At 38.3% G+C, this 72,089-nt stretch overlaps 1 protein-coding gene across 2 annotated transcripts; it reads left to right on the top strand.

Annotated features, from left to right (window-relative positions):
• The first annotated feature begins 17,617 nt into the window (after positions 1-17,617).
• On the top strand, positions 17,618-62,255 carry epha4l (eph receptor A4, like). Of its 2 annotated transcripts, none has more exons than XM_088913139.1 (18): positions 17,618-17,777; positions 19,347-19,414; positions 21,561-22,224; positions 38,347-38,502; positions 41,801-42,136; positions 48,070-48,194; positions 48,591-48,750; positions 49,170-49,281; positions 52,277-52,335; positions 52,517-52,630; positions 52,727-52,912; positions 55,089-55,150; positions 55,401-55,610; positions 55,818-55,967; positions 56,509-56,702; positions 58,089-58,244; positions 58,482-59,376; positions 61,004-62,255. In XM_088913139.1, the coding sequence occupies exons 1-17, from the start codon at positions 17,690-17,692 to the stop codon at positions 58,594-58,596; spliced, it is 2,955 nt and encodes a 984-aa protein (XP_088769265.1). In that variant the 5' UTR covers positions 17,618-17,689; the 3' UTR covers positions 58,597-59,376; positions 61,004-62,255. The 2 variants fall into 2 exon arrangements, with proteins under 2 accessions (XP_088769265.1, XP_088769262.1); XM_088913136.1 differs by having other exon boundaries at positions 55,791-55,967.
• Positions 62,256-72,089: the final 9,834 nt, after the last annotated feature.

Below are 72,089 nucleotides of genomic sequence, written 5' to 3'. Positions count from 1 at the left end.
CGTTATCTACTGACTGTGTCTCCTGGAACGTCAAGTGTTCCATAGATTAAAAAGCACTGATTGATATTGGTAAGAACTGATATTAGGTTTAAATCTACTAATGGATCTCTAATACAGTTGTGATCATGTGTTCCACTGTGGGAAATAATATATTTCTGCATCCAAGTTAAATATTTTCAGCTGAAAAGCCAGTATATGATGGTTTTTAAGTACCTGCAATTGTTTTATCTGGACTTTTGTCAGTTTGCATCAGTAACTTATTGGCATTTTGTGGTACTGTAGGTAATAATATATAGATCATTATTCAAAACGTGACATTTTTTTTAAAAAAAGGGGGGAAGTTATGTGATCTTCCTTTTGCTCAAACTTGACATTTCAACTAAGACTGCCATTTTTCAAACACAAAAGCTTCATCCACTGAAGTACTAAAAACAGCTCCTACTCCTGACGGGTTTTTTTTCCCAAACAGAAAAAGTGGCACTTGACTCAGGGTGAACAATTCTGACAGCTGATGCCTTCACATTAGTTCCTAACCTACAATAATTAACAAAGAGAGCCAATATTATATTTGGGCGCTGAGAGGGCTATTTCAGTTTAAAGCACAATCTGGCTCCAGGTCTCATTACTTTATTTTGACCAGTTGAAATGTGCACAGAAACACGTAAATTATGTCCTGATGTGCTTACGTCTCTGAAACATAATCTATTTCTTTTAACGTAATGTTGATACATGTGTTACTTTGGAACCCTGAGTAAGATTCCTAGTCAATTAACCATGCTTCCTACAGAAGAAGGACATGAACTAATCAACCAATGCAAGAGCAAACAATATTCTCATGTTAACATTTGCAGAGACTCTAATTGAAAACACACTGTGTCAACTGAGCCCCTGAAAATGCTTGGCTTGTAAATTAAAGCACCACAGAAGGTGCTATCCCAGTTTTCTGCAGAAGCAAACAATATTTAGAACTCATCTCTTCAATTTGCACATTAAAAACAAAACTCTTAGAGGCAAAATTGTTTAGGATAATTCAAAACTTGAATTATGAAATGAAGTCAAGCATACTGAAAGGAAGTGTATCATTTTCTGGCATTTAAAATCAACTACACGTCTTTTTCTGGCAATGAAAAAAAACTGAATTAGGTTAAGTGTATTCTATACACACCATATACATGCTTCCTCTTGAGCTGTATTTTTCATTAGCCACCTTTACATTTTAATCCCCTTTAATCTCTTTGAAGTGGTAAACTGTGAACAATTCAGATCCATTTCTCCGATGGAGGTTTTACTCTAAGCCTTAATTAACACATTTGGATTAGGCAATAATTCAACTTTTATGGCTACATACTGTTCACCTTGGATTACTATACCCTTTAACAGTAAAACTGCACTATGGCGTAGATAATCCCAGAACAAATGTATGTAGTAGCTAATTTTTAATCATTTTCAGTTATGAGAAAATGTAAATGTAAATGTACATGTAAGTCACAATAATAAAAATCTACTTGTATTTTTAAGCCACTACAATACTTAAGAATTTGCCAACCCCCTTCTGGAAGGATTAGATGGTGAATTGGCTTTTTCACTGAAAGTTGTTACCTCTTTGTGATACTTTAAATTGGAAGAGTCAGTCCATTCCATGACCTAATACTTCCTTTGGGGACCAAAGTCTACCCTCCTAACACAGCTAATCAATCTTGTTTCCTCTGCAGTCATGCCTACATGAAAATAAGCAGTAGGGCTGGTTTTAAGGGATTTCTTATGGTGAAGTCAATGAGATGTCTTAATAAAAGCTGCCCATCACCCAGATAGCGCAACAGCTCCTAATTTGGGTCAAAGTTGTGATAACCCAGCAATTCAGCATGCCCTGTTAAAATCTTCTTTGCTGGCAGGATAATACAGAATTAAAGTCCAACATAAACTATTTAAAAGAAAAGACAATGCATCGTTTGAGTAGACAAGAGAATTTATCTCCTGGCACCACATGATAGTGTGGTAGTCCAAAAACAGACAAAACAAATACGCTACTATTAGACCATACAGAGAAGAAGATGAAACCAGAATGAGTTTATTTCCAAGTTCATTTATAAGATGCATGAATATACAGCAAAAGCTAGAAATGATAGAAATTTGGTTGTAGAGCTGCACCAGTGTAGAGTGCAGTTTAAAATAATGGGTTATTTAGGATCCTTGTTGATAACCTTTAAGCCCATTCTTTATAAGAAAACAAGAATTTGGGCCTTTGGTAATTACCTTTTTATAATAAACCAGTTGATTGGTTATTATATGTTTGGATTCTGCTTTCATGCAGACCAATTTTTTTTCTTTAAAATTTAGTAATAGAATTTAGTAATAGAACAGAAAAAGCAAATTAAGTTTCGCTTCCCCTGCAACTCAATGTGCTAATCCCATTGCAAGACGCACTCCTTCGCATCAGCATTCAGACCCTGGCTGTTCCTGATCGCAGTGTAATTCTTTGTAATTTTAGAACTGAATGTAATTTAGTTTGACAGTAAAGGAGATGGAATTTATCATTTAATCTCATGATTCAGTGACCCAGGACCAGAGATAAATGACTCACTGTGAGACTTGATGAAAATGCATTAGTTCATTTGTCAGAAAATGATCTACTACATTTTCAGCCAAGTTCCACCCTATGATATGCAACACAGTTTTAATCATACCTGAAATCTCCTTTGATGGTTTTGCTTTTAAAAAAAAACCCAAAATAAAACAGCAAATAAAAAATACACACATAAACATTCACATCTACATTCAGCTTTTAGAGTTCATCCTGCAGTGTTGCTCATAACTGTAGGCTAGATGGTTCTATCCATCAGATCTTCAGGTTTAAGGAAACAGATTGATACACACCAAAGTCCAGTTACTGCCGAAATGCCGTTATTTGTAAAAGATTCTATTGTATTTATAATATGAACTAAGTGCAGATGATTTCTGCTGTGGCCATTAGCACTGTGCCATGTTCTATTTTTTTCTGAGAGGTAACATTCTTTCGAAATTGTACTAAAGAATTTTAATGGCCTGGCTACCAGAATCTGATTAGGGCAGCAGTGGTATTGAGGCTGTACAGCATATTGAATTTTAAGCGCTACAGTCAGGGGTTTGGATTTCACAGAATATACATGTTTCAGATACATCTTAAACTAATTTAACAGGAACTAATCTTTTAGAAACACTGTAGTCTGCTAGAGACACATTAAATATGCCAGATTTGGCTTTAGAAAAGTTAAATAGGTCAGGTAATGACAGATATAACATATGAATATGTGAGATCTTAACCAGGGAGATACTGTAAGTGGCGAAGCAAACTTGCACGTCTTGGTTCCTTTAACAATACTTTTCAGAACTTAAATAATCATCCATCTAGCTGCCAAAGGCAACGCATGTGCCTAACTGTAGTTTTGATGATATATCATTAAATTTCAGCATTACAATATTGATCATATACACCGAGACATATAATATGGTACATACTGATTACAAAGTAAAGAATAAATCCAAACCTTGCATGGTTTCTCCAGGGTGTTGGTAACACCATCGGACTCTGGAGAGTCCCAGAACATGAGAAAAACTGAGAGGAGGCCATTCAGCCTGACGAGCTTGCTTTGTTGACAGTAGCTAATTAAGATGAGGATCTCATCTCGCCTCAAAGGAAGTCAAAGTATCAGCTTTGACAACATGGCGGGCTTACAGACACCCCCAGACCCGGCGCCCCTGCTCTCAGTTTTAAATGCACTTGCATGTAGTTGTCACTTCTGACCTCTGGTTCATGTTTCACTATTGATTCTGAAGACGTCCGTTGGGTGGACTTTGTCAATGCCTTGGAGGCTACCTGAATCAAGTCCCTTCATAGTCTTCTCTGTTCAAGACTAAAAACAATCAGTTTTTTTAGCCTGTAGTACAAGATTGTTTTAAGTCTCTGGAGTGATTTTACCGGGCCATTTTTTTTGCCAAAACTGTGCATAATGTTCTAAATTAGGTCTTACTAGTACATTTTCCAATTTTATCTTCTGATTTAAATTTTACACTTTCAACGTAGAATGCTAGGTTATATAATCTAGCATTCGACTGTCTTTCTTATTGCTTCTCTATATTGTCTAGAAGATTAAAATGTCATTCCTAACTAACTTCCTCAACCTTTTTGTATTTTAAATATAATATCAGCATGCAACAGTCAGCACGTGTCTACATTAAATGTCATCTGCTAGCTATGAGTCTTTTTCAATTTTCTTTCTACAGTTCAGTTCTACAGCAATTGCTGCAGTTTCAGTTGTGTGTTTGCAAGTTTCCATTGAATCATGTTTGCTAATCATTCTGTTTTGGTATAATCTGTCATTCTGACTAGTTTACTAACGACACCATAATCTAGATCACTGATACAAAACCTCAGTGGTAAAAGAAATCGGGTCTTGAGTTCCAGTGACTATTTTGGTTAATACATTGCCTTGATTCTTTCTAAATAGCAAACATATGATTGATTCTACTTTGAAATATGTGTATGCTTTACCCATTCATTTCAATCAAATTGAAAGGTTTTTGGATAGAAATTGACAGTAGTACTTGAGTCATTTCAATGAAAAGAGTATATAGATGTATGGTTAATGCCTGGTGTGGGAAAAGATTATTTTCAATATATCCAGGGTAAAGCTGTTTCATGTCATGGTTCAAATACTGTAATGGTTCCATGGATTAATTTGTTTACAGGATTGTGATAGTGAATGGCAGACCTTAGTTAGGATCCAAAGGTGACCTCAAATGCATAAACAGTTTAATTTCTGTAGCTATCTGCAAAACAGTTCTGCAATAAGCTGAAGTTTAGGAAATAAGACAGGGTGCAGAGTGAGAAGAATATAAATATTACTTAACATGACCTTAAACTCAATAAATCATTGAACTATTTTCCTAAAATAGCACTGTTTGCAACTAAATAGGCAGTGCAGATTTTTATTCGCAATATTGGGACTGTACATGAGAAGTGTATTTTAGCATCAGCTACACAAAGCTCTCCAATTCTTCTCAATAAAGTAACATTCTTTTCCCTTCAGGAGTCTGAGTGGGCCAAAGTATCATTTCACTTCCTAATGCAATGCCCTTAATCTACTCTAATTTATTAGAATCCACAAGAGAAAGAAGCTTTTGTCACTGCACCCAGAAACTCTAGTCCACACAGGTGACACATGTAGCTGTTGAAAAGTAAAGACTGAGTTGTCTTAAGTGGAACATTTCTTTAATGCTTATTTCCCTCATGCCCAGTCGATGACCTAATGCCATTTTCTAAACCGAGGCGACAGCATGGGATTAATAACTCTAATCCTTTAACTGTCACTGATTGTGTCAAATGAGAAGTGCCCAGCAACATTTAGTCTTCCCTTAAATAAAGTCTGTGGAGATTCTTTTCATAGCTGCAGTGAATATGGTTGGGACTATATAGTCCCACGTTTCATTTTTTTTTCTTTTCATAATTTTTCAATGAGATTTGTGGTTGCTGGTTCAACCCCTTAGATGCTTCATTTAAAAGAATCTGAGATCTAGGTTTGGACTTTGTAGCCCAAAAGATTTATGAAATATTCATTTATTTCAAATCCATTAGCTCACTGTGTGCATTGTGCAGTTGTATGTGTGAATGTGTGTGAGAGAGAAATTGTATTTTTACCTTGTTAATCAGGAAAGTGTGTAGAATATTGAGACAAAACAGCATTATTCAACAGCTGTACCTTTTCAGTTTTAATTACTGTGTAAGATATGCGTCTTCTTCCTCCAATGGACCTGGAAGAAAACTAAGGCTGTTTTGAACTAGCAATTTGCCTTTTTTGCAAGCTGTTTATTATGGTAAACTAATTACTTGGCAGGATGACTACTGCTTGTTGAAGGTCTAATCTACAAGAAGTGTGCCATGTGTAGGGTTGAAAAAACTGCATTACGTTTTTGTAGCTAAAAGAGCCTTTGATATACACAATGGTGAGCATATGTGAGATTTTTGCAAAGAGTTATTAGCCCTCCAACAGCGACAGAAGGAATTCTCACAGACGCACTAATTATGATGCAAATAACTGTAAGTAAATAATTTTTGCAATGTGTAACCCATAAAAATATAAGGTATTTCATGGTTCCTTTGACTTTTATGCTTGCTAGTGTTAGTTATGCTTTATTATTTTATTCATGATGGATCTTATTTTCTGGGTCTTGTGACACTTTAAAATATTTTACATTGAGTGGGCAGAACTTGATATTTTCATACAACTAATTTTCAGTGATTGCATGTCTATTACCCACCCAATAAATCTTAGCTCTTGCACATGTATATGATTTTCTTGTGCATTCACTCCTACTCAGAAAACAAACATTAAAAAAGACGTCTTTTGCCTTTAAATTCAAAATTGGAAGGTAGCCAGTAAAATTTAATTGTTGTGGATCTTTTAATTAAAAAGACTTTGTTACATGCTATAATAGGAATGGTTTTCTATGTTTTGCAAAAATAATACTGTATAGAGATTTGCTAGTTTCATAATTATAATGAGTATATCATGGGACCATAGGAAACTTCTATAAACGTTTTTTTTCTCATTATAATCTCATTGACACTTTCTGTGCTGTGTGTATTATGATTGCAGTGTTCTTTGGGGGAAAGATAAGCCAGACTTACCAAAATTAGGAATTACTATTATGAAAATTCTAGTTGAATGATGTTGAAAAGTACAGAAAATGGAATAAACCTAAAAAAATCAAATATTGAATCTACAGGCTTGATGTTCTGCGATACAAACAACTTACGTTCCTTATCAATGGCTCTGGTAGAGCCAAACATGGTAGAGGAAAGCAAACATGAGGCTCCTTAAGGGGTAAAAAAAAGATCAAATGTGATTACAGGTAAAAGCAATCAAGGGATGGATTCACTGAAGGTGAATGAAAATGACTTTGAATGAGAAGAACGTTGAGTGAAAGCCCAGGTCCCTGTCAAAATATGTAGACATTAAACTTGGTTGGCTCTTAAACTGTTCCCTAGGTAAAAACGATCTATGAGCAATAGCTTTCCCTTCCATGCAATTGAACATGTAACAATAATGAATGCTGTTGTTCTGTTTTGTTACATGCACATAAGGCTGAACGGTGCACATTCTGTTATGTGTTTAAGATTGGCTTCTCAACATTTCAGAACTGGCAAACTGGCGTTGAAGACTGCAGTCTGTCAATGACTGCTTGTGTGTTCTTTTCTGAGGAGTTTTCTCAATTGTCAGTCTAGTGTGTAGGTGTTGCACATGCAGCATTCTTAAACATTAATCAGGGAAGGAGATACAGACAAAAATGGCACCAGAAAATGCCACTGCAGTCTATGCAAAGTTATCTGTGACGGAACTGAAAAACCAGGACCTGACATCAAAGAGGACTTCAGACCACAACACAGATATACCCGATAGGGCAATCTTCCCTGAAAACAGCACACACATCTTATAAACTCTTGCATTAATGCATGCATTATTGTTTTGCTTCAAAGTGGGGAAGTACAAATCTCAATTTATAAAAAATCCTAAAATGAATTTAAAAAGCAAGAACTGCTCAAATAAAATTATGCCTCCAAATATAAAAGAGATACACAATTGGCTCATATATCCAGCAGAACATAATATGCAAACTTAGCAGAAACTTAGAGTCTGTAATGCAGACATAAATCAATATAACACCACCAGAATTAATATCATTTTAACAACAAAAAAGCTTTTATGTTGTTACATACAAGATATATCTAGAAGCTACAATCTTGAAATTATAAAAGCGTAGATTCCAAGAGGAATGATTTAGCTAGAACAATTTACAAATATACTGCTAAATTTGTTTTGAAAATTATTCTCTACTTTTGACTAATAGTTTTTTCCTGCGTTTTCCTGATTTATAGTATTTAACTGAGCTCAAGTCACAAAAAATAGGCACAAAAATTATGTTTGTGATTAAAAATGAATCTTTACCACACATGCATTAATTGTGCTTGCCAAAAGCGGTGCTAAAAGTAAGAGAATAAACTTGGCAAACATGCCAACATGAAAACTGAGACATTCAGAATGAAAGAAAAATAATCCTTTTACTCTAGCAAAATATTAGTAATCGGTTATACGAAATCCAGTTTGATGCTCCCAAGTGAATAAAAAACTTTAAGAAGTAATATGCCATAAAGACAGGCCTTTTCTTGACACCTTTCAAAATGCTTAAGTGAAAAGAAAAATATACCCCTGTCTTCGCCTGCCTGATCAGGATAGTATGGAACAAAACCTAAAAGGTCCTCTTAAGCACTTCCTTTTTTACATTTGAGCTACTTGATGGGGGTAGGCTGACTGTAAAATCTGTTGCACTTTCTCTCTCCAACATGCCATGAAATTAAATCAAATGGTGAAGTCACAGCTGTGGCCAAAATCTGGAGTGTTGGTTTAAATATCAGGATTTCAATTTTTGCTGGTGAATTGCCCTGTACTCTAAAGCCAATAGTTTTATCATGATTGCATTGTGATTAGAAATCTTTCTTCTTTAGTCATGAGGTATTACATGCTAAAGGCTTTGAGTCTTCAAACCTTTATGACTGCTTTCTCTTTCTGATTTTAATGAATAGGCTACAGAGTTCAAACAATTTTACATCTTGCAGAAGTCTGACAAAAGAGAACAAATAAAATAGATATGTACAATGCACTAGACGGCATGATGGTATATTCAGAATTCCTTAGAGCATGCTCATTGCAAAGTTGGTCAACAACTGTTAAATGAGGCTAACGAATTTAAAAAGGGATTCTGTTCTTTGTATGACTACCCCTCACCAGGATTTTCTTATCAATATTCAGTGCTTCCACACATTCTTAAACTGTTTTGTTGAGGCAATCTGTTTGTATGTGCTGAAAATTCTCAATTTCTACCAGAATAAACCCTATAATTACCATCTCTTAACCACATCCTCACTACTGCATAAGCTAAAGCAAGGAAATTGCCTATCAGTTCCACTTTGACATGGCTAACACATGTTTGCCTTTGCCCCTCATTCAATTAGTTGCTCAGCCTTGATAAACCAACAACATTCCTCTTCAAGTGAAAACCACAGTTTTATGTATATTTGGCTCAGATTTTTAGATGTTTAGAGTTTAGCTGTTATTCCTAGCACTTCTGTGCTATTAATAATTACCTGATGTAACTGGATGTACATGAAGTGAGGAATATGTGGTAGAAAATACAATTTTCAATTGCACTAGTATTTGTTCAAGTTTTTTAGCAGTATTTCCACTGAGATTTTGCTTTCACAACAGTTTGAACCCACTTTATCACAATATGTAAAAAAAAATCTTTTGAACTACAGCAAGTCTTGTATATTCATGTTAAACCGGTTGTTTGAACCTGGCAAATAAATTCCCACATTTGCTGCTATTTGAAATATAAAATGGTTCCCCTCATTAACCTCACTTTAATTTAAAAACAAAACAATAAAAAAATGAGTTGGATTCATCTAATAAAAATTGTATTCTCATTTAATTGGAAGGGACCACATTACTATGGGATTTAAAAAACTAATATCACGCTGTCTTTGAAGTTAAGGTTTCCTTAAAATGGAAAAAATGTCTTTTTGCACAGAATATAAAATCGTTGTTACCCAGTTGCCTTTAGAGGTTTTTGGTTTTCATCTGCTCTTCAAACAGGCTCTACCCAAGATCCAGTCTTTGTTTAATTTGCAACACAGACAACAAATGCTCCTGTTTCTCAGGTTTGGTTATTGAAGAAACAGAACAGGGTGTGCTGTGAAAAGCTTCACCTTTGCCAGGGCTGAGCAGCAGAAGAAAAAGATTGCAAATATGGCAACAGATGCCTGTGCGAAATGGAGAAATTGCCTCTGTGACACAACAGAGCAGTTCACCGATAGAGCTCTCTTCAACTGTACAGTTGCGTTCAATAAGTCTTGACAGCTGTCAAGGAGCTTGGGGACACTTTGCTATGCTTCAAACATTTTAATCACATCACCCGTTAAAGTTGCAGATCCCAAATTTGTGTTATGTTCCCTTTCCCCTCGTCCAAAAATCCTTCAGTTTTGCTCTCATTCTTGCCCAGATCTTGGCTGCGTTCTTGACTGATTAGGGGTTGGTCTAATTCCTTTCATTCCTAATCCTTAAAAGAAAAAAAAAATCAGCCCTGCTTTGTACTCATATTGCATATTAAAATGTTGTAATAACAGAGTGTGCAAGTGTAAAATTACCCAGAGAAGTGGATTTTCTTTCAAGTCAGAGACTTGAATTAAGAATGTCCCTAAGTACAAAATTGCAAGCATGTTAATTGAAGGTTCAGCATTTACTAAGTCACTCAGATCACTTGCACTGTATCAGTTAAAGACCTGGCTTCAGCGCAGCAGCCAAATTTCGAAATGCTTTCCAATATCTGTATGCTGTATAAGAAAATGTATGTGTGCTCATACAAAATCACATTTGACTCATAATATCCTTTGGACATCATCATCATGGTATAGCAGAAAGAGCTGTTGAGCTGTTGCTAGCATAGATTGTGCCATAGTATCTTTTTATCTTTCCCTAGACTTATTTAACAGCAGTCTCCAAGGTATCTGCTGATCATTTATGACCTGTTTGTCTGTGGTGATGTAGCAAAGAAGCTTTTTTAAGAACAATTAGAAATCAAAGAAGGATGGATTTCTTCTTTCATTTGGAATTAGCTCATAGGTCATTTTGGAAAGAATGTGTCCCTGTTTATGGTATTTTGATCCTTTATAAGAGATACAATGCTAATCCTGTATACAATAGTGTTTTTTGTTAATAGTTTTAAAGGTTTTTGTACAGTGTTTTGTTATACGAACTGATTCTCTGCACCATGGGTAGAGTTAAGGTGTGATTCCTTAACAGCACAGTAAGGCTAAGTCAAGCTTATAATACTCTTCAATGACCTATAAACTTTATTGCTGTGAATGCTTGTTCCATTAAACCCAAGTTGTGTTTGAACATGCAGCACTGGTCTGACCTGCACAGTACAAAGAAACTGACATTTAAAAACTTCTTCCTTTGTCTCGAGTTTTCTCTGAATTGCTTGTCTAGGTTAATATCATGAATGAAAGGCTGCTGGGAACCTGTTTACATCTGAAGCCCCTCACAGTTCAATTGATCTTTCTGTTGCAGGCAGAAGACACTAAGAGATGTATATGAATGCACAGTGCACAGGCTGTATTGAACAACTGACATAAAAGGAATACAAAATAAGGCTGATTTGACGAGTGGATTAAGAATATGATTCTCTTTAACCTGATGCATGCAAAAGTTTAACCTTTGTTGCATTGCAGGCAGCAAGCCAGAATAATTTTCATCTGTTTTGAACTGTATCATGAATCAAGAATTGAGACCGACTTCTTAGTTTTCACAGATGGTTATTATTTCAATTGATGAAAAACAAAGATTTCACATCCATAGCTGGAAATTGGGAAGTATTAAACATGTATATTTTATTTTTTGTGTGTAAAAAAAATAAATAAGAGGACAAAATTAAATCTTTCAATAAGAAATTCAGACAGACATGTACAGTACAGTTTTTCCATCACGCATATGCAAGGAAATCATAACTAGGACTATAATCTACTTTGCCAGCCTTTTTCATACCAGTTATGTCTTGGTTGGGTCAATGCAGGGGTCAAGACTCTTCAGCTAAGTATTTTAGTACATGAATAGCTTAAGTGCTCTTCTATTACGTCCATACAGGAACAAACACTTTTTCAGTAGGCCACTGCTATTTTCTCAGGGTTTTATTTTTCCAGGACTTGAATACAAACCAGCAGAGCTAGAAAATTTCCCCTTGTATTGCAGCTGGCCTACAGGTTGTACTTTATTTCTACCTTCTTCAAGGCTCAGTGCGTTCTTATGAGGCTACTGTCTCATTCGCATCTGTTTCTCTGAAAGTCACTGAGAGACAAAGAGAATGTGTATACAAACAGCAACTAATTATTGTGTACCTGCTCATTTTTTCTTCCTTTGATTTCAGGACAGTTTAAAGAAAAGCGCTGTCAACAAACTGACCAATGTTATGTTGAATAACTCAGCACTGCACAGGGAAAATGAGGATCTAACAGGAACATTACATATTTCAGTGTCATTTGGTTGCCCTCCTAACTGCTTGTGTATGACGAGGCACAGGATGAGCGAGCCTGGATATCCTTGATGAAGAGATATTACACCACATTTTAACAGGCTCGTGAGTGTTTCTTTGAAGTGCAACAGCTGCATTCTGGAGATGAGCAAACCCTTTTATGGTCGCCGTCTTGCTTTTGTGGAGCTCATTCCAAATCTGCCATCAGTGTTGTTTGAAGGAAGTACTCACTTGGACCTCAATGTTCAAGTTGCCTCACTTCAGCGCTGCTTTGGCGTTGTTTTATGCGTAATAAATCCACTATCCATGATATCCATGATCCTCTAGGACTCAATGACGCCTACACTACCCTAAACAAACTGCTACCACCACACTTCACATAAGCCCTGAAACAACGTCCCTGAGACTCTTGAAACAAGTGAGAATCTTTTAAGTTTAGCCTGAAGTAGCGATGGCCACAAGTCACGATAAGTATGTTTTCATTTGTACTGGTCACAAACAAGCTGGATGCTCATTCATTTGTTTCCACAGCTGGTGGTTCACACTACCAACCAATGTACAAATCTAAGCCCCCTAAAAAAAACTCTAAGCCGGAGCAACACCTTCTTCCTTTGTTTCCATCTCCCTCACACCCACACGGGGTCATCTCAGCTGTTCGGAAATGTGTTTTCATCCTTTTATTGCAAGCTGTCTCTGTTTCCATGGCATGGTTGGACGTAAGTGTCGCTCTCAAATGCACGGGCCTCAGCACAGAGAGGGCGAGGGAAGGCCGGGAGGGGTGTTGAAATGGCTTGATCTGGAAGGGTGCTTTTGAGTCGGCGGTTCAGTGCCGCCAACTCATCCAGGAGCGCCTTCAATCCCCCCGAACAGAGGAGGGCTCTGTTAGCGCCTCACAATGCAGATGCGTGGGCAGATGCCATCTGGGCCCCGGGCTTGAGGGAACAAAACCGAGGTCGGCCGTAAATGGAAGCTGTAAGATATATCGCAGAATGGGAATTATCTGAAAGTCATCAATCAAAACGGTGACACAAATAACCGAAAACAACAGCCTTAATGCGGCCGGTGCCCGCTGTGGCCCCACCGCCCGCAGCGTGTCACTCCCAGTGGCGCTTTCCCTTAATAGACCTCGCCATCGATATTTTAGTGCATCTCGGCCCCCATTGGCCGAGCCCTCCAGACCCGGCCCTCCTCCGCCCCCTTCGCTAATGCGCGCTTTATAATTGCGCAGCCTATCGTACAGCCTGACAGCATTCACTCTTTCATTTCCACTGACACTCAATTGTACGCTACGAGTCTTCACCCTCCAGATGCTGCGTGATCTCTTTATTAAGTATGGATTTTTTGGCCTGGGCAACGGTTCCCTCACAATACCGAGCGGAACAACACGACCAACGTCGGAGATGACGAAGATATAGCGTCGCCTGCTCCTGTATCAGATTTTAATTTGGGGATTTTTTTTTCCTACAGCCGACTTTTCTTACAGTTTGAACAGTGGAAGAACAAACAAAAGTGAAAAGTAAAAATGGCCTTCGTGTCACTCGTGACATTTTTAATACTTTAGTGCAGAATTAAGCAAAGAAGTTTAGATGTTGAATTTATAACTTATTCCATTACTAAAGTATTTGTTACATATATATGTTTGTACGGCACATCATAAAAAATGTTAGGATCCCCCTATCAAAACTATGTGTTTTACATTAATAAGATGCAAATGTGTAAACTGTTTTACTTAACAGACTTTGCATTAAAAAAATAAACAGTCTAAATTACTTTGTCTACATTGGCCAATCTAACAAAGACTGGAGCAACAATGTAAAATTAATACCATTTAAACAGGCAATTCAGCTGCACTGCATTTGAATTTGCTTCATTTTAGAATAACTAGCAAATGTTCACTGTACACAACACTACAGTTAAGTGCCTTAATGCTCAAAGCTCTGCTTTTTAATCACATTCTAAGACATTTCAATTGATTTGAGCCATGAATACAGTGCAGATGAAGTGCATGAAACAGATCGTTTACAGACTATTTTCACTAATAATAAGACCATTGTTGTCTACCTTTCAAAAATCCAAATTGAAGTTAAAAGCTAGAGTTAAGAAACTATTTTGTTCTAAAACAAATCCACAAACATGTAACTGTCCATTATCCTTCAAAGGTTGCACATCATACTGGTACAATTTAATAAAAACTTAATTTTGCTCACAAATCTAACATTATGCTGAATGTTAAACATTTAATAAAAAACTGCTTATTCAAAGTTGCTTTGCAGATAATTGCTTTAAAGTGGCTCCATAATTTAGAATGCATTTTCATTGAATTTTAGTGAATTTAATATTCACCGATTTGATAGTTAAGTCTTTCTACCGATGAAGCTTAATCACTGTGCAATTAATTAAAACACGAGGGTACATTATAAATTGTATCAGGTTTACAAGCTAAGACCAATAAAACCTGAATTCAGACAACAAATACTGAATTTCAAAATACTTTCTTAAATCTAATCATTAATCTGAATATAGTAACTCTGCTTTAGGTAAAGGAGAAGTTCTCCTATGAGGGCAGTGATAACATTTCTGTTTTTAAAGTTTCCGTTCCCAATCGTGTACCCAGTATTCCACTAACTGAACACGATGTAACAACATAGTACTGATTGTACAGCAAGGTTCAGGAAAGTCTCTTATACTGTAATTAGGAGTTGCAAAGACTTTATTTTTGGCGCGACTGTCGCTGTAGTCGTTTTAATATATTGTAATTTATTCTTTAATGCTGGACATTTATGCCACCCTTTCCTAAATGTATGTTCTTTGCAATAACTTCCAATGGCTCAGTTCCAAGAATGAAAAATGTGACCCTTATTTCTTTAAACTTGTATTGATAGTTTTATTTTGTAATCTCACCATTTTACGATAAAATATAAAAATATATAGTCGACAACACTTTTTATACGACAGGGCCTACAATAGATTTGTCAGCCAGATGTTTTCCCTATTGTAACATTTCACTGGGTCTTAATACAGAAACCCAGCTCAATGGCCATTTATTTTTCGGAGCAACGCGCGTCGTGCGTAGGGAATATTCACTTTCAGATGCTTAGCGAGTGTGGGTTATTTTGATATGCTGAAATGTATTACAACAGTGAGCCACGTCCTATACTTTAAGTGTCTTTTGTTTTATAACAAATAATAATAAACGAAGTCAGGAGAACCATTATTCACGTGTGCTGATTCTCTATGTTAATTAACCAGAACTTTGTTCAGTCCCTCCACGTTGTGGGGAAAGGACGTTTTTTGCAAAAGCCAACTGAACATTTCGGCCCTAAAACACACAAACCCCTTCTTCCCCTCCTACCCCGAACCCCATCACGCAAGCATACAGATTTCCGAACCCCCACCCAAAAACTCTGCTTTGTTTTACTACCTTCGACAGCTTCACGTCACACCCCTGCTGTTGTTGAAATGATTGACTATGTTCTAGAGGGCTAAATCGGTCGTTCAGGCCCACAAGGTGTAGGACGTAAAAGGATGTGGGCTGAATAGCGTGGGAAGGGCTTGTTCTCACTACAATGTAAGTATTACTGTTCAGGTTTCTGCTGACTTGTTCGATGGCACACTGGAGGAACAAGATAGCGATCCTGGCGTGTTTCCCCCCCTGACGCGCTGCAGACTGGTTAGCTAGGAGCCACGGGAGGTTCAGAAAGCTATAGAAAGCTCTCCCCACAAGCCCACGATGCCTGTCACTGAATGGGAGACAAACATCATCCGAGTAGGTGGACGGGGAAATAGAGTCATTGACAGACGCAGAGAACGCAGCTCCGATGGGAATTCTAGAACGCGTCTTTTGTCCAATGTTTCTTTGAATATATCTCTCTATATATGTTTTAGAGATACCGGAGGAAAAACGCAAAAACAAAAACTACATTATCTGAAAACATTTGGTGTCGTTGAAAAACACGTTTCGTTCTGGGGTATTCCTTGGGTCCTCTCTCAGACAGTTTTTATGCTTTCCACATGTTTTTAAAGCAAAGAAATAAAGTATCCTCCTTGTAAGAGACGTTTTTTAAAGACTGCCCAGGGCATGTTTTCAGTGGTAAATGTCATCTCCAGTACGCCTAATACTGAAAGTATGGAGCACAGTACTACTGCTATTACTACTATTATGACTAATAGTACTTTTTACAATATTGTTTTCAAAATTATTTTCATGTATTTTACAGTTTAATGATCCATTCTGGGAAAGTGTTAGTGCCTTAAATAATCGTTTTTCGCTTTATTGTATTTTTAGAAAAACAATTGCCAACATCTCTTCACCTCATATTTTACCCAGTGTTTTTGTACTTCCGTCTTCAAAACATAAAAAGAACGAATTTACAACTTAAGCAAGGGACTCGCGTTTCCTGAACTGTCCTTCTTGGGTTATACAAGCAATGACGGATAAACCTGTATCCTCCACTAGGTGGCATCATTGTTTTTTAAGCGTTTAACTTGTCCATGACGGCCCGCCGATAAATAATATGCGCTAAAGACTAATCTGGTGCGTTATCCGACACTTCCCTCACTTTCGAGCAAACAGGATTCATCTACTGGAAGATGAGTCCTATTGGTGTCGTTAATTATGTCACTTATTATCCCTCTTATGTTAGACTAAAGAAAAATAGTTGCGTCGCACACCTGAAGAAGGCTCTACAGTCGAAACTTTCTTTCTTATTTCTACTGTTCGGCGTAGATTTAAACATTACTTGTTCATATAGTACTTTAAAAATATGTTTCATTTTACATATAGTAAGAATGATAATGACGATAGCTTTAATATATGTTTCAGGAGACACCGAGAAGATTAAAGGTTTAGTGTTACAAAAAAACACACACAACCCAGTCATGAGAGCCTTCGGCTGTACTTGTCTATTAGGCTTAATAATGTTTCATGTTTCAAAAGATTCTGATTAGGACTCTTCACCTCATACGTCAGTCGTCCCATTCTTAGCAACGATGAAACCTGTTTATAACGGTGTTGCGAAACCTGTTAACTTTCCAAAACTCCTCAGGATTTTTTTTCGGTACTCTTGAAACGATTTTGAAAAAAAAAAAGTTTGCTACCAACCGCCAAACGAAATATATACCAAATGCCACGGAAACACGAGATAGTAATCTGTCTGTTGCAGAAGAGGCAGTAGAAGGTAGCGCGGTTCTCCGTTGTATCTTGACAGGCTGTTTTAGGTTAATCTGCAAATTAAGGGATCATCATGATATTTGGCAGCGCTCTTGCAAAAGAGCGTGTCTGCAAGAAATACAGCCTGATCGTGAGGCGGATAAAGGTGCTTACAAACGATTCGGATTGCAATGCTTAGATCATGTTTATTGCCTCCGATCGAGTTGATAGGCAAAGGGAGGGGCGCTGTTAATGATTATTTTGATTTTTTTTTTGGATTGACACTTGCGTCAGAGGAGTGAGAAACGCCCCTTGGCAGTGTGTACTGCCTGCTACACTCTGGACTCTATCACATATTCCACAGGGATAGACCGAGCTGGATCCGTGTAGCAGAAGCAGGACGCACAGAAACGGAGACAAATGGCTGGGATTTTGTATACTGCGACTTTTATTCTGTTTGGGATTTCTACATTTGTTTCCCCAGCACGGATCTATCCGCCGAATGAAGGTAAGAAATCGTCTTTCGAGAAGTTGGTGGACTTCTAAGAAACAAGAAATGATATCACTTAGGATCGCTCACCGCAGGCTACCTTAGGACGTATGTGGACAAGTTGCCCCACAGGATAAATAAAGTTCGCCCGTACTGCATTATTGACTGGTAATTACAGCAAGGAAAAAGGTGGAAGCAATACAATCGATAGTCACGGATGGTCTTCAGTTTTTCTCGTGGATTTTTAGATTTTTTTTTCTTCCAAGAGGAGTAAAGGTTGATCAAGTCAAATGCCCTCTGTAAAGCTTTCGTGTTAACCTCGTTTGTTTCCAGTCAGTTTAAAGACGTGAAATAATCGGAATGCAGCGCACAATCTTTATGTTGCTGTTTTTCCCTGTGTTAACGAGATTGGTATGGGGTTGTAAGGCTGCTGATCTCTTGGAATTGTACCTGTGCAGTCTTTTTTTTGCCTTTGCGAATTAGTATCATGAACTAAACTCCCCTTTTGGCTATTTTGAGGACTTGACCCCTAAAAACGATTTACTAGACTACCCAAGTCTGCAAAATAATTTTGCAAGCTTGACATATTGCTTTGAACTAATTGCAATGGAGATCGCTTTGACTAAGTAACGATCTTTATTTAAAAAAAAGTTTTCGCAAAAAGCAGACTGAAACGCCAATATGTGAAAAATATGAGGAATTTCTGTAATCGAAGTATAGTGATATTAAATAATTGAGTCTAAAAGCGTACTTGTTTGTGTGAATGCGTTGGCTATGCTTAGTGCCAAGCATTTCGTTGGTGCCGAAAACCAAAAGCAACTTCATCGTAATTATAGTTTGTTATGAATATTGTATTTAAAATTTCAACTTAACTCTCGATCTTCATCTGTCTTTCAAAATTCAAGTCACATTTTCATTATTTTTTAACAATGTTTAAAGTCATTAGGCTTTTTAACCGTATTACTGAGATAAAAGTGTATATTGTAATTATTAGCATAATGTGAAAAAACGTATTGCTATATCGACACTACAGTGTATCGAACCGAATGCGATCCCTCTGCTCTATCAAGAGGCGCAGGAAACCCAGACGAGTTTTCTTTCCGACCCTCTATCGTTGTGAAACGATCAACTTCCTAGGCGATCGATTCCGTGATCTGTTAAGTTTTCTCTCTATTAAGGAATGATTGCTTGAAGCATCACATACGCATATAACGATACCATTATGAGTGTTGATTCAATATTCTCATCTTAAACAGACATTTATTATATAAAATGTCATATAGTCCAACTAAATGGATTAAATGACCGTTCTTTTGGGAGTCTTGCATTTTGTAGCAATTTGACGTTCTAACAATACTGCAGTGGAGCAGATCTGAACATTTTCAGTCTTTAGATTTCCTATGTCGCACTTTTTAAATTTGCTGTTATTTTTGAACAGGTGTGAGTGTTTTATTTTTATCGATGCCATGAATGAAAAGACCTAGCATTATGATATGAATCCGACTTGCAAAGGAGAGAACAGCTCCCTTTCACTTTAACTTGATGTTGAAAACATTTTAGTTAATTTTATACGTTTTTATTTTACAGTGACTTTGCTGGATTCCAGATCAGTTCAAGGAGAACTAGGATGGGTAGCAAGCCCGACGGAAGGAGGGGTAAGCATTTTCGAAGTCTTAAAAGTTGCGCTCACACAGGCACAAATAAACATGCTTTCTTAATAATAACAGATTCGAAGTAGATACCGCTACGGGCGTCGGGTTTCCTGAGCAGACGCTGAATTGAATCGCTCTTTGTGGGGAAACCTTATACTTATTCCCAGAAAGGTACGGGGAAGGAGCTTGGGAAATCCAGATTTCTCAGCGGCATGAAGAGGGGGAAAAGGAGGTTTCGCTGTTGCCGCAAGGAGTGATTACAAAAATGATAGGGAATGTGATCTGGGTGAAAGGAGAGGTATTGGGCCGCCTAATTACTATATCTATGGGAGTTCCGATAAGGCAACAGTGTGCAACTGTTCTGCTTTCAGATTAAGAAAAAAAATGTCTAAACAGGGCCCAGAGGTGTGCTGTGCTTGAATACAGGCTTAGTTGTTCGTCGTTTTCCGAGTAAAGATTTGGAGCTCGGGTAACCGAGGTGGGTTTGATAGAGCAAGCTAAAAAGGGAATGTTAAACGCACTGCCCGCTGCACATCTAAAATGATACACCAGTTTACGTGTTTATTTCATATTACACTATTAAGCGCGTTTCCGCGTTATTTTCTTACTGAGTTTACTGCTCAGATTCTGGTGGTGCAGCGAAAGCTTCCCGCGCGTGTGTCCAGAGAAGGAGCTGTGCTCAGCAAGAGCTGCGACGGTCTTATCTGTGCAGCGTTTTATGATGCAGTTTGAATTAGCCGTAAAATAGAAGCCAGCATTGTCCTGGCTTTTTGTTGGTTCTCCGTGAACTTGGCTGTAATTCCCGTTTGTGCTGTGTCTGCGCTCACTATGTCGTCCCCAAGCCTGCTTTATCCGCGACCAGAGTGATTGACAGGCCGCTGGCAGCGTGGACAGCGCACATTGAGTGCTGATTGCAAGCGGTTGCCCTTATTCACTGATAATCAGGAAAGGTACAGCTTTATCGCAATGAAAGCTCGCTTTCCTCTGCGCTTGTCAGTCAGAAATGGGGCACTGGTTTAGACAGCCTTTTTAATTTCCCCCTTCATTCTTACTGTCCCACGAGGGAACAGAGCTGCAGCCTGTAAAGTATTACAGCTGAGTAATGAGCAAATAGCCAAATGCTTGAAGAATTTTGGCCCTATTCTGAGATATAAAAACCCGTTATTCTTTTAAGTCACAGCTTGCTTAATTTAGACCTCCTCGGGAATGTCTCCGGCAGTGGTGACAGGCATGGCTGGTTTCATTAAAAACACAGAGAATATGAAGGCTATTTTTATACCCATTGTGAAAAATTTAAGAGTACATGGTATGCCGACGATATGTGGCTTAGGAAGCTTGTATTCCTTGTTTTTTTCCCGGGCAAGGTTTGATTGAACTTGTAAAAATTCACGAGGCAAAATCCCGTTTTGTTTTCGAAAGAAGAAATTTAACCACTAAGCAGAATGTAATATGTTTTTCTTTGACATTCGTGTCATAGACATTTCTTTTTGTTTTTGTGCCTTATGCTGCATTATAGATATGTCACACTTGCCTCCAGAAAGAAGCCTTGAGAATTGGTTTTCAGAATGTGAAGATCTCCTGCATTTTATTCACACAAGCACTGAACTAATATCTGACTGGGCTAAATAAGAGCCCTTACGTTCAGTGTCTGCATAGATTCTTTGGTGCTTTGAAGTGAAAGTGACAGATTGCTTCTGCAGGTCCCGCATTAGCAGAAAATATATCTGTAGACAGCTTTAACTAAGAGAGCTGTTTTCTTGCTTCTCACAAGATGTTGTGCTTTACACTGATAGATGAGTAACAGGAGTTTAAACTGCCTGAAATATGGGATAGCATGAATGCACTTGATTTTTATATTCCCTAGTATAACAAAGCAATCAACAAGACTTTGCCTGCTTGACACTGGGATTCAGTAAACTGACACTGGGATTCAGTAAACTGTCTTACAATTAATGAGAGGGTGTATCCATCCATGTTTAGAATTGTTTTCTAGAGCATCAGTACAGTTATGTCAAAATCCATTTTATTGCCTTAAATGAGGAGCTGCCTGTGTAGGGTCAGGTTGCTTTTCACTGCATAGGCTGCAGATCTGTGTGTTTGGAACCTTTCCACCTCGGTGACACCTAACCTGTGTTCCTTGGCTTCACAGTGGGAGGAAGTCAGCATCATGGATGAGAAGAACACCCCCATTCGCACGTACCAGGTGTGCAACGTGATGGAGCCCAGTCAGAACAACTGGCTTCGAACTGACTGGATCGCCAGAGGAGGGGCCCAGCGGGTGTATATTGAAATCAAGTTCACGCTGAGGGACTGCAACAGCCTGCCGGGGGTCATGGGGACTTGCAAAGAGACCTTTAACCTGTATTACTACGAGTCGAACAACGACAAGGAGAGGTACATCCGGGAGAACCAGTTTGGGAAGATTGACACTATTGCGGCCGACGAGAGCTTCACGCAGGTGGACATCGGGGACCGGATCATGAAGCTGAACACGGAGGTGAGGGACGTGGGGCCTCTCACCAGGAAGGGGTTTTACCTGGCCTTCCAGGACGTCGGAGCCTGCATCGCCCTGGTGTCGGTGCGCGTCTTTTACAAGAAGTGCCCCCTCACTGTCCGCAACCTGGCCCAGTTCCCCGACACGATCACCGGGGCCGACACCTCGTCCCTGGTGGAGGTGCGGGGGTCCTGCGTCAACAACTCCGAAGAGAAAGATGTGCCCAAAATGTACTGTGGCGCAGATGGAGAATGGCTAGTGCCCATTGGCAACTGCTTGTGCAACCCTGGCTACGAGGAGCGGAACGGGGAATGCCAAGGTGAGCGCTCATATTTTTTACTCTGTGGCCAATTTTCTGTTATATATAATTGAATCTGTGATGAGGCTAAATCGAGTAGAGCTCAGTAATTAGTAGCCCCTCTGGGAATGAAAAATAGGACAGCAGAGTATAATGAACAATCCTGAAAGCTCCAGGTGGCTTGTGTAATGCCTGCTTAAATCCTGACAGAACAAATGCTAAATTACAAACAGCAACAGTGGGTTGACACCAATTGCCTGGCCTTATTTAATTATAAAAGGCCTATGCAAAGCTATTCAGCAAGAAGGTCCTGTACCTCCTCTGCTTTCACCACAGTGGTGTTTGGAATGAACGACTATGAGCTTATAGCCTGTCTGATATCAATAGGTCTGCAAAGCAAGGCTCTTCCCCTTTCCTTGAAAGAGGAAAGGGGCAATTTTTCGTAAATGTTCTCTGTTTCTAATTGTGTTGTTTATAGCTTTATTGTTTTCAAAGAGTCTGCTTTAAGTGAATGGACAATTCACAGCCACGTACAGTGTACTGCACTGTACAGCATGAACTTGTTTAAGTAGGAGGCTGTGACAGCACACATTAAAACAGAGGTTAATTTCATGCTAAAAAATAGATAAAAAGGAGAACAGCACAAAGGGTCAGCAGTGGAACCATCTTCAGATGTGTTTCCTCTGTCACACATTTCAACCTTTCAACCAAGTGTTGAAATACTTTGCAATGTGGATTTAATGTCTTCATTTGTTTTCATGAACTCATTTCAGCTAGCTATCTGAAAGCTATTCAGAATTGGGTTGGACTTTATAAAGGAACTGTTAATTTCCAGGGAAAATAGTTGAAAATGAGATCTAATTGATACGTTTTTTTAAATAATTGTAAAAAGAAATATTTATTTTAAGAGCCAAGAAGGAAGATAACTGAACTTACTGCTTTAATAAAGAAGCTTGAAGTTATACACTATGTGTGAATATACACATTCCTGTATGTTTTTTCAAAAAAAAGTTTCTGAATGTTTTTTTCATTTTGTTTTTTTTTAAGCAATATTTCTCTTAAGGGTTGATATTTATCATCTCAGTGTTGAAAGATGTGTTAAGAGGATCTGTGATTTACTCAGAGATGGGTAGATACAGTAAACAGCTTTCACAGTGAGCGCTTAAGGAAGCATTTTTCCCCTCGTCAAGTTTTCAAGCATGTGCTTGTAGCTAATGACCCTTAATATTCAACAGCTCTGCAGTGATATTCACAGTTGTGTTATCGGGGCAAAAACTTCTTGCGCTGAGTTTGTTTTATGGCACTGGGTTGCTTTTCCATAAAATAGCGGGCAGCTCTCCAGGGGGGTCAATACATGGCCAAAGTAATTTATTGGAACTCTCAGCACTCCTCTCTTTTTTAGGGTTACTCTATCTCATTGAGCTAATTGCATGACAAATACCTTGTTATTCAGGATTGCTCGTTTGTGAGGAGATTTTCTTGCTGGTGGGCTATCACAGATGGCAGGGCAGCTCCAGTGTGCATCTCAAGAATGTGTTCTTGATCATTACCAACCAATCCCAGTGGGCGGCAGGGGCTGTGTTGCTCATCTTTTTTATAGCTTTCTGTCACAGGGAACTGGGAGTTAGGTTGTAACTCAGGGAGATTGCTGTTGCCTTTCAAATGGAGATTGAAGCACAATCTTAAATTACATTTAATAAAAGATCCTTTTGTGGGTCCTGAGAATGTGCAGAATACTGTGCTTTTTTGTCACTGAAAGAACCCCAAAAAATGTATTCAGAAAACAATGATCTGTTGATCAGCAGATAACCCTTAAATAACCTTTTTTTATCTATTTTAGGGCCTGCATTTAAATGGTTTTGAAATGTTTTTCTTCTTACGGTATGCTTCATTACTGAGGCTTATCAGGTTTGGCAACTCCCTTATTATCTAGGTTTAAAAACTGTTTACAGTGCACACATTGACTTTATCTGTGATTTTAAAGTGCCTGATATAGAACTACTGATACAAGTTTATTAGCATTCATTAATGTTGAACGTGGAGATTTATTTGGCTGAATTGGTGTTTAGAAAATACTTTTTCTACAAAAAATCTTCTACTGGATTGCTCATTGCTTCACTATTAATTCTGGAAAACGGATACATTCTAATTTATCTATCCGGCTTTTGGCGAGAGCTGATCAACGCGGATGAGCATGTGGATCATTGTCTATGCATCTGCAGGGCCGCTGAGTGAATATGATCTCTCTCACGTATCAACGCAGCAAATTAAACCATTGCCTGGGTAGCCAGCCTTGTCTTCTTCAGAGGTTAAAAGGTTGTTTTCTGTCCCAGCCTGAAAGGCAATGATTATCTATTTAATATTTCCATATGCAACCAGTTGAGAGGCTCGGCAAATAGAGAGGTTCACCTTGAATATGTGAAAAGTGACAGGTCTGCACAACAGGGAGCCCCCAGCCCTCGTGAAGCCCATTGATACTCCACTGGCCTGGGCTCCAGCGGTTATGAATAGGTCCCTCCCCTATTGTTTGGACCTTAGAGGACTGTGGCGGGACTAATACAGGAGAAGGTCAAAGGTGTCCCACTTCCTCATCCATCTTCCTCCTGTCAGCGGAGGTCAGGGAGAAGATTGATTAAGACCTCAAAGTTTGACAAAGGCCGGGCAGGCTGGAGAGACAGGGACAGGCAGGGGAGGGTCTCTCTGTTGTCCTAGCAGCCTCTAGCGCTGGTCATCTGCCGGAGTCTGTAGAGCCACAAGGAAGCAGGGAAGGACGTCCTTTGGCGAAGTTGTCACCTCCAGTGGGACGCGTTAATGGCTGCAAAGAATTGGGCAGCATGTCAGCTTGTTGTAGGTGGCAGACACCATTGTCTAAGGCAGATGCAAGTGTGTAGCCAGACCTGTCCGCCCTAAGTGTCATCTCTTTACAAAACCAAATGAGTCCATTGCAAGGAGTGCATTCTGGTTTGTAAAAATTGCATAGTGGTATTGCCAGTAGGGCTTCAGATGTCATGAATGAAAAAAAAACTGATCGATAGCCCATATGCAGTGTCTGTGCAACTTGATGGTGCAGAGGTGGGTAATAAAATGTTTAAATATCCATGGTTTTCATATTCCCCCTTCTCTAGGTAGTTTCTCTCTACCTTTGATAACAGCTTCCCTGAGAAGTAATCACTTGAATGATGTGATTGCTTTTATCTTCCATGCTTTGAAGCACGACTGTGATCACTGAGAACAGCAATTCATTTTTATCAGAAGAGAACAGAGTTTAATTATGGTTCCCTGCTATTATAAATTTTTTATGCCTGACGTTTCATGGAAACTGTGGCACTGATGGCCCTTTGAGCTTGAAAAGCAAATCCAGTGCAATTAACCACCACCAGGCGAGTAGGTCCCAGATTTCTTGAAGACATACAGTGTGAGAATACAGAAAAGAAGCAACTTGTTTCTGCATTAACAACATTTTTTTAAATATAGATATACACACTCAATAGTAAATTGGCATGACACACAAGTGCCACAGGGAGGTTAACACTGTAGACTAATATTTTGGATTGGTAGGTTTATGATAGTGTGTTAAGGAAAGTAAGGGAATTGTTAAAAGGCTCTAATTTCGTTTCTTCTGGTATTTCAGATATATATATCCCTTCCCCATAATTACAAAAATATCATTTAAAAAAACAAATGTGAAACTGAAAATAAGAAACATTAAGAATTCCATCATAAACAGGTTAATAAGCATTCTTCTTTCCTCTAAGCTTGAAACTGACATCGTTTCAGCCTGCATTGCTTGGCTTTTGTTTCAAACTCCGAGCAGGTGAAGCCGGATCTTCTTCGTATTCTTCTGTTTTCACGCGTCTACAAAGACAGGCCCTTGCCAAAATGTGGCTTGTTATGAATATTCAAACCTCGTTTGCGCTCCATGGGAACCGAGTGTGTCGATTCCTGTCACGGCTCCCTCTGTTTCTGGTTATGAGTTCTCTCCCTGTGAAAGGGGATTGTCAGCTGTCTGGAAAAGTTTTTCGCCCTTCACTGCGAGCAGATTCCTCATTTGCATATGTTGTATGTGCCCGCATGCAAACCAGCACGCCCATATCCACTTCCACAATGGAGATAAGAGCTTCCTTTGGAAACAGCGGCCCTCCGATTCTCCCCCATTGATGTACGCAGAGCCTGATGATTTGGATTTCATGCAAATGAATTCTGTTCTGATTGAGCTTCCTTTGTTTAAGCGATGCATATTTCTGCCTGCATCTCATTTCCAGCCGCTCGCACTGCTCCCTCAAGTGGAGTCGAATATGTTATTTCTGGTGCATTTTGCATCAGCACACCTGTTTTTCGGCCTCTGACCAGTTGCTTCCCGAGCAGCGCTGACACGATTCTGACAGCGTTAATGGCTGGCGTGAGCTGATAGGTGGGTAGATTTGAAGACGTTGGTAGGATGGCGAGGTTAGCTGGGTGTTGTTGGCTCTTTCAGCCGTGAAAGAAAAACAGATTAAGTCCGCCAACTTTTTCCTGAATGTAGTCACAATGAACTACATGCTGCGTCACACACGCATGCAGTTTTCTCTATATAAGAGATTTAAGCCCTCATTAGCTGTAAAACATTATTACTGTCTGTTCATTTCAAACTATATAATCCATTTTGTCTTTGTCTTTCTAACTACATTCTGTTGCATCTCCACATCAGTTGCTGCTGTAACTGTTAAGTTTCCAGTCAATGGGCCTGATAATGAATGGAGCTTTATAATAAAAAAGACAACAGCAGAAGGCCATTCGAAAAAGGGGTTCATACGATTGTATATACAAGGTAATTTGGACTTATTTATAAATTTAACTTTTTTTCCTCAAGCTTCAGCTAGCACTTGCTTCCCAGAAGATGTCCAGTCTAGTGGCAAGTGTGGGTTTGATTTGTAGCCTCCCTGCTGTTCACCATTTGGCTTCATTCTTATGGGGATCCATATTCTTTGTCTGCCTAGCTTGTGGAATGTGGACAGGGTTAACCAAAAAAATGAAGTCTTTGTCCTTTCTTAATAATTTTGAAGTTAACGCATTGGTTCAACACATCAGTGAAAAGCCTGCCTGCGTGGTTGCAGTACAGTCTGTGTTTTTGACATTTTGCATTTTGACAAGTTTGACATTGAAATATATAATGGAGAGGCACAAGAGCAAGACTGGCTTCCACTTCCACTTTCAAAGTCAAAGCTGCAGCTACATTTTCAAAGATAATTGAATGCTGGTTGTTAGCTGATAACAATGGTACCAAAATGTGTGAGACTGAACTGAATAATCATTACAGGATTATCATTACATGCACTTTTGATGTCAATAATTATTTGCTTCATCTGGGTTTTTGAGCTCTTATCAACAGGCATTTTAAAATATTTCAATTTTTAACATTTCAGATGTTTCATTTTAAGAAATTTAAACTTTTAAAACTGTAGCAATTTAAGAAATAAATAAAAAAGGTCCTGCATAAAATAAGCATACATAAAATGGATTGTTTCAAAGCAGAATAATCTGGATTGGATAATCTGGCCTGGAGTTAATCATGGTAGTTAATAATGAAGGTTTGAGACTATTTTTTTTTTTGCTTTTTGACAGTCTTTTCAGTGAAAATATACTTTGTTTCCAGTTGTGGTGGATAATTTAAATTGTGCAGTTTAGAAACCATTACATTTTGTGTCACCTCAATACTACTTTGGAATTAAAGCTTCCTTATTAATCATAGTATTCTATACTTTTCACATTAAATATCATCCCTTACATAGATCCATCACAGGGAGACAGTTTTTAAGTGTGACTGAAATGTATTTCTGGGAAGTTTTTGCAGTTTTGCCAAGCAACAAGGTATCTCACTTACAAACCTCCCAAGATATTGCTGTTATGTCAGTACAATGTTTTGTGTTTTCAACCCATAACACAAGCAATAATTAAAGCAGTAATCCTTGTTCATCTTGGATTTAAATTAACTTTTCATTGCTGGATATTTTCATCAGTCAAACTAATCTACGTAAATTGGATTTTATCCCTTCTTATCCCTTTCCCCTTTTTTGTAGCTGGCGTTTGCATTGCAGGTTGGTGCAATTGCAGTTGGGAGTTCAGGCTGTTTGGTAAAACAGTGCACTCTCCAGTCTGAGCCCTCATTCCCACTTTGAAAACGGCCTCTCTTTGAAGCCAGGCTGGGAGAGTGATTAAAGCAGTCACTAAGCAAATTAGCATGTCAAAAGCTCTGAATCAATACCAGCCCCCCCGAACCTACTCACTGGCTCTGTGTTGGTTTCGGGCTTGGGGTCTCCAGGAAGCCCTAGACAGCTGGGCCAATGAGGAGAAAGAGGTTGTCAATAGAGGCCTACTACACAGACAGCTTGATCTAGCTACAGAGTGCTAATCCAAAAATGGCAGGAGTAGTTCATTTGAAAACTGCCCAAAAGGGAGAGGACCTGCCACAAAAGCACGGGGTCATCCTTGTGCTTATGGAGACGAAAGAAAGAAAAAAAGTTCTCTGGAACAGGGAATGGCATTCTCTGCAATGGTGCTTTTTCCACCAAGGCTGTATTTGAATTCCGGCTCCGATTTTTCCATTTAAACAGGCTGAAAAAGTAATTTTTCACCAGTTTACACGCACACTGTACTTTATTTTTCTGTAATGATTTCTTTTAATTAACACTGTTAGCTGCACATAGTGTGGTGGATCACTTCTTTTCTAAATGCAGATGGAACATTTACAAGGCTCCCCCCAAGTTTTAACATGCTAGACAAACATATTTTTGTAAGTAATACAGAACATAGAAATATTTTACAGGGATCGGAAGAAAACACATTTTTTCCAGCTATTTGTAAACTGCTGAAACTGTAAGGGGCATACTTTTCACAGGCTGTTTGGTTGCGCCCTACTGCCTACTCTTTTGTTGTTGTGCTTCTGCTCTAAAGGTGTCTTAGCAACCTGAATCCTTCGGAGAGGTTCAGTGGGGTTGAAAAAAGGGAGACTTACTGAGAGGGGTACCTGTGTTTTTGCTACCCTTTGTCAGGTGCATGGTATCGCCCTTTTCTTAGAATACAGCTTCTGCTGAATTTGAATTAGGCAGCCATTCATTATGGGGGGCAAAAAAAGTTTCCTTTGGCATCTTTGTATAGGTGTTAGACTTCGTTCAGATGAAACTCCAGTCCAGATTTCCAGCTCCTGTGGATGACAAATGCTCTTTATATTATAGTGTTTCCAGTGCCCAATGTGTGATTGGGTGATCAGAATCAAATGAAGAATCCAGGTGCTTGAGGAATCTTTAACAGTTTAAGGAATTTTGATTTAAAGCATTTATAGTATGTATATACAGGTATTTACCACTTCTAGCATGTGTTTAATACCTACATGTTTCTGCCTCACCAGGGAACCCTTGCCCAGTCTTCAGGGCTGTAAGTTTTTTCAGAGGAACTCAAGCAACTAAGAGGTTTACTTTCTTGCTGTACTTGATTTAAGTCCACCTTCATTTAGGCTTCTTGTAATTGCTTAGACCGTAAGAATGGTTACAAACATGAGTAGGCCATTTGGCCCTCCTGGCCTGTGGCGTGTCAGCTGGGAACTTTGATTTCACAAAGGGGCTGCCTGCAGTTCACTGGCAAGCTCTGTAGATGTGTATGGAATCTGAAAAGAAAATTTAGTGCCTAACTGAATGGATGTTTAGGAGCCTTTTTTGGGACCGCTGCAGTGTTTGTATTAGTAGGATTTCATTAGTTTAATTCTGGACCGCTCACCTGGAGCATTTTCACTAGACAACTCAGAGAACCTGCTTGTAAGCAAGAATCTTTTTCTTGAGTTCTTTCCCTTTACTAAATCCCCGTGCCTGTTTTAATGATGCTAAGTTGCAAAACCTAGGGATCTGAAAATCAAGGTATTCATCATGTGGCTTGTCAACCTTCTGGTAGTAAGTGGACATTCTTTTTATTTTCAGTTTTTGACATAAAATGTTTATGTGTTTCTGTCCATATTATTATTACATGCCAGTATGCTATATGCTTGTCCTACCTCTTTCGAAGGCTGTCTGTATGTAAATAAATAAATGCTACCTATATGTGATTTAAAAAAGTTGTTGGTTATTTACAAATCAGTGACTTGTTCACCTTTTAAATGAATGGTTTGCCATGGGAAACACCATGTTACATTAAGTGTTGTTTCTGCAAAGCATCCAGATATATGTTTCATGTAATAAAATACTGTGATGCTTCCATCATATATTACAAACACCCACATTTAACATAAAAATTGAATATTCGAAATGTTAAAGTATCTTTCCAGTGCAGGGCATTTTTGAAAATTACGATTGATGCTGATTGAAAACAATTTAACAAGTGTTTCTCTGTTTCATCTTCTCCAATTTTTATCTAAGCAGACTAAATCCTTCAAGGCTGTAGGTGGTCTTTTACACAGTGAAATCCCCTTGGAATCAAAGGATTTGCAGCTAATCAGACACTGATTTATGAAAAAAAGACCTAATCTGATCGGCTAACGTTTCAACTGGATGCACATTTTAATAAGAAAAGACTTCAATCAGAGAGACCTTGCTTAGGCAGGGTGCATAACTTACTTCTGTAAATATGATATATAGACAATTATCCTTGGATTATGCAGTTGAACTTTAGATAGTGGGTTAGAGGAATTATGTACATAGTTTGAGACATACTGAGTATTGTATATATTCACAGGCTTGTTTGTTGCAGAATTTAGCTATGTACGTTTAGGTGTGAATATAGAACTTATTATAACCCATATTATAAAGATTATGTCAAAACATCAATCTCATATAAATTTTGATATGACATTTCATGATTGTCATGTTCTATAGTGTAACAGTTTAAAGGAAAATATTCTTTAAATTCCAAAACCATTTGTTTTGCATTTAAAAATGTCCTCCTCTTTCTAAAAGTGAAGACACAATTTGAATGAAAAAATATTTTTTTTTTTTTACGTGATGTGCTTTTGCTCATGCGAAAGGTTGAAATCAGTTGCTCTTGGGTTTTTTTTATACATTTATTGCCTTGTAAGTCATGACCCCTGTTAGGAGAAATCAATATTATTGTGCTTTCCAAAGGGTCACGAGTCTAACCAGTCATTTGCATTGCAGTCAAGTTAAATGTACATTTTAAAATTGTGCCAGTTTCTTTATTTAATTTACTTAGACCCTTATCATTTTGCACAGGTGCCAGACTGGCTGAAGAAAAAATAATAATATTATTACTAGTTTTACCAATATCTACATATTAATAATTGCATTTGATTAATAACAAGATGCATTAGCTTTGTAACCTTCTTTCACAGAAACCCATTAACCCTGATATCATGTTACACCAAAGCAGTCAGGTTCAAGTAGGGTAGATCATGGGTTAATGATGGCGGTTTGACATAACAGCTGACACTGTTTCAGTGGGGTATCACTTCCATTCAAAGTAATGACCTAATTTCTTTTAATAAGTCCTGTGATGCAAACTACGCTATAGAGGTCAGAGTATAGCAAGCACAGGGCTCATCTTATAAGAATATTAATTTTAAGACACCATTAGCATACACCTGTGAATTTTATAAACTGTGCTCCAGAAATTGTATCCTTGATTATAATTTAAAACAAGCCACAGCGCATTTTAAATAAACAGCTAGCTCACTTTCATAAAAACTGATCATTTTTTTTTAAATGAACCTTGCCTCCAGGCAGGTGCTAATTAGTTACAATGCCACAGCACTGTCATTTTCAGGGCAGTGATAAATAAACTGCATATAAACATCCTTTAAAGCACTTTCAGTCTTGAATGTGGAAGGAAACAGGAGACAGAATTGTATAGCATTACAGTACTGTTGGAATAGAGGGCGTTCAGGTCCTGTTTCTTGAACATTTTGCTTCTGCCCCATACGGTTTTACCCATTGCTCTTTGCAAAATGAATTCTTGATTCCAGATTACCTTAATTTTTTAACTGCTCCAAGAAGAAGAGCAATCACAGCATTCTGTAACGAGAAACTGAAAATCTGAGGTGAAGTTAGAAGTGTTAGTGAGTGCCTGCGAAGGACAAGGAGGTTAGCAGCTGTTTAACATACAAATCATTTAGGCTGGGGAAGTGTCAGAGTGGGCATTTGCTTACCCAGGATGTTTCACATTACTTACTGCCACACCTGTCTGGTAATCCACATGAATGGAGTAGTCTATAGGAGATGGTGTGTTCCTTTGTAACTATTGCTGAGTTTGATTTTTGGCACTTTCACAGAATAGCCCACATATTGTCAAACAGTATGCAGGTGAAACTTAGCCCATGTAGCTCATGATTTCCTATTAGCAGTATGTTAATGAGTTATGCCACCTTCTAGAAAGCTGTTATCAGTTGGCTTAAGGCAAACATAATCATGTACTTAAAAAAAGCACACACCTATTTTGTGTTTGCACCTACAGATGTGCATTTTTAAATTAAATTTACACAGAGCTCTCACCTTGTATCAGCAAAATGAAGGAAATACCCTGCTCAGCGTTCGCAATGGATCCTGGAAGGCACAAAACAATTTAGAAGACAATAGCCCCTTCCTTAAAGTTATTTACCTCCAGATTCCCGAGGTACTCTGCATGATGGCCCGGCCTCTTTCATCGCCGCGGATTGACCAGCACAAAGCTGAAGTTAGCTTTGTACCCTGCAGGGCTGTATCAGCGATCTGCTGGGAATCACTGAGCTACAAGTGTTTGACACACACTTGGCCTCCATTGTGTTGAATTGATGGACAAACCTGATCAGTTTTAGGTTTGTTTTCTAGTGCTCAAAGATAAGAAATGTGTTGTGCTCTAAACAAGAGACAACAAAGGCATCAATATGTATATATCAATAAGAAACTCTGTGTATTAACCATGCTTTAGTAATCCCAGAAATGTGTGTCAACGCATTATGCTTTTACCTTAAATTCCTTAAATCACCTTAAATTTGCTTATCCGCAGTGATTGTTACATTAATAACACTGCAGTTATTCATGGTCACCTGCTGCTTTTTTCCTTGTAATTATCAGTTTAACAGCACCTACTATTGCATTTCTGCTATTGTTCTACAATGCCCCACATCTACCCTGTGTCCATACCCAGATTACAAAAGGTGATGAAAGTACTGCCTGCGGGCCTTTTAACTCAGAATAGGTGAGGGGTACCACCCTGTGAATCTGGCACTGGTAAGACAGGAATCCACTTTCCCCCCCTGGGCAAAACCTTGCTGCACAAAGATGATTCTGTTTGTTTTGTGGCTTGTAAGGTTAACCCTGCCACTGATACAGGAAAGCCTCCTGGTGCCAACCTTTCATGAGCACAACAGCAATCTTTGTGATACCATTGTGCTGATAGTTGCGCTAAATTAAATTTAAATATGTTCCATTCAAGAGGAAAAATGCTGAATTCATGTGAATGGGAACACGATAGGTCCACCTCTACTGCTGAGAACCCCCGGCCTCCCCAAAACAATACCACCTTCGATTGTTTCCGTGTTGTCATTTCTGGCGAAAAAGTTCCAAATGTCTCAGAACAGTGTTTCAAACACATTATGTGCTTTTAATCATTGCAATAATGGTGGATACACTTGGAAGCACAAAGCATTTTCTTTTTAGGGATAGTATGCTAGACAAGTGTTCTTTTGTGTCTGCCATTTGCAGGCAACATTCGCCTACCAGCCATGAGTGCTGTCCTGTATTATAAGGGAGTCATTATTAATCACTAATTGCATCTCATGGAACGCAAGAACCATTAGCTCTGCCTAAGAGGCAGCCCTTGACAGATAAGATGTCTCCTTGTGCCGACAATCCCCCATTGCAATTGGTTGAGGACAGTCCTTCGGCTGGTGATTTCTGCCTAATATTCCTCCAAGAGCATCGCATTAATCAGCTATCCTGCTCGTGACTACACACTTCTTTTTCAGATCGCCTCGGAAAAAAAACTACCTTTGAAATTCTTTCGGAAAGATTATAGCCCACAGCCAGCTCTGCTCTTGCAGTTGTCATTCTTCATACAGATTGAACAGTTTTTGCATTCACAGAGGGCTGATGAATGTGTTCAAATAATTTCCATAAAGCCAGTATAGAATTAGTCTAAAAACTGTCTGAATCAAAAGGACACCAAGGCCCCATTTATTATGGTGGACTTGAGGAATTTGTAGAATTAATTACAGCTGTACCTACAGTTAAATTAAAAGTTTCAATTTGTCCCATTAAACTTTAAACAAACAAGGTTTGGTTATGTAGTATGTCTTTTGCCTTATTTTCTAGAATGAAAATATGTGAACAGTTATAGCTCAGTTCATTTCAGACTTTTTAGTATAAAGCCCAAATAATTAACAGACCTCAAGTAATTTAAACACTGTTTAGGTTTCATATTAGTCTGGACTTCATCCATGGAGAAGCTGATAAAGTTGGGCTTTCAAAGTGGGTTCTTATGAACTGTAATCAAGTAGTTGTGATCGAATGGAGATGATAGCCTCATTGATTTTTCCATTGATATCCAATTGGTCTTGGGATTGCATGCCAAATACAGACTCAAGTGTAAATGAATCTTTACATGCCTATTGAATAAAACTAAATTTATAAATAAAATAATGACAGGAAGGAATGTTAATGGCTTCACTCCGGTGTGTAATTTAGCCTAAATGATGAAGACGTTTATGATTGATACAGCAGCAGGATGTTTGCGGTACTCATTAATATGCCATGAAACATAAAGATAAATTGGTTTATAACTCATCAGTGTAAATCAGCTCAGCTTGAAAGAGATGAGGAATTTACCTGCAAGCTCTTATGGCATCCAGCCCATTTTCAAGGAAGCAGTCCTCTTGAGAGGAGAAAAAACCGAGGATAAAGACTGTACCAGTGCCATGAGCTGGCCAGCCTTCTTCACCCTCAAGAAAGAAAACCGATAATGCTTGTGTCAACAATGACTTGTAATTGAAAGCACTGTTAAATTACTATAGATACAGTATCTAGTTAAGATTTAGGGTTTAATACGTGGCTAGACTCAAGCGGAGGAATTCACAGGCTCAAATCCTAAAGAGTGGAAAGGAGACATAAATTATTTGGGAAAATGCAAAAAGGAACAACCCTTTGATGTGGTAGAAATTAGTTGTTTGGCTGGTTTTGGTCATGTAGTAAGCATGCCATCGTTCTCTTTTATTCCTGATCGGGGGCTTTATATTCGCACACATCAACGCAAGGTACAGGCCTTTCAAGCACAGGATTAGCACGATGGCGGAGCCTTCGTTAACTCTGACAAGGTCCTGAAAAGTTTTAGTCACAGAAAGGAATGCTAAAATGAGATCGATCCAGGAAGAAAGAGAAAGAATAGTATAAGAAAGACTGAAGTCTAACTAAGCAGCGCCATTTGGTGAGCCCAAAAAGCCCAGTGAAGCCATTTGTGCAGTCATTAGACTTTGATCTCAGTTTGCTGGTCAGGCACGAGAGGTGTTTTTGTCTTCCTGAGAGAAGTGTGTGTATAGTAAAAACTGAGAGAGCTGATACTGGATGCCCCGCAGCCTAGCGGCATCGCTGTCAGAGCAAACCTGACAGATAAATCAACACGAGGCAGACGTGTGATAGTCACACAGGTTCTTCCAGAAAGAAACTTTATTGTTCAGACCACCCACTTCCACCCTTCAGACTTGCTTGTCAGTCTTGCCAACTAATGTTGAAATTAACAGCGTTGATGTGGAAGCTACGCTTCAGCTTTGCTTTTAAGATCTGTTAAGTAAATCACTCACTGCAGTGCGAGATCTCTTTCTGTTTTAACAGACTAGTGGGTAGGGTCCATATAATGGAAGGGACTCATGGTTAAGCATAATGTAAACCTTAAATAACCTTAGCTGGTTAAATGTATTTTTTGCAGTTCTTTGTCAAGGCAAGCTTTTGTTGAAGTAATGGTGTTATTTGAAAAGGGATTTTTTTCCCTTTTCTTAATTGCTGAGGAAAATGCAATAATGTTTCATTGCAGCCGCAAAATGTGAATTTTGGTTTTAATTTTTTCTCTATTTATTTTGCCATCCTTCTTAAATTGTGTAAAGAAAATGCATTTCCCCGCTTTCTGATCACATTGAGAATAGGTGAATGAACAAATCTCTAAACGGTTTTGAAGCCTTTAAAAAGACATTGTTCCCTTTGTTAGAAAGAGGGTGGATTAATTGCCCTGAATAACACGGTGGACGAAAGTAATTACACCCGGCCAGAATGGCTTCATTTTCAAAAGGAACTCATCAGTTCAATCCTGTATCAGCACCCTCCTTCTCTCACATGACCGCAAAAAAACATTTGTTCCCCTAACTACCAAACAGCTTATGAGAGCATTGTCCCCCAGGTATTAGGATGGCTACTGGTGTGCCTGTTGTATTCCTGACAACAGGGACTGGAAAGAGTGATGTCCCAGTCAAAAGTAGGTGGTGCAGGGACAGCTGGACAATTACGTCTGGGTGAACATTTAGGCCCAAGAACAGCTGTACAATGAGATAACTCCAGCTAAAGGCTCATACTGTGGGGCAGATAGATATTCAAAGGCCTATGCCTGGACAATCATGGCCCTCAATTAACTCACACAGAAATCTCCCAGTAAAAGAAATTATCAAAACAGTTGGAGTTTAGCTGCACAATAAAACCAGCCCCACAAAGGTCACAACCTAACATATTTAGAATAAAAGGCAAGGTTTTTGTTGTTGCTGAAAAGAAAAAAAAATCATCATCCCCTTTCTCTGCTCCTGAAAGACAAGGCCAGCATTCTAATTAAAAAAGACATTTAATCTTTTATATCTGTAGCTAAATCAGTGGATAGGAATCTTGATTTTATATTGTGAAAAACATTTTAAGATTTGGGATAACAAGGAGCATAGGTTTAAAATGTAAAAACAAATAATTTGACCATCATTCCTAGGATGAATCTGAACCTTTTAGTTCTCTTGTTAACCTAAAGTTGTCCCTCACATAGTTTACATACATCATGAAGGTCATTAAACATGTGTCTTGCTATCACGGTAAGCTGTAAAATAACTCAATTAATCCTAATATGTTACATGTTGAGGATGTTTGAGAGGTTAGTTTACAGATTGTGAAAAGAGGCTTTTTGGCTGGTTATCACGGATTGCTTGATCTTTTTTATATGAATGCAAAACGTAAATGTATGGAAATTATGTTATGCATAAGGAAGGTTAAACTGTGTTTTATTAAGGACCGAGCATAGTTGGAAAAATATTACACAGACATTTTACATAGTGTTTGGTTTCCAAAAATGATCTGAATGTTTTTTTTTCTTAAAAATCCCTGTCTTGCATTTTGGGTTCTAAACATATCTTCTTAACAACCATCTTGTTTGACTGATAAGCCTTACACACCAGATTTGGTTATTTTCCAACCATGTCTATATGCATTCTGCAGCTGATTTTGTCTATCTTAGTTGCGGTTTTTCAGTTGAATTTTAAGGCTGAAACAGAAAACACAGGGGCTTGTGTATTATTGCTGAAAGGCAGCTTGAAAGTTGAACCTTTGGCAGTTATGGTTGCTCGAAAGAACTGGAGTCATAAATTTGTCATCCAGGTTACAGCTTTGAAACTAGGTACGGTCAGAGCAAGGGAGTGGAATGCACTGTTGAAAATTGTTTATAGCTCCCACATAAAAACAAAGAGACATATATATATATACACACACAGTTGGTACATTAATTCTTGTAATGAATATTTTACAAAAAATGTTTTTTTTGTGCAAAAGAGAGATTGAACACCTTATTGCTTGTCTAAAAAGAAGTGCTGAGGGACGTTTCTGATAAGGGTGTACAGCATTCCAGACGTATCATTGCTGGAGAAATTAGGGTCATAAAGAAAAGTTCAGCAATGCAATACCGTCTTATTCAAACATTCCTGATACGCCTATGGCTGGTGTTTGATTTTACAGATTTGCTGCTGAAAAATAATTGTCACAAGGAGCCCTTTTACAGGAATTTGCACGAGGCCATATAAAGAGAAAAGCAATATTTTGATCAGCGTGTTTGAAACATAAAGTGGTCATCCCACACACCATTCCATTTGCCTTCTCCCAGAGACGTCTTAAACATGTTGCAATGTATTTGTTCAAGCTGTGAAAAAATAATAATTCTTTGTTTTGTTTTTTTCTCCTGAAGCTTGCAAAACTGGCTACTACAGAGCCCTTTCATCGGATGCATCGTGTTCCAAGTGTCCACTGCATAGCTACTCTGTCTGGGAAGGGTCTACCTCCTGCACCTGTGATAAAGGCTACTTCAGATCAGAGACGGACCCTGCTTCCATGCCTTGTACAAGTGAGTCACAAGCATATGGGTGTCCAAATAGTAGTTAAAGTAGGTACTGTAGCTGCGTCAGCATGTGTAGGTTGCAAAGGAACAAGTAAAGGTTTATTCCAGGCTGAAAAGAGAAGAAAAGAAACACAATGTTTCGGCCGTGGAGTCAAAGAAGGCTCCACAGCCAAAACTTTGTGTTTCTTTTCTTCTCCTTTCAGCCTGGAATAAACCTTTACTTGTTGCCAAATAGTACTTATGCTGTCATCGCCAGTCAGATTATTTTCATGTGGCTCTCCATTAGTTCAGAACAAAAATAGTCTAAGCAAATGAAGCTTGAATCTCTCTATAGCAGCAAATAAAGAACATTTTCTAATGAGCAGATTTGCTGTTACCTAAAGTTCAGCTAATTTCTCAGCAAATATGAATGCGAGAGATTTATGATTGCAATCAAAACATTTCCGGAAATGTTAAGGTGATCCTGCTTACACAGAGGTTAAAGCCGATAGCCCCCTGTCATCCTTCTAAACTATAACAAATCCCGTGGTGAAAGTATAAAAGATTTTATTTATAGCTTGAAACACCTTGATGTTCGTGACAACTTAAAGTCCAGGCCTTTTCACAACCACAATAATCAGGTGTGTGTTCCTGCTCATTATCCCCTCTTTAACGGCTAAATTCTCATTCTTGGGTGCATTTAGTAATCAGTTAGTTTGACAGCGCACTAATGAAGAAATAAAACACTGCATCAAGGATTCATTCCTTTGGTCAGAGAGAGACTCTGCTTCAGTGGGTTGAGAAATCAAGTTTTTATGCTGTGGAATTTTGAAACCAGACTGCACCACATGAGAGCTTTTGAAAGAAAAGAAGTGTTGAGTGTGTGAGGGAGGATTTCTGTGTCGCATTACGAACGATTCCTGAATTTTAATACAATCTTACTGTTGTTCTTAAGACTGAGTAATAATGATTGGATTTGAGATGGAATTTGAGCTATTTTTGTAACTGTGGTTATAAAAGTCATTTTCTTTCACATAACACACATAATAGTTCATTCCCCTGCATGGTTCCCACTGACGTCTGATTTGCATTGTTGGAAGGTTGACCTGCATGTGCCTTGTCTGCAGCATCCACTTTCGAAAGTTTCCTTCCTCATCAGTGTAATGAGCTGTAATGACATCAGGGTTAATCATGCAAAGGGCTGGGGGACTCCCAGCTTCACTGCCAGGATATCACAAGAAGGTGTCCGAGCAGCTCTGTCCTTGTGTGTTTCAAGGTCAAATATGAAAGTTGTCACCATAATTAAAAATGTGGTCGCCCACCGTTCTGATTTCGTTCAGGTCAACAATTAGAACATGATGAAAGAATAATTCTAGCAGCGCTTTTTCTATGCCTTTCATTTCAATTGCCATTAAATTTATTCCATGCTCCGTTAAGCCCCCCTGCGCGATTTCCAGGTATTACAGTTGCTATTTAAAAATAAACTGAATGAATTAGGCAAGTTTAAATTGATAAAAGAATTAATCCGCCTTTGAATTTAAGGATATACATATTAAAGGAGTCTTATTTGTTGAGGCTTTATTGTTTTGTATTAGTTATCCTAATGGTTCTTTCATATATCCATATGGATACTGCTTAAAATGAGTCTCTGCAGGTCATGAAGTAGTGAATTAATAAGTGTTCCAGTGTAACTCAAAGATTAATAACGGGTTTGACTGTAATAGCAGGACTCATGCAGGTCAGCTTCAAGGTCTGCTTTCAAACTAAGCACCTGAGAAGTGTCAGCAATTAGTGTCAAGAAGAACATACACATTTGTTAAAAATGCGAAAAGGGTGACCTTATTTTAGATTTATGGGTTCCCCTGTGCTTTGTTTACATGCTTACAAAAACCGTCAGCACAGTTTCAAAAATGTGACAGTCATTGATCATATTGCTGTTTTTCCCTGGTCATCCTTCTGGTCTGGGGCAGAAGTCAAGGTTTAGGCTAGGGAATTGAAACTGGAATGTGGTGTCAAGACAGTGACCTAAACTTCATTGATATCTAAGTAAAAAGAATTTATATTCCTAGCTTCCTTTTCCTTTATGTTTTTTCTTTGTTCAGTTATTAAATATAAAACTGTGTAGTCTGACTGATAGAGGAGTTGCTTTTAATCCTGTATTTTGTCTGATTTATTTTGAAATACTATAATAAGTATTTTTACAATACTAAACATAAAATTAGAAACCCCATTCAGAGCTAACTGTTAGTCAGTTTGGGACAGTCTGCATAAAGACCATGCGATAGCTTCTTTATTATGCATCGTGGGCTTAATGACACGACATAATTAATGTTTCAGGAAAGGAAATGAAGGCACATCCGCTGGTCATCTTGGTTCGCTCTTCCATTAGACGATTCTTTTTCTGGGTTCAGCTCCAAAACCAGAATTGAGTCTTTTCTGTGTGTCCCACATCCCTCACTCCCACCTGTCTGTGCTTCATTTTCCGCCTCACTGAGCTTTTGTTTTGACACTGCTACGCTCTGTCCCACATACTAATTACTGACTTTTGCTTCCTAAGAGAAGAGACATTGTTTGCTGACTTTTTTTTTCCTCCCCATGTGAACAGAGTGGACACACAGCTTGTCAATGTTTATTATAAAAGCTCCGTGCAACAAATACAGGCTAAAAAAAACTGAACTGCTGCCACAGTTAGTATGGATGTAAAGAATGCATTATGTGACCTACGGGTGTCCCTGTTGAGTTATTCTGTTGGCCGTTTTCTACACAAATTATGTTTTTAAAGTGCTCTGCTCATAAGACAACATGAAAAACAAGGCGAATATTGAACTAACATGGCTATCCCAATGTTCTTAGTATTGATATTAAAAACGGCATAGTGGTGGTCCCATTTTTGTAGTAGAAATAAATTGCGGGACTAGGGCTGCACAGTGACCCAGTTGTTAGCGTAGCTATCTGGCAGCACTTGGGTGCTGGGTTCGATTCGTGTGCAGCTATCTGCATGAATGTTAAATGTTCTCCCTGTGTTTGCATCAGTTTCCTCCTGCTGTCCAAAGACATGCTGGTAGGATAACTGGCTTCGGGGAATGTTGGCCCTGGTGTGCGTGTGTGCGCAGGTCTGTGTGTCTGCCCTGCGATGGACTGGCGTCCTGTCCAGGGTGTACCCTGCTTTGCGCCCATTGCTTGCTGGGATAGGGTCTGACTCCCCCATGACTCTGTATTGGATAAAGAGGTTAGAAGATGGATGGCAGGCAATAACTGCCTATATCACAACACACTGTCTTAATCATTTTTTGCTGCCCCTAAAATTCCACTCCTCTTTCTCCAGGGCCCCCTTCTGCTCCTCAAAACCTGATCTCCAATGTGAACGAGACCTCTGTTAATCTGGAATGGAGCTCCCCCCAGTACACAGGAGGCCGGCAGGACATCACCTACAACGTGGTGTGCAAACGCTGTGGCGCCGACCCCACCAAGTGTCGGCCCTGCGGCAGTGGGCTCCACTTCACTCCCCAGCAGCTCAGCCTGAAGGGCACCAAGGTCTCCATCAACGACCTGCAGGCTCACACCAACTACACCTTTGAGATCTGGGCGGTGAATGGGGTGTCCAAGCAGAGCCCCAGTCAGGATCAAGCCGTGTCCGTTACTGTGACCACCAACCAAGCAGGTGAGCCCTGTCTGTGTGTGAGCCAGACTCCTTTCACATTGCAGATATTCCCAGCCATTTCTCCGTATGCCTCATTATTTTTCTTTTTTCAACCCTGCGTAATTGCAGAATTCTAGAAGAATTCAAAACAGAGAGGTTTGAGGCGGCTGCATAAATACTTTGTGTCACTCTGCCAAAGTATAATTGAGTTAAAAAGAACAATATAATAGATTAGCATTAGAGCTTTTTGTTTTTTATTTATTTTTTCCTTGGGCACGGCACTCGGTTCATTTCTAAGTTTTAGTTTGGATGTTCTTTTGGCGCAATTTGATATGGAGCACAGACCTTTTGAGATTTGATGATTATAAATAGTTGGTTTGGATACATAGATTTTAATAATAAATGAGCTTAATCTCAAAAGATGCCTGTAATAAAAGTGATGAGGTTATCAAGAGTGAAACTGTTAGACTTCCATTTGTTATGTGACAGCCCAAGACTTTTTCTTCCTTAGAGCTATTTTATTGGTGTAATAGTTTTGTTGTACTTTTTAATGTAGCATTTAAAGTAGATCATAAGTTCTTAATTTATGTTTGAGAGAAGGAGTCGTCTGTATGGACTAAAGCAAAATCTGTTTTTTATAGGAAGTTTAAAATTTTAATTGCTGCTTGTTGGAGGCTGCTTGATGTAAGCACAGTGGAGTGATTTAACTAGTTCCAGAAGGCCTGTAGGAAAGCGTATGATGATATTAACTATTCCAATTGCAATCAGTGCTTAATTACCAAGGGTAGGCAGTGCAATCATAGATTTACAATCCCTAAGTTTGTTTAACAGTGACCAGTCATTTCCAGCATGGAGACAAGATCTTGAGCACACATATTGTGGGCAGGAGTTTTCGAGCTGCTTTGCCTGGGTCAACCTAATGCTTGTACTTCTACTGCAGTGAATAAAGGGACCCCTTTGGAAGGAAAACAAGTACAATGCCAAATAAATAAAAGTTAATTATGTCAGAGACCAGGGATTTGGCCAGAGACTTGTTCTGAGGTCTCTCCAATGGGTTCTCTTCCAAGTCTCTTCCATAATAAATCCCCTCTGAAACTGGAGCACAGTCCTGTTCCTTGCATGAAGCAGACCATCAAATGAGGCTAGGCTAGCGGGATGAAAGCACTTTAAACTAAATATATGGAAGTCCTACATGGACAAATATACATGTAATGAAATATATATATTTACATTACCACACAATATGATTGTGCCATTAAATTCCTTATCATAATGGGGCAGTTTATGATCTCACTTTACTTCATCATCATTTAAAAAACTCACATTGTTCTATTTTTGCCTCCTTTCCCAAAAACCTTGATCAGGGATGAGGTTACAGCTTCTGGGACACAGCAGAGCCCATTGAGGGACATTCTGAATTTCGCCATGCACAATCTGTTTCATAAATCACACATTCCCTGATGAACTCCCAGCCCATTAAAATTATGGTGAAGTGGGTTCTTGCTTTGAAATGCAACAGGCTGTAAATGTGTTTTTTGTTATGTTTATGAGCCGTAGCCTGGAGGTACAAGCTTTGCTTACAGTTTAAACAGCAAAGTTGCACACTTCCCTGAATGAAATTCCTTTCTCCAGCCAGTTGCTGGAGACAAATCATACTGATCTGACAAATGTTTAGTTTTATGTAATTAGATAAAATCTCTATATGTTCTGTGCAGAGATAAGAGCCCTTATACTTAATTTCCTCTAAGAAAGTTGCTTGTTAGTTTTTGATACTGTTCATAGTTCTTAGTAAGAGAAGCACAATGATAATGTAGTGCATACATTTTTGTTTATTTTGTGTATAAAAAAAGATGGCAAATGACCAATTGATTAGGCGTATATGTAGAAAAATTTAAATCTTCTGTTTTTAGGCTACATTTATGTGTTATATTAGAAACCTACAGCAGCACTTGAATCAGCTTTGGTATTGGTGAACACAGCCAAGCATTCATAGCTTTGAATATGTCCTGTGCAATTACACCTCAGATCATTACGGGCAGCAGTCTGATTGATCTGTTATGAATAGCAGCTTTGATCATAGTCATTCCGTGTTGTATCTACATAATTGTAAATATACTAGTGATGTCTACAAAAGAAAATAAATAATCAGAACCCACGAAAAGATATCCCAAAATGTTTTTCTATCCTGTTTGTAAAAGCACAATACAGTTCAAATAGGTGCTTACAGGAATCTTTTTAGATCTGTCAATCTGAACTGCAATCAAAGTTACTGATCTGAAACTCAAAAGTTATTAAACCCTTCCGCAAACCTCCCGAGATCATGTTTTTGTATTGTATTCTGGTCTTCAGTCCCTTGGCTACTTACCTCTCCAGTTAGAAAGAGACAGTTCAGATTCACAAAGGATAGACACCAAAGAGCGTGCCTTAGGCTTTGCTTCATCGCCCTCCTTGGGCTCTTTCCAACAGTCAAGAAAAATCCTACCTTGCTGTTCTCTTGGGAGACTTTCCAATGTGAACAGTTTTATCAGATGGTAATTTGCTATCCAAACCAGCAGTAACACTGCTCGGGTAATGAAAAAGCACTTTCCAGTACCTACTGCATGAAAATAAAACACTCTTTTTTTAGAAAATAAATATAGCTGCATCTGTTGTTGACTGGTCTTTTCACTCACATTGCTCTTTTTTTTTCATTGAGTGGTCACATGTCATGGCAGTTGTTTACACAGAACAATTGCTGGATAGCATGAAATTTAGCTGGTTTCAATTTACCTGGGGTAAAAATTTGCTTAAAGTGTCCTATAATTTTAACAAAGACAGATATGGGCTTCTATACAAGACCACGTGCTGTAGTTTGTTAATTTCTATACAGCTCAACACCACTGAAATACGTCTTCAGACTTTAATCTTCAAACTGCTCTTGTTCATTTAGCCTAGAATATTTTCACAGCCCTTGTAATCCACTCAGTACTGTGACCGTGGATGAAATTAGCAGCCTATCATAGAAGCTGTAATGAAAGCACAACTGCAGCGTTTGTCTGGTTTTTGAATAAGCGGAACAAAGCATTTAAAGAATCGAAGTTTCAAGTTTCTTTGCATCTCATAACTTGGGAGTATGCTTTGTAAGTGCAAATTTATGCAAGGCAGTGTTAGTCTTTTTGTGTTTGGTTCTAGCCTCAGTAATAATGGTCAAAGCTTGAGGAGAGCAATTATTCAAATATTTATAGTCTTCAGTTTCTTTGTTTCCATTTTGTAATTTCAAGTATATAAGAATTCTGACTCCAATAAAAATCGAAATCATGGGGTGATATTTTAGCTTCTTAGAGAAAAACATCCAAACAGATTCCTCATTGCAAGTCATGCAGATTCTGTGATTATTACTTTTCAAAGAACTTGCAGCCACAGTTTTAAATAGATTGGTAAATATACAGTATGAGGGGATATCAAAACCCACAAAATCTTTAACCTTTCATGCTAGAATGAAACAAGATCAGAAAATAATTCTAATTTCTCCCTGATCATGATAAATGTGTAAATCACTGAAAAAGAAATCCCACATTATTTTGTCATCTGCAGTCCCCTGGAGCTTCTCAATTTCATTTTGTTGCAGGATTTGTTATGACATGATTGATCTCAGGAACACAAATGGTGTGGTCTAATTGTTTAATAGAGCCGTAGCACATTAGACACCGGGATGACATAGCCTGACTAAATCTATTTACTGATGCACAAAAGTTGCTTCCTGGAACATGATCAATGATACATTTCATGTGAGTGAAGGCTACTTAAACCCAATCCCTCGTTATAAGCCGTGATTTGTTAGCATATTTCTGGAAGTATGTTGTTAAAAAATAATTAAATGATGCTTAAGTAAAAATCACGCATTAATCATCCACATCAGTCCTAACAAGGCCCAGTCATATTTCTAGCTGGCAGGCAGTCTTATTGTGTGAATAATATACTTTGTGAGGAAGGCAAAAATAAAGCTTTACAGATTTCTATTCTGCAAACATTCATTTGTCCCAAAGCACTATGCATTCATGGATTTTCACATTTTATTTTCCAAAACATTTAGGATACCTTTATATAGCTGGGCTGTGCAAGTCATGTGTGTACCTTACCTGTCAAACTAGAGGAGCTGTAATTGAAACAGGCTTGTTTTCCTGTTTATCCGAAGGCCCTGATGTTAATCTCAAGGAAACGTTTGCTGCAGACTAGCATGTTTCTATTGGCAAAATCCTGAGGTATCTTTATATAAACGTAAAGAAAGGCTGGTATTAGATGAACTTTCTAGCATGCAAACTGAAACAAAACAGGCAGTGTTTAGGTTAAACAGAGTGCAGAGAGAACAAGGAATGCAGAACCTAAACTTCATATCAGAACACTAACATCTGACAAGCCCTGCTTTTTTCAGGCTGTTTCTCAGCATGTAGCTGATATTTTCCATGGATTCGCTGCATAAGTACAGGATTCTGTAATACTGTTATATAAAACTGATTTTTTACAAACATCAGCTAAAACTAAGAAACATAAGAATTAAATAAACACAGGACAAAGGATCTGTAACCAAATATTTGTCAAAAAGAGGAGACAACTGCAGTGTAAATGAGGTCAGGTCTATAAAAAGATTCCTTTACTAATCATTTGAGAAACCAGCCTCCTAATTAGGTTTACCCTTTTGGTCTTGTGTTGCTCGTCACAGTTGTCACAGGTGTATTGTCCGTTTTCCCTGGTACCTGTCCTCCAAGCAGGGCAATCGAGCACTGACTCTGGTGTTTAGGACGAATAATTACCTAGAAGCAGTCATCCAAAGAGCACAAGCAGTATACTCAAACAGAGAGTGGGAGAGAAAGTCCTGCCACATGCCTTTGGTTCTCATTGTTTTGGAACACATTTCACTCATGGTTGCCTCTAATTGTGCTCCGTTTATTTCCTGTTGGTATTTGCTTGAGTTGACTTAATGGAGCTCATGTCACAGTCTGTGGTACTGGGCCTGGGCCTGTGAAAACTATTCTGACTCATAGTCTGTTGCATTGAGGAAGGTTATTACCTCTCAAGCCTACAATACAGCCAGAAAACCCCACAAGCTCTCAAAGCAAGGGGAGAGGGGGCAATAAACTTTTACAAGGTGTTTAATTTCAGGTTGTTCAGGAAGTGAGAGACTAGAAGGGGCTTTGTACATAACTGCAGGGAGCACAGTTCTAATTCCAGACAAGTAGAGAAACAGATTTCAGTAAAAGAGTGGTTTTGTATGACTGTCTCTTTGAACCAGTATTAGACCTACCTAGTTGTGGGTGTGGACAGTTTTCGTAAAGGCATCCTCCCTCCCGTATTGTTTCAGTCCATTGATATATGTTTGTATAGCTTACAGATTTGCTAGATATCCTCTTTCTCACCCTTCATAAATGAAAGATCAATCAATAACCGAATACCATCTAACTTTATTACCAGGAGGTGTAAAATAAGTTTAGATAACATTTTACATTTAAATGAACAGCTGTAAAAGTTCCAAAACAAAACCACTCCTTGTTCTCCTGATGATCGAAAAAGCTCCATTAAGAATTGAGCCTAAGTCTCAGCCTGATAACAAGTGCAGTTATTCAGAAAGTCAGTTTCTCTGCGGTCAGGGGTCAGTCGGTTAAGTCAGAAATCAATTAAACTCTTTCTTCACAAGGGTAGATCTTTTTACAAAAGCCAACAAGTTGGTGAGAAATGATATAAATGGTTTGTAAAAGAAAAAAAAATATTCCATTTAGTCAGTCTATCAGGAACTTAGTTATTTAAAATGGTGGGTTATGAATTGTGAAACTGGTGATTAATGCTCACGTTTCTCTCAGTTGTTTGTTGTTTAGGAGATAACAAACTGGAATTTCAGAATAATCAGTCACCAGTATCAAGAGATTCCTGTAAAGGAATTGGTGACCACTCTTGAAATTGTTTTTTCTGTTTATTTCTAGCCCCTTCTCCTGTTTCCTCAATTCAAGCTAAAGATATAACAAGACATACAGTCTCCCTCTTTTGGCAAGAGCCTGAGAGGACTAATGGAGTCATCCTGGAATATGAGGTCAAGTACTACGAAAAGGTAGGAGTCACAGGGCACCGTTTTTTAGTGTGCATTTAGAAAGTATTATGTTCTTAGAGAGTCCTGCATAAACAGTAAAGAAAACAACTAATGGGAACATGGTAATACTTAATTTTGTTAACATTTTGGCTAAGAGGAATTAACTTTACATCCTGTTCAAATAAAGGATTAAAGATAAATAAGGATTAAAGTAGAGATGCAAAACAAAGAAAGATAAATAAGGATAAAAAAATCCAAAAATCTCGCTCCCTTCTGTGAGTCACTCCCCTGTAAACCACTAGGGAGAAAGCAGATGCTCACAGGGCGTTTCTTTGTGGCTAATATATATGAAATACTGAAAATTCTCTGAGATGCACTGAGGGAACGTTGAGGCTAAATTTGTGACGTTTTTGTCAGGATCAGAATGAGCGGAGCTACCGCATCGTGAAAACAGCGTCTCGGAATGCCGAAATCAAGGGCCTCAACCCCCTGACGTCCTATGTGTTCCACGTACGTGCCAGGACTGCGGCGGGCTACGGCGAGTTCAGCAATCCTTTCGAATTCATGACCAACTCCGGTGAGTAACAGCGAGCAAACCTGCTTACAGTTCATCCCGCCTGAACAGTCTGTTTTGAAAAGCAGCACGATGCGCTTTCTTACACAAAGATTAAGTCTTAACCAGAATTTTTTTGTCGATCCTTGTATCCCGCTGTTGATGTCGCTGAGGAACTCGCTGAACTGTAGTGCAGGGTTCGAGTTCTGTTGAGTGTTTTATTACGTGAATATCTGCTTGAATCTTTTACTGTAAAAAGTGTATAACTGCTGTGGAAGTGTGCCATTGCTCTGTGTTTCTACTCTTCGCTTTTATTACAGTTATAAAGGCCTTGAGGAGGAGAAATGCCATTGTGTGCATTGCCTTAGTAGCCTGGAATGGTCAGGTTGGGCCTTAAACCCAGCAGGGATGTCAGTCTAACCAGCAGTTGTTGTCTTGTGCAGTTCCGTCGGCCATCATTGGTGATGGAGCCAATCCCACAGTCCTGTTGGTCTCCGTGGCTGGGAGTGCTGTTCTCCTCATCATTCTCATCGCGGCCTTTGTCATCAGCAGGAGGTATGTCCCCAAGCTCCACTTTATTCGTTTATAGGCTGGGCTGTTTCCTACATTCCACTGTGGGAGTAGGAAAGGATGGAAAAAAAAAATCTTCGGAGTAAATTGAGGATTTGCATGAAAAAGAGCACGTTAGCATGAAAATGCTCCTTTCTCTTTCTGATGAAATTCTTCCTCAAGTCAGTGTGGAGCTCTCCAGAGGCCCTTGCAGCGATTCTCTGCTCTGTAAAGGGTGACAGCTTCTCTGTTCTTGGACTTTTGACGGAATGTAAACAGGGCTTAGCGATTAATTGTCACGTCCATTGCCAGTCCTGTGACAAAAATGGTTTCTGTTGCTTGTGTTTTCCACTGGGATGTTCTTTTCTGGAATGCTTAAACCGCATTCAATGAGAAAATCCTGCACATTGCAGTATCCAAGGAAAGTATGTCATCAAGTCCTCAGTTATAATCATTGATGAAGATTCTACGGTTTGTTTTATGGATTGGTACGATTTCCACTCTAAACACTGTCTCTTGTACTGTTTTTTTTTAAAGTATGGCAATTTTATAAAATCACAAGATGTGAAATAAAAGGAGGGACAATCTTCAGTGGCAAAGTGGTAACATGTTGTCTTGTGTCTTACAGAAGACCTCTGGCATAAAGCAGATGCATTAAGCAGAATTTTTATTTCTATTCAGAGTACATCATTAATTGAATACAAAAGAATGCTGACAAATACCATTGTAGTCGTTTCACTCTAGACCCACATACATTCCGAGCTAGTTCAATATGTTTGAAGTTGACTTTAAACACATATGACGAGAATACAGTAGTGTAAATGGGAAATTCATGGTTACATTGATGCCCGAGGCCTTAATGTTCCATCCATTCCTCCTGATGGTTTTATTATAAGGGACAAGATTGATTGCACGATACATTGGAATTTTAATTACAGACGCTTGCCTGAGACAATCAAGCAGGTCATCTGCCTCCGTACATCGCTTCTGCGGGGACGATGAATACAGCTTGTGGACTGGGCCTCCATGGATCACTTTTTAGAAAATGAGATGTCAACCTCTAGGCCCTATATTGATTCTCTTTAGTATGGGCTGTAAACCTGTCAAAGGGAGGAGCACAGAGCGGACTGCTACTCATTTGCTCTTCGGCCCAGACACAGCTCTGATATTGCTATTGTTGTGTATCCATCTTGCTCTGGAGGTGAGCTCCTATTTGTAATTCCATTACGTGATCACCGAGCATGTTGAGATCGCACTGAAACAGCATAACGTGAGTGCCTTCTGCAATAAAGATCATGTTTATTAAGGAGTGCTCTCAGCAACGTTTCAGAAATTCCTTTCCCATTCAGCACAGCCGGCATCATTCAGTAACAGGTAGTTGTGTGACGTGTTACTGCTGTAATCATGCTGTAATTTGCCCAATGGGAACTGCAGTGTGTGTTCACAGAAAACAGGATTCAAAAAATGGATTTTACAGGAAAATATCAAGTGCCATTACAGGAATAACACAGCAACTAAGTAAGCTTAGTAATCATCAACACTGGTCGGCTCTAATTAAAGCAGTCACTGAGGTCAATGATACGGGCAAGGAAAATGAAAACACATTTGGACCTTAACAAGGCTGTGGTTTTCACTGTAAAGCATTTCTTGTTCAATCAATAATTATGCCATTCTTGGAACTGTTTCTATTTTTACTATTCTTTCTGCACAGACCTTTTTTTTTTGCTGCTGCTGCTGAGTCTTACAAATATGCATTGCATTAATCTTGTCCTGACACTCTGTGCTGCTCTGCACATAGTTTTCAGTAGATGTTTTGCTTGATTATTTTTGTGTGGTAATATGAAGGGAATGCACACTCGATAAAAGATAAAAGATGAAAGATAAAAGATGATAAATTATACTTCAAGAACTTTATCCAAGGCCTTTATCTTATAAAATAAGAAAATAAGAATCACACCATTTTCATTGGCTAGGCTTTCTATAGTATTAACCAAAGTTATACTGAACAGAGGACACGAACAAAAAGCTTTTAGTTTAAACACATCCTCTATTGTTCTGGAGTATTTCAAACATCCCCAACTTTTCGTTTATTGGACCACTTCGGAATATCGTCTACTTTTCACAATGAAAAGGCAACCTGTTACAAAGAGGCGTTTATAATTCCACTTGTTCTAAGAATAATTTAAAGCAGCGTGCACAACAAAGCATTCCCTTAACATTCAACCTCCGCCCTCCCATCATCATTACCTGATGTGTCTTTTGTGAAGCACATTGTAGCACATTGAAGCCAGGAGGAACCTGGGGAGGAGTGTACAGCCCCTGGGGCATTTCAGCAGTTTAGGCATTACTCCGTGTCTTACCTGGAACCCCCCTTATCTACCACCACCCCAACCCCTTTAATTGACAGCAGAACACGACTGCCCTCCATAAGCCCTCCTCGGGTTTTTTTTGGTCAGGTGAACTGCCTTCTGGGATTTATGCTCCAACCCCCGGCAACCCCCCTGCAACCATTTTCAATGGGCCACTGTGTGCTGTTAGTTTTCCTTTTGTGATTCTGTCCCAGAGAATACCGCATGGTGCCCTGCTGCCTCTGGCCTCCCTGGGGTCAGCAGGTGACCGTGGAAAAGGTGGGGAGGATGGGAGGGGGGTTTCTGCACTGGGGCTGTAATTAAAAGGTGGCATTCATCACAATGGGAATGTTTGAACAGTAATCTAGTGTGTAACATTTTCTCAAAGCAGGTGGTCTCGCATAATTTGTTTTGGGGGGGGGGGGGAAGGGACTTGCATCTTGTTTTTTTTTCTTGTCTTTCCTTTTTCATTCATGTCCTCTCTGTTTTACACTTGCCCGAAGAATGCAAAACCGCATGTTCTCCTCTTCTTTGAATTTTTAGAGGTTTCCCACTTAGTTTCAGAGACGAGTTCTGTTTTTAAAAGAGCAATCACTAAGATCTCGCTGCATGGCGTGAACATCTTTTCCATTAACTTTTTTTTTTATTTCTAGGAGAAGCAAATACAGTAAGGCCAAACAAGACGCAGATGAGGAGAAGCACTTGCACCAAGGTAATACTTGCAGTGCATTATGGAAGAAAAAGAAATAGCAATGATTAATAATATAGAGTAATATTATTGATGTAAACAGAGATCAATTGTGTAAGGAAATATTGGAGCCAATGCACAAGTAAAAATTGAAAGCAAGTGTTGCACATTTATCAACTCGTCTAACCGGAGTTTTCTTTGGCAGGTGTTAGAATATATGTTGATCCCTTTACTTACGAGGATCCCAACCAAGCTGTTCGAGAGTTTGCCAAAGAAATCGATGCGTCTTGCATTAAGATCGAAAAAGTCATTGGAATTGGTAAGTGAAGAGATTTCTTCTTCCAAAAAAAAACCCAACTACATCCTTACTTGCTTTCCTGGCTTTGACAGTTCTGGCTGTTTGTCATACTTGCAGGGGAGTTTGGAGAGGTGTGCAGTGGACGGCTGAAAATGCCAGGGAAAAGAGAAATCTGTGTGGCCATCAAGACCCTGAAGGCCGGCTATACGGACAAGCAGAGGCGGGACTTCCTGAGCGAGGCGAGCATCATGGGACAGTTTGACCACCCTAACATCATCCACCTGGAGGGAGTTGTGACCAAATGTAAGTGGAAACCTGAAAACCATCCGAACCAACCCGCTAGAGTGCGAAGACCAAATGAAATCTGCACCTTCTTCCCTGGGTAAACAACAGATGGAGCAGATCACGTGATAGCTAATATGCACAAATCTATGCGTTGTACCAGTCATTAATCTTGTTGTCATCTTTAAATGAGTTTATGGTTTAAAGCGATATCCTATCTCCAAGACAGCTTGTGTCCGATTTTGGTTTTACTGAAATGAATACCTGTATGTGCTGTTGGGTATATGTGTATGTGTTTTCAGCTTTTCGTTCTTTAAAATCCATCTCGTACGTGTATGTTAGACGAGAAAGACTGTCAGAAGGAAGCAAGAGACAGATGGATAGACCAGTGCAATGTGTGTGACAGAAAGAGCTTTTATCTTTCTCTGAAGATAAGCTTGAGGTCTGTCATTCAAACTCATGTGAACAAGGGAGGTTCCACAGTTTTGATCATTATCTACATTGTGCCTACATTATAAAAGGATGCAGTTACTACAGAGCATAGAAGGGTACTTGCAGCAGCCAGTGTTGTGTACAGGCAAATGCTGTCAGTTCCCACAAGTGGCAGGGCAGTGTGATGGCTGTGTTATTCTAAGGCTTAGCTGTGCAGCGCGGTCACAGTAATGAATTATTGAAAATAATGCCAGTATCTGTAAAGGGAAAGTAAGCAAAGAGTAGGAACGGAGGAACAAATGCATACAAACATTGTAGCTGTTCTGCTAATTTTTTTTGTTGTTTTACGTTCTTTGGTGAGATTTAGTTTTCATCAAACAAATGACCCTTTTACAGCCGAATGTGTCGGTGGAATCTTTTAAAAATCCATTATTTTAATTACAAAAATTCGCACTGTATTAAAGGTGGCCTGCTCACCCGCTTTTAACGCTTTTACAGCGGGGGCAATTAAATAATTTTAATTGTTAATCATGGTTAACACAGTCCTTTAAAAAAAACAGTCTAAGGATGGGAGTAGGCTCTTCTTTTTTATTGTCCTGGCGAAACATTAAAAACCCACAACTGTTAAATGCTGTTTGAGTTGGAGGTGATAAATGGATTGGGTCATTTGCATAATGTAGCTACTGCTAAATTAAAATTATCATTCCAATTTCTAATATGAGGGAGCTGACCTATTGTGTGCCATTGTGCGCCTCCCAGCAGGCAGTTCTCTTCTATAATAGGCATGGCCTTCTGAAGCTTTGGCAGCGCCCAATCAGTGCTAGGTAATAAGGTATTCATCTCCTTCACTCCCTGTCTCATTTGCAATAGCTAGGATAAATTGACGTATTCAGTAAACAAAAAATTAAAATGCAAATAAGATGTGGAGGCAGAGGGCATGCATTTTCCAACTTGATTTTGAACTGTCGCTTCAGCAACTTTAGGCTATTGAGACTGCATACAAAGGTGGTACATAGTGAAGCTGTACTTTACAACTATAGAGGGCTTACCATTCCTTATGTATGCAGTTCTGGGCCTCTCTTTGCATTTCGTTCTGTGGGCTGATTTTACTCCCTCAAAAGCAGTACCCTATAAATCTAGAATCCTGCTAAGTAAAAGAAGATGTCTGAAAACTAGTGTCATAAATATAGTTCCAAATACGTGAGGAGAATACATCTGGAGGAGGTATTAAATCTTAATACCTGTGGTGACCAGAATTTTAAAAGACCAAAAATGTCATGTCTGAATACTCGAATTCTTTTAGATCCGCCATCGCTTACAAAAGAGGATCTTTCTCAGGTCTGTTTTTTTTCCTTTATCCGATATCAGTGTTCCAGGACAACATTGCCATACTGTGTGAAGCACATGGGTTGGTGACTGCAGTGTGTTAACTTAGTAAAGCGCTCCACAAAATGTGCCGGCTGACTTTAGAAAGCGAGGGATTTCAGCGTGCGTGAGTGCCGAGGCAAATCATGAAGCCCCGCTGGGATTTTTTTCCAAATGAAATAAATTCCCTCCTCAGCAACACTAGCAAAGGGTTAATGTGGCAGATGGAAGCCAACACATTCCTAAATAATTCATCCAACAGAGCCACAAGTTTGGCATTTTTAATTAAATTAGACTGTACAAGACTGATGTAGTGCCAGTGCTACTGTGGGCTGCATTTTTTAATCTCATTAGATGAACTGTTTGCTACATAATTGTCTTTTTTTTACTCCCATTCCAGGTAAACCTGTAATGATCATCACAGAATACATGGAGAATGGATCCTTGGATACATTCCTTAGGGTAAGTCATCCATCAAGATGATGATATATTCCACTATTTTACATGCATGCGTTCCCAGCGAGCTAGATAATAATTCTCCTGGTACCAGATTTCTAAATGTGTACGACTGTCTTTGTTAAAAAAGCCCACATGAAATGCTAAACTCCTTGAATATGCGATGGCAGAATCAGGATTAAACAGAAGAATGACAAGGTCATGTAGGGCATTTAGTGAATGCTGTTAACCAGTAGTCATTCTTGGTGTTTTATAGAAAAATGATGGGAGATTCACAGTCATTCAGCTGGTCGGAATTCTGCGTGGAATAGCTTCTGGAATGAAGTACCTCTCTGACATGAGCTACGTGCATCGGGATCTGGCTGCTCGGAATATTCTGGTTAATAGTAACTTAGTCTGCAAAGTGTCAGACTTTGGGATGTCTAGGGTTTTGGAAGATGACCCAGAGGCAGCTTACACTACAAGGGTAAGATGATCAGAACATTATCTGTTTATCCCAGGTTACTGTATTTAGGAGGAAATAATGATTACACAGCCCACAGTGGATATTACTGCCTATAGATGTTTCTCTGTACTTAGATAATCTTCTGGCAAACACACTTAGACTTAAATGGATTTTTAGTGATGTCTGATATTTTTTTAAAAGGAAATAACAGGAACATATCAATCACAGGGTGGAAAAATACCAATCCGATGGACAGCCCCAGAAGCAATTGCATATCGGAAGTTCACCTCAGCCAGTGACGTGTGGAGTTATGGGATTGTTATGTGGGAAGTGATGTCATATGGAGAGAGGCCTTACTGGGATATGTCCAACCAGGATGTAAGTCAGATTTTACGCACAATTTTTTAACCTTTCGCCTTATTGCTTTTTTTTCTTACTAATTTATTGCTGCAAAATTTGGAGGGCACTGAGTTTTTTTAATTAAAGTAGTAGGGGATTTTACTTAATCTGAAAGAAAATGTTAATTAATTTAGGAATGCCATGTAAGAAGCTGAGAGTTATCAAACTAAACCAGCATGAATATTGGATACGACTGAGAAATTGCTTGGAGAAATGAATTCAAATAGGTCAAAGCAAGCTAATATGCTTAAGAACTGTGTATTTTTTTTTCAATTATTCCTCCTAAGAACCTAGCTTTCCTTTTGCAGTTTAGGGCTTCCAGTGAGGTACACAGCGAGTATAAAAGTTGTTTTTCAAGAGCAGCTGGGAAGAGTGGGTTTTCATAAACGGCTCACACTGTCATTTAAATGAGTTAACGAATGCTAAGAAGAATACTGTTGTTTCAGCTTGTTGTCATGCACCACTGTTTGAGTCCCAGGCCTTGCTACGTGTCTGAACTGTGCACTGTCTTCTCCTCTAGGTAATTAAAGCCATTGAGGAGGGGTACCGCTTGCCCCCACCTATGGACTGCCCTGTCGCTCTGCACCAGCTGATGCTCGACTGCTGGCAGAAGGAGCGCAGCGACAGGCCCAAGTTTGGACAGATCGTCAACATGCTGGACAAACTGATCCGCAACCCCAACAGCCTGAAGAGAACGGGCGCAGAGAATACAAGGTCACTAACGGGACACGTTTACTAACCGTGATGTATTGGAGACTCGATTGGATGTGACAAGCAAGCTGGAGCGGTCATAAATTGCTGTATTTACCAAATCATGTGCCTCGATCCTTAACAGATTGGGAAGTTGTGGCCAATTCCACTTCATATACAACTGCTGAATTTCGATGAGCTCCCCCAGTGTAGCATCGGGAGAAGTTAGCCTTGGATTTTTTTTTCTTTTCAGTCGAGATAATTTATATAGATGTGGTCATTATTACAGGGTCCAATGTGTGATTTAGGTGCCAAAAGTCCAGTAGCCCTTATAAAATGGAGTGGCTTACATTAATTTCATCACACCCGAAGAAGGCTCCACCACCAAAACTGGTGTTTCCTTTTTTCTCTTTTCAAACCTTTTACTTGTTCCTATACATATTGCCTTCTGAGGGAAGAGGACTTTATATTTCACATTCCAAAGGGATAATGTTGTAATTTAACCCTTTTTCAGTAGAAGTGGCCAGAAAAATGTTAATGCATAAGAACCAAAAGCCAATTAATTATGTACATATTAACAGAAATGGAAATGGTGAAGTGGATCTTCTTTACAATCATGACTTTTGTGTTGTAAACTACGTTACTTTCAGATCATAACACGATCAATAAGGCATGGTCTAGCCATGTGGCGCTACATATCTCCGGAATAGATTTTGCAAGACTTTATTTGATAATTGCTACTCACAGACAGAAGCATTAATTTCCAGCGCTTCTACTGTCTGTTTACTTTATGTTCAATATGTAAATGAGGTCATTTCCATATCCAACCCAGATTGGGTCATTAGGCCAGATCTTATCCTGGTTTCTATGGCGTTATTAGGTGATCCTTCGATTTCTCCCCTGGGCAGGGGGCTGGTCCATTGCAGGGATTACCCCCAGCGATGCTGGTGCCTGTTTATATAGTTGGGTGGACTGGTGCAGTCAGGCATGAACTACCTCACTCAAGGTTCAACAGCATTGTCTGCCCTACAGACATGAAATCACACCCCAACAGTTAAGAGACCACAGACTTACCCACTGTGCTGTGCTGCTAATGCGATATGAGAAGATGAATAATTATAATTGGTTACTCAACACAGCGGTGCAATACTAAGTGATACTTAAAAAGAAAGGAATAGTTTCTGTTTAAAAAAATGAAGTGTTATTCTAATATATATATATATGACTGATGCTCAACTTAAATTGTATGTGTAATCAGGAAACAATCCATTTTTCAAGATGTATGTGTTAATTTGTGAAGGGTAACTGGAAAGTCATAAGTGACAAACAAGAGGAGGCTATTTGGCTTATCTAGCCTGTTTGGTGGATAAATATGAAATGTCTTGTAACACTCTTGATTTGCATTCACAGACCCAACACGACACTCCTTGATCCCAGCAGTCCTGAATTTTCCTCACTGGGGTCTGTGGGCGACTGGCTTCAAGCCATCAAGATGGAAAAATATAAAGATAACTTCACGGCCGCTGGGTATACCACTCTGGAAGCTGTAGTACACATGAACCAAGAGTGAGTACAGTTTCGGAATCACATTGTTTAGTCTACCTTGTGATTACCAAACTTTGAATTTTGCTTTGTTTATTATTACAGAACATACAAAAAAATGGGCAGTATTCAAGGCCAGCTATACCAAGAAAACACAAAGGGCCTGTTCAAAGAAGGCCTGGTTAATTGGGCTTTTATAATCCCTACATTAAACAAATTTGAATCTAATTTTCCATATTTTGTTTGTTTCCATATAAACAGGGATATGGGCAGAATTGGAATTACTTCAGCTGCACACCAGAGCAAGATCCTGAGCAGTGTCCAAGGAATGCGGACCCAAATGCAACAGATCCAAGGACGAATGGTTCCTGTCTGAGCCCATAATGAATAAAAACTCAAAACTTTTTTTTAAGAAAAACAAATTAGTTTACCTCATCCATGCACTTTAATTGAAATAAAAGAAAAAAAAATGGCACTTTTACAACTTCATCCCTGCCCTTTGATGTTAGGATATTTTTGTTTGAAGCATTGTTTGTTTGATGACAGCGTTCTGAATTTAAGGGCCTTAATGGAGTGCCTACAGCATAATGGTGGAAGGCGGAACATCATTCTCTTTTTTGGCAATTCTTGAACTTTGGTGAAGAACCATGGACGTGATTTTATAAACTGTTCAAATATTTCAAATTTGCTGCCATACATTGTCTACAGCTGAACTTTAATCACTGTTATGTCTGTTGGGTGAACTGCAAAAAAAGCAGCTTTTTTTTTTTAAAGAAAGCATTTCCTCAGGATGTCGCAAAAAATGTTTTAGATCTGATCGGAAATAGTTGCCAATTCAATATAACGAGGTCTTCTCCTGAGCAGAAGCTGCTTTCATGATGGAATTCTGGGAACCGCATCCAAAGTTTCAAAGTGTTTGATCGAACATCACTGAACATGCCCGTCGACTGCTGGGGAGAAGAACAGTTGTCTGGGCCCCACAATTGGAAAAACAAGCAAAACAAGAAACTCTCGGTTTCAGCCTTTTGCAGCTTTTTATCAAGTTTGACCGTCACTTCAAGTGACCACTAAACATTCCTGCAAGAGTGAACTGTTGCATGTTGGTGAAAAATATCTTGCCTTACTCATCTGAAAGAGCCATCCTTGTTGCATTATGGTGAGCATTAAACTTACCTCCCATGTCTATCTTGTATGAAAAGTGCAGATGTAGACTAGCCAAGAAACCTAGCTCCAAAAACATCAAAACTCTCCTACTTTGCTATGGCTGTATTATCCCTAGGGGAGCTATCTCTGTTAGAGTGAATGTATCCCTGAATTGAGCTAGAAGCACTAACAAGTTGTAAGGAGAGTGGACTATATTTTTGTGGGAAATGATTGCCTTACACATCATTTATAACTCGTTGCAATGTTGTTATTATTTTTACTTGTAGAAGTTTATATTTTGTGTTAACAAGGAATTGAACATTTTAGTTGGCATGCCACTTTCTTTTGAGTTAGAAGTTTTTTGTGCCAGTGTGTTAGTTCATAGTAATTTAAGTCTGCATTTAAAGCTAGGAAAGGTCTCTTAAAAATTAGGGAGGAGGCTGCTTGTAAAGTGGTATTTTTAATTTGTTCTAGAGCGTAGCTTTTTCATGAGATATGGTGCTAACGTCCTACCTTCCTAATGCTCTTTTTCACTGTGAAACATGAAACATTGCATCACACTGGATACATCCAGGTGTTCTGGGATGATGGATACAGAATGCTAATGACTGTGTCTATGGCTTTGGTTTGCATCTTAACAGCTCCATTCCTCTTCAAGTCATTGTGTGGTGTTTTGTATTGCAAAGCAATGGTGTGTATACAGTCTATCTTGTGAAAATCCCAAACTGCAGTGCCCACAGGGATTAAAACGAAGGCAGGCTAAGCTTCATAGATCCACTAATGCACTAAATTTAGGAGTTACAGAAAAAGAATCCTCAACATGTCGTAATTTAAGGAGGAAGGATCAGATGAGAATCACCTAATGACTGAATGTTCTGTCCTGTAATCTCAGATTATTTAAAACAAGAATAGTCTTTCAGGCTGTATTGTTTTTTGTTAAGAGAGTGATAGGGCAGTATCTTCAGGCCTTATTTGTCATGCATTATTCAGAATATAGTAAAACCAAAAGAAAATATTGAACACTTAGCCAGAGACCAGATTTTAGTTTGGTTGTCTAATACAAAGTGGTTAGGCTGTAAACTGTATCCTCTACACCTGAGCCCTGTTTTCTTGAGGTCTCCCTCCCCTTTCACTTCCTGTGCTTTCTATGCCAAAAAATAAAAGTAGCCGATTTTAACATTTGTAGAGGTAAGGTAGCTCTATAGACTGAAAGTAAATGAGAAAAGTTTTTTCTCATTTACTAGAAACTGTACTGTGTCATTTGAACAGCTCAGAAATAACACGTTTCACATAATTATTTCACTATAACATAATTATAGCATGTCAGCCAGAGTAATGATTGTTAATTAAGGAGTAAGTGGTCATTTTCTATAGATTTCAGTATAGGGCTTCCTCACAATGATTTTCATAATTGTAAAATAAAATAATATTCAGCTGACATTTTGTTTAAACACACAAACATAACAAGTGTATTAGCGGATAAAAACAATTAAGACCAGTGAGTAATGGTTAATTATCATTCAAGAATTATGCAAATGAAGGAGTTTACATTGCATTTTAAGGATTTAAAGGTCAGGTTTTATTAGCAAGTTTTTTTGAATATGCAACCCTAAAGGATCCGTTTTCCTTCTTTCCTGCAGTTTCTTTCAGGAGAACTTATCTAACTGCCTGAGCCGATGAAAGTCACAACCCTATCTCAAAACAGGAAAAAATACATTCTGCAGTGGAGTAAGAAGTATTTTCATTCCCATTGGAATCTGCTCCACTTTGCAGTGGATCCCGGGACAAAGCAAGCTACTGTGCAGGCTTGCTACACGACTTCCCAAGAGGCCTGAATTCAGTGTCTGGAATCTTTTTCTCAAAAGAAAAAAAAACTACAGAGGAATGTAAAATAATGGAAGGCAATCCTTCAATCTCCCCAAATTTTGTTTTCGTTGTGTTTTTTATGTTGCATGTCAATGCTGCGTTTGTATGTGACCAATATCTTCAAAGTGCTGTAGGTAAATCTAGGTGTGTCAGACCTGTTTATTCAATAATAATAATTATAATAAAAAAGATCCCGAGTCTTTGTCACTCAAAGACATGTAGGTACAGTTCTTGGAATTATCAGTATGTCCATGAGCACCATTAAAAAAGAAAGGCTTGATGGGTACTGATGGCATCAAAGTGAGCTTCAGCTGTCTTCAGATTATTTTAAGTACAATGGAACTAAAGCTCAGCTAGCTGGACAACTAACAGAGTGTGCAACTTTCATCTTGCGCTTGCAGGATGGTGCTCAAGTTCAGATGAAAATGGGTTTCTTCGGGAAAAGAGTTCAGCTTTTCCTTTACGGAATGAGACAAGTATGTACTTTAAACTTACTGCAGGAATGTTTTCAAAAAGGGAATACTAAAGGACAGTGAGTGTTTTTTGTTCTTCCATGTGTACCAAATGTTTCTTGACCTGTTTCCAAGTGTTTCGTTTTTTTGCATCCAACAATAGCCACACCTTTCAAAGCCAATTAATATGAATGAGAGTTACATCTTTATTATGTTTGATTGTTTTAATCCTTTTAAGGACCTGTTTGGAATATGCAAGGACTGTTGGGGGAGTAAAATAGAATGTACTGTATGATGCATTTTAATTTAGTTAATTACAGAAATCCTAACAATGTTTTTTTTTTCATTGATGTTGTTTGCATTCAGATTTCAGATGCCAATTGAGCTAGACATATAGATTAACTTTTTTATTTGTTTTTTTTTTAATTTCTTTGTTTTGATGATTTTTAGGTACATGTAACTTATGTCATTTATTTATGGTCTTTTATACCTAGTTTGTAAATTGTAAAATAATAGTGAAAGGAGAGCAAAGGAGTGCAAAGTGCATTCTTAATAAAGTAGATACTGTATAAAATCCCTGTCTTCATCTGCATTTGATTTATAGGTTGTAAGCTGTGTGAATGGAAAATATTGTGTAATTTTAAACGGCACTTCAAACAGTATTTCTGAAGGCAGTTTGTAAAGTGGGTTGTAATAGCCTATGTCTTGTTTTCATCATAGTTTTTTTTCAAAAGTAAGTTGTCATACTACCACATCTAATTGATTTAAACTTGTGTTACACAAGGGGGTACACATCTCTGCTGGTGCTGCTGTTGTTATTTAGCAAAGCTTGTACCCTAGCTTAGATCTTTTTCATCCCTTTGAAAAACCAGCAGCCTTTAACCTTCTAACAGAAAATGCGCACTGTCAGTTGCTCGTGTTTAGTTTACTTACGTAAAAATTCAGACCAAACATAGCTAGGATATATTTTCAAACACATTGCAGGTCATAATGTCGCCGTGTTATGTGTATTTTGTGCTGATTGCAATACACTGTCTGTGAAACAGACTTTGCAACAGGAACAGATATGTGCACTCGATAATCAAGAAGTGTTTATCCTCGCAGTGTGCAATCCACTGAAACACAGGTCAGGGTTTGGCTGGCAGCTGCTGCTTTTGATCACATTTCATTTATAATGAATGGACCACATTTAAGTTTTCGATTTCTGAGCCCTTGTACTCCGAATCTGATACCTGTCGCCCAGTGACTGTTTAAATTACGCCAAATTAAATAAATCTTCAACCTTTTCCCCTTGCGTGCACACTTGAAATATTTATTTACTAGTATATACAGCTCCACAAAACCACATGCTGATTAACGTTTGCAACACAATCCATCAAATCTCGCTTTGGCAGACATCACAGTTCCATCTTAAAGAAGCATCGCTCTTGCTTAAACTTTTGACATCAATTGTGATACCAGTCGTTCACCATGACATGTACATTTATGTTCATTCATAAAAATGATATAGAAATTGCTGTACAGAATGAAAATACATGACAAAAACATTAAATGCAGGACTCTTAATGGATTTGTAAGGCTTGTATAAAAATGGATAATCAGAATCATCAAACTATCATCCATAGGTTGTATCCTTACAATCGGTCTTCTTTGGCTTTAAAAGCCCAAACCTATGATTGTAATAAATGTTTCTGTTATTTGTATCATACACAGGTACAAAATAAAGCTTAAAGTATTAAAATGCTTTTGTTGGTAAAATGCTACACTTTTGTTTTACTATATAGTGAAGCCCAAACTATAAATAACCATAACTCCCTAAATTCCCATGAGGACCTCAAAAACCTGACTTAAGATTCACAGAGGGCACATTACTGACTGCATATATTTGAGAAAAATTCTTAAAATAACATTTGAGTAAGGTATTGTATGTGTGTATGTGTATTTGTAATCTTAAAGCACGTGCCTATTTTATTTTTATACCAGCAAATGTGAAATGCTCAGAGTTTTGCTTTATTAAAATCTGTTCCCTCGACAAGCACAGGAGGAATATTTATTCATAAAATTTATAGATTCTTGAGTAAACAATATGAATTATGTGCTCTGGTGTGAACAATAATTTTACTTGAATACATTTTTTATTACCTAACAATATTATGCCTGAAAAGCAGCTTTTGTCTGTGAGTTCTGTGTTGTAGCTAGGAGCAATGTGCTGATGTAATTACATTGGCACACCCTTATAATTTTCTGTGAAGGCAAATCAATACCAGTAATGTTACTCAATTTTGTGATTTATGTGTATGATCAAGAAGGAACAATGATTTCTGTGCCTTTCAAACATTCCAGGTAGCTTATTTACTATATGTGCAGGCTTATTTGCCCAGCACATCAAGATGTATATTTCCTCAGTAATACTTACATTTCATGTCATTTCCCCAACAAAACCAACTTTAGTTTAAGATTACATTAATTAACTAATATTTTTATGTATTTCCTCACCCATAATACAAGATCTCTTTTTACCAGTTTGTAGACACTGAACACTTCCATTTGTAATCTAAAATATGTGCTTTACATTTCACAAAGACTATATGGCACAGAGTCAGTATGATAGCGAAAGATGCAGTAACAGCCATTACATATATAAATGTAACTAATCATACTTCTCTTGTAGAATGAATAAAGTAGGTATGTTGACTCTCAAGGCACAATTGTATATACATATTTGCATTAAAAATGCAATAGTCTGTAAATGCTTAGAAATAAATAGGTACTCACAAAGTATGTAATACTACATATATGTGCAAGGACTATGTATTGAAAATGTAAAATTGACATTGTGCATAATTTATTGATTACACTGAAAATGAAACTGTGGTACAGGTACAGTTTACATATGAAAAGTGTTTTTCAGCAAGAAAACTCTTAACATTTCTGACATTTCAGAGATTACAGGATGAGAGAACAGTAAAAGCTAATTAGTTTCTGCTTAAAAAATTTACACAAAGAATGTAAGACTATTTCTTAAGATATCTCTCCTTTATTAAGAAAGTTATTAAAATAGAACATCAGATTGATGTAAATTATATACATTAGATGTTTTTCATGATGAAGTGAGTAATCTTCTCAATAATTCAAACAGACCTTCAATTTACACCTCTTCTACTGAATTTTTTAAAAAAGTCATACAACTCACAAGGAGTAAAAAAAAATCCTTTCAAACGAAACTATTCGCATAAATTGCTCAGCCCTGTTTCAGATTGATCTTTGATGCAGATTAACTTAATTTCCATTTTTATTTCAGGATAAAAGTAATTTTTAGGTTCGCAAAATTAATGTCCTGTGCACTTTTAAACACAGTATTCCTATTGTGTGTGCTAATATTGCGTGTCCTCTCTATACTGTATATTACAATCTTTAAATACTCACCTGTAAAGATGCGTGTACACACATGCATTAATAAACAAGTTTTTTCTCCTGTTCTGCCACACCTACACCATGATGCAATCTCTATGCATTGTCTCACACTAAAACAAAAGATTAAGAACATTATGATCAAGAACATAAGAAAGGTTGTAAACAAGAAGAAGCGATACGGTCCTTTTTATTATCTGGTGGGCTAGTAGCTCGGTGAATTTAAATTTCATCCAGCCATTTCCTGGAGTCCAGAGCATAGGTCCTGTCTTGTCACCCATATTTCTTTGTATAAAGAAGTGCTTCCTATTGTATAATTAATTTCCAATTGGAATCCTGAGTCTTTGTTTCACTACTGAATATCCAGTAGGTTTACTTTGTCTATACAAATTTATAATTATAATTTAAATGCTGGAATATATCCTTTTTTGCTATATAGTCAAGCATTTTTTATTGTTTTCTCACACTGTCTTGATGAGGACAAAAGTTTCTGCGTTTGACACCCCCCCTATTTTTTGATTATCCACAAATTTAACTGGTTTGCGAACTATACCAGAATCTAAATTGTTAATATGAAACAGGAAGAGCAATAGACCTAAAACAGATCCCTGTGGTACACCACTGCTTACATCTGTTCAGTTAAGGGTCATATCCCTATGTCATGCTGTTTCCCGCTGACTGATTCTTGATTGTAAAAACACCCTTGGATTTTTACACCTTTTAAACTGAGGATAAACTTTATCTGAAAGAACTTTCAAAAACTTTGTGGAAATGTAATAATGTTGTGCACAGTTCTTTTTGCAGGTTTGAAGAATTCTAAGTTAGTTAAACAAGACTTTGCATTTGTAAATCCATGCTTGCTGTTTCTTAGAATGTCGTTATTTTGTAAGTGTGATCCTAGTCTGGGTTTATTAATATCTCAATATATTTGATAATAACACTTGTACTATAGTTTCCTGGTTCAGTTTCAGACCTCTTTGAATTGAATTGGTTTTACATTTGCAATTTGTCAGTCTTCATTCTTAATGAAAGTTCATATAATTTAGCAAAGAGTCTATAAATAACATCCCTGATTTTCCTAAATAAATTATAAAGGTTAAGCACCTTTACAGATGACAAGGCTAGAAGCAGAGCCCCCACTGGTGATCAAGATTACTGACTACTGCAGCATTTTAATACCTGATCAGTAGCCTTGGGAACATTGGGAGAATTGGGAGCAGCAGCAAAAACATTGGCTGGGGTTTCAGGACATTGATATAAGCCAGGTGGGTCTCTGCTATTCCATAATACTCCTGCCATTAAATTCTAGTTTGTAGTGGTTAAGCCAAGAACCAGCCAGTCATCCTGATTCAAATGACTTGTATACACCCATCATTATCCACTCGAAAGGCAGTACACAGAACTCACAGGTGCTGCCCTCGATCATGAAGAGGAGGTTTATTTGCATGGCTTTGTTGTCCTTGGCTTTGTACCTCATCCTTGACATGTTGCAAATAATCATAGAATTATCATAGAGAGTGGCACTGATTTTAAATAATTCAGCCCATGTAGATCATTTATTTGCTTATAGGTATTGTACTACGGGATTACAGTTAAAAAAGATTTTTAGAAGCTACAATTAATGATGTGTTTGCGCCTTGAAAAAAGTTCTAGTCCTAAAAAAGAGAATTTGTGTAACAGGAAGGAACTGTTTAGGGATAACAGAAAAAAAAGTAATCACAAGCCCACAGCTCATTTCATGATTAAGAATGCTAAACATTAGCCTGTGGCTTAGTCCTGTAAAAAATATGGTCCTGCCATATTTAAACCACCAGAGCAATCCCCCTACTCCACTGTATAGTGGAAACACAATCACAGCAGTTCTCCAACTTGGCAGTGGCTTTCACTTGTATTATGGCTTGCCTATATACTGAATCTTTGATTGTCACAATCAAGCGTAATTAAAATAAATAAATTCATAAATACAAAAAGAAATTAACCACACAGTTTAAATAGCTGCTCCAATTAGAAAACCATTGCTACAAAGCAAATAAATGTGGCTATATTGGCACCATTCACACATTTAATCAGCAAACATCTGTTTCCTGCATTCATTTCCACACAGATAAATGCTGATTGTTGAAGTCTTTGATAAAATGCAATTTCATAATCACACTTATGGTCCTTGTAGCCAAACAAGATTTCAGGCAACTTAAAAAGAAAATGAAAACTTCTGTGCTGTTTGTCCAGAATGCACACATTATAAAGTATTAGCAATACTTTATACAATACAATAGCAAAAAGATTGTATTCTGTGGAAAAACGTTACTGAAGATTCACATGTTCATATTTACAAATCTGTAATATTAGTTTGTGTGACATCCGTAAAGTTGTTTTACCCTTATCATTTACTTTACCATCACCAACAAAAATAAATGGACTTTGAGCTTGTCATGATGACATTCAATTATCAGTGTATTTATGGCTCAGTTGTACAAACACTGGAGGATTAACAAAAAACAAGTCATTTAATAGAGGGAAAAATAATATGAAAAATGCAGTACAGGAATTTCTAAAGTTCTATGCCTGTGCCAGAACTGTTTAAATAATGCAATGCACCATGCTACAGTCATCAACAGACTTTCATTCATCAGCTTGTGTTTTGAAACCCCATAGGCTTAATGGTGTGTATGATGGAAATGTCCTGCTGGAGACAGAACAGAGAGCAGCAAAATGGTTCTCCTGGAGACTCCTTGACAGGTCACAGCGGAGGAGACTGACATTGCTATACAATATCCGTATTGGGACTTCTTGGCTTAGGCTTGGAAATTAAACGTTTCAAGCTCTAGCATTCTTTCACACAGGTACTTAAGGAAAGAAACAAGTGCCAATCTTGTGACAAACGAATGTTCACTGCCACAGATTTAGTGATTTAATGGTAGACAGACCCACGCATGGGCTTTCTCATTATGTGGATTGGGGAAATTGCTTTTGTCATCAAAAGCTAAAAGTCTGTAACCCTTTGCGTGCCTGGCACATTCAAGGCATATAACATATCGCTGTCGTTCTCATAGTCTCTCTTTTAAGACATGCTCGTATCAAAAGAAGAGGAACTTAAATGTGACTGTGGCAGTTACATAAGATTCTGCCCACTGCCGGAAAGACAGGCTATGACAGTTTACAGTATGCGCTTATCTGTTAAGTAAATTCCACATCCGAGCCACATCGGCTGATCAGGCCAGTCTTTATTTTGGTTTCCATGGTGTTAAGGGATGAGAGAGCACATACGTCTCCCCCTGGTAGGGATGCCAGTACATCACAGAGATTAACCCAAACATTGCTGGTCCTCATTTACACTACTAGTTTAACTGGAGCAACTGGGGTAAACTTCCTGATCCAAGGAGCCACAGCCTGTCTGCAGTATGGAGCTGAACCTACATCCAACCTATTATGAGGCTAGAGATTTACACACTACACTGCACTACTCTCCTGTGTATCCTGTTAGCTTAAGGATACTCACCTAATTGCAGAAATGGATGAAACTTAATGAACTGAATGCAGTTGTAATTAGGTGAGGTCTCTCATCAGGATGGAGCTTAACCTGGGCTTTGTAGCATTATGTAAAATGAAAATTGACTTCGCCCTGATAGATTTTTCAATTGCACAGTTTGTGTCCTGTTTTAGATCTGAGTATGCTGGAGAAACTGATGATCTAGGTTGACCAAGTTGATCAAGTACCTTGCTCACAAATACGACAGCAGCATCTGTAGTCAGGATATTAGCCTGTGACTCTCCACATGGGATTCTATAGCCTTGGCTACCACATCTAGCCACATTAGAAAACCTTTACATAATGGCACAAGAAACACAATCATGACAAAGATACAAGACAAAAATATCAAATACAAAAAGCAGGACTAGACATTTCAAGAACAAAAGAGCAAATAGAGAATAATTAAAATGGATGTTTAATATTTCCAACTTTACTTTAATTGAAACCTAATTAGAGCCTTATAAGAAGCACACCACTTCAAATCACATTAATCCTACAACTGCAACCCCAGAATCTTTGTGTCCTTTTGTTAGAGAAAGTGTATCCATCTAAGAGCAACATTCCACTCGTTAAGACTGGCTGAAAAGAGAATTTGCAATTTACAGCCCAGATTGTCATAATACCATTAGACTGGCAGTTTCATTCAGTGTTTTTGTAAGATAACTTAAGCAGCACATTTTTGAGTTCATAATCCGCATGCTTTAAATATAGCCCTTTCCTGAATATTTTATAACTGAGGGAATAGGAATGTTGGCCTACTAATTACTGTCACAGGTGGCTTAATTCTTTAGTCTGAGCATTGATAAGGAGGTATTAGAGCTGGAAAATCTTTTAGGTCAAAACTCCCTCAAGGCATGGACATGAATAAGGCAAATAAAGCAGGCATAGCTGTACATTTAAACTAGCAACAACAATAATAAAATATTCCACAATGCTTTGCATAGTGGGGAGACACACTGAAATGCCGCTCCAGATGGAGAAGAGAGAAATTGTGTAATATATATTGAGTTCTACCAAAGGAAATATAGGTAGATCATATTGTAGCATGTTTAGTGCCATTGAATCCTTAATGACCAAGTGGTCAGTCCCTTGCTTTAACATGTGGGGCAAGAGTTCGGAAATTCTGCTCCATGGGGAAGAGTGTCACCTACTCCTCCGCCAATACCACTTACAGCACAAGGCTGATTATTTCCGAATATGTCTTTCTTTGTGATTCTGTTTGTTTTTGGAATGCCATCCATCTGTTTCCTAATTTAGCCTTGCCCAGGAGCAGGAGCTTGTCCCGGCAAGCAACAGACGCAGGGCGGGGTACACCCTAGGTAGGACGCCAGTCCATAGCAACTGGGAGAAAACTGGAGCACCCTAAGGAAAGCTACACAAACAAGGGGAGAACATACAGAGAGCACACAAAGTCTGGAACTGAACACACCACTCCACCACTGCAGGGCATCAATACTAACCACTGTGCCACCATGCCACCGTGATTTTAGTAATTACTTTATAAAACTCTAAAAACATATTGGCACCAACCTGCTTTCCCTATGCTGTCACACAATACAAACATACCCACTAGACTACAGTAGTTGAACAAGTTGTTATTCTTTTCTCTGACTTGGCTGCCTCTTTGTTTCTTATGTCTCTTAACAGATTTTGTGCTTTTCTTTTTCATGAGATATTGGAGTGCTTAGAAATGTTTGGAAACATAATAATGTGGACCACTCTGCATTTAGAACAGCTGTGGCAATATTTCAAGATCTGATCAAACGTCTAGTCCTGTATACAGCACCACTATCATTCCAATCTGTATTCTGAGATGGTTCGAGTCACTACCGTGACTCTACAGCATATTCAATTACTGGCCGTAGCAACAAATGTCATGCTCCGTAAGAAGTTGTAGAACATCTTGTTATATAAGTACATACAGTATGTTAAACTGAGAAAGACAATATTGACACAAAAAAGACATTAGAAATAAATGCTTACCCTGTAACTGATAGTTTTCTATAGCATTGGGATTTCCAAGGTCTCTCTATTTTAAGACAGATATAAAGAGAGACAGAGATACACTCATAGTGACAAAAAGGTGTGTTTTAGTTTACAACAGTTAAGCCTAAATGAAGAAATAACATTTTGAAATATCTACTTTCCACGAGCCTGTGATGGCTAATTAAACTTCTAAAGACCAATACTAAAAGAACTACATTTAGTATATTTCCGTATTAACATATGGAATTTATATGAATGACTAGATGCTGTAAACACACACAAAATGTTCTTTTCAAAATATAAGAATATAAAATATGATTTATATTGAATATAAGACTACTTTATAGGTGAAAGTAGTTCAGGTGAGTAGCTGCGTCAACATGTGTAGGCTGCAAAGGAACAAGTAATGGGTTTATTCCATGCTGAAAACAGAAGAAAGAAAACACGACATTTCACCCGTGGAGCCTTCTTCAGGTATCAGGTTAGTATATTGCAAAATAATAAACTCTGAATTAGAACAATTTTTATAACATGTTAACTTAAAGTTAGCAAATGAAAATAAAGTTTTTGAAGGTAGTCTATTTTTAATATATCTTTCTTTGTGAGACTGAATGTAGCTTTTAGGAATTATTTTCTAAAAGCATTTTAGAAGCAACCTAGTCTTCCTTAAGTGTCTCGTATCCTAGTGCTGATTAGACCCAGCCTTGCTTAGCTTCTGAAATCAGTCTAAATTAGTGACAGCACTGCAGTCTTTAATTATGTATTTGTCCTGAATTAAGTCACAGTTTTAGATTATATAGTTTATATTAATTCATGTACTTTAGAGAATTAATTTTTGCTTGTTTTTCAATTTTTTCTGCTAATTTGGCAACCAAAGCACTTCACAAATTGCTGTAATGATATTTATATATTTGAACTGAGTAATGCACAAACATAGAGCTATATATCTTCATCACTGTCTAGCAAGAAATCGACACATCAGAAATGTGAGTAATACAAATGTAAATTTCACAAAAAGAAGAAAAAAGCATGTAATTGATCAAATTTAAAATTGAATATGTTGTTTGGCTTCCACTACTACTCTTTTTAATGGGTGGTTAGTTCTGTTGAGAAATCCACAAAGATCTACAGCTCATATCATCAGCAAATGCTTATTTTTTTATCAGTAAGGTAGTAGGAAAAATGGAGCCCCTTTGCTAATGTTACCATAGAAACATGAATAAAATGTCTTAAGAGAAGACAGGACTGTGGGCGGTAACAGGTTTCCAGCCTTAGACGCTGTCCCGGGAGATTAAGGATTAGTTCGATGGATATAACACAAAAGTCGCTGTGAAGGAACATTTTTGTCATTTTAAAAAAAAATAACCTCTGAAACTTGCTTTCCTGGAGTGGCTTTGGGTGTATTGTCTTTCTTGAGTAGTTTAATCTTTACAAACTGTTTTCGCATTTCAGCTTCATTGGTAATTGGCTGACTTGAAG

The sequence above is a fragment of the Atractosteus spatula genome, chromosome 4 (assembly GCF_055471065.1).
Source record: "Atractosteus spatula isolate fAtrSpa1 chromosome 4, fAtrSpa1.hap1, whole genome shotgun sequence".
In the NCBI taxonomy this organism is placed as follows: Eukaryota; Metazoa; Chordata; class Actinopteri; order Semionotiformes; family Lepisosteidae; genus Atractosteus; species Atractosteus spatula.
The sequence above is the reverse complement of the archived record's forward strand: the minus strand, read 5'-3'. Positions and strand labels throughout refer to the sequence as shown.

Excerpts from the sequence above, each read along its gene's own strand:
- epha4l (XM_088913136.1), top strand. The coding sequence starts at position 17,690 with ATGGCTGGGATTTTGTATACTGCGACTTTTATTCTGTTTGGGATTTCT. Across the intron at positions 55,151-55,400 it reads CCTTGGATACATTCCTTAGG|AAAAATGATGGGAGATTCAC; the intron begins GTAAGTCATCCA and ends GGTGTTTTATAG. Across the intron at positions 55,611-55,790 it reads AGGCAGCTTACACTACAAGG|GAAATAACAGGAACATATCA; the intron begins GTAAGATGATCA and ends TTTTTTTAAAAG.